Source organism: Lathyrus oleraceus, chromosome 6 (genome assembly GCF_024323335.1).
Source record: "Lathyrus oleraceus cultivar Zhongwan6 chromosome 6, CAAS_Psat_ZW6_1.0, whole genome shotgun sequence".
In the NCBI taxonomy this organism is placed as follows: domain Eukaryota; kingdom Viridiplantae; phylum Streptophyta; class Magnoliopsida; order Fabales; family Fabaceae; genus Lathyrus; species Lathyrus oleraceus.
Genome location: NC_066584.1, coordinates 477841043 through 477913131, shown reverse-complemented (window position 1 = coordinate 477913131; position 72089 = coordinate 477841043). Strand labels below are relative to the sequence as shown.

Here is a 72089-nt window from a genome sequence, read left to right as displayed (position 1 = left end):
GCATTTCATCTGCCTGCTCGCTAGGCGAGTCTGTGGCGAAGAATAGGTTCGCTAGGCGAGCTCCTGGCGAACAGCTCCAGTAAATTAGCAAATTAATTCGCTAGGCGAGCTCATGGCGAAGTCTGCAGCGAATTCATTCTGTTTTGGTGAAAAAGTGCAGCCAGCACTCACTCGCTAGGCGAGGCTCTAGCGAGTCCCCAGCGAGCATTCCAGTAGCAAAACCTCTCAACCTCGCTGGGGGCGAGCTTGAAGCGTTTCCTTCGCTAGGCGAAGGTATGTTCGCTAGGCGAACATGACAGTTTAGCAGGCCCTGTTTGCTCTGGGCGCAGGGGTTTTTTGTGCCCATTTTAGGACCTCGCTAGGCGAGCTATTATGCTCGCCTAGCGAACATGACAGTTCTGCACTTGTCTATAAGTAGCAGGTGCCACTTTTGGGCACCATACCTCATTTTTACCAACTTTTCCATTTTTTGTACTTTCTCCTAGATATTTTACAGCATTGCTTGGTGGGAGATTTTATGCCCTAATTTCATTTCTCTTCATCTAGCTACCATCTTCCACAAAAAGAAGGTGGATTCCCATCCAACTTAGATTATTCGACTTGGATGTTGATCAACCCTCTTTTCTTACTTGCCGACCAAGCTACCATGAAAATGAGTAGCTAAGTCTTCCATTTGTCAAGGTTAGATGTAGGTGATTGCTAGCTTTGTGTGTAAATGTAAGGATCCTCATATGTAAACTCTTTAACGGTAAATATATGATGAAAACTTTGTTTCTATTTAAAACTCTTTGTGTTGGTATTTGATCGAGAGATGTTTACCGATTCTTGACCTAGGTTTTCATCCAAACTTGTTTGTTAGCTAGAGATAGTAACGAATGATTTTGTTCACCATAAGGTTGAACCAAAACGTTGTCTTTTTGATAGATTGTGTTCGAGAGAAACAATGGATCAAAATGGCAAAACTCACAATGGGTGTTCGAGAGAAACGCATTGAGAGGACTTTGTGAAATTATTTATCATCTAAAGGAGTTTATAAGATGATTGACCGAGCAAATACATGCAAAGCAAATGTAATCATTGAAACCTAACTTTGACAATATTTCTCATATTAATCAAAACGTAACTTTTACCGCAATTAATTACTTTGTATGCAAGATAACTTGATTAAAACCAAAACCCTAGTGTTACATTAAGTTAAGATTAATTCAACCATTGAACGGCAGTGATATCTTACAATCTCTGTGGATACGATAACAAAAACCCGACACTTAAAAACTGTCCCAACAGGTAACAGACATATTTATTTCAAATACCATCAATGGAAATACATCATGTTGTCGGTTACAAGCAATCCTAGGTTCTGAATAATATTACAGCCAAGCCAAATGGAAGAAATAATTTTCTAAAAAAACAACAAAGAATACACATCATCCTGTCATGACAGTCGCCCATACCCTTCCCTGCATTATGCTTCCACAGACCGTTTAGGAACCGCAGGGGTATCCTCCAGCACCATACTCTGACCTGCAAATCCAAGAGCCAGCAGTACCGTGCCGTCAGTGTGAACAAGAGTCCATGTGCGCCAGGGAAATGCAATTGAATACATGGTTTGTTTCTGTTGTCGCCGCCTGCTATAAGTCTAGTACCTGCTGCAAGCCAAATCCAAACGTGTATAACATAAACCCAAAACTGCAACCTGCAAAAACCGCAGAAGCTCCACATTAATACAAACAGCAAGCCAAGGAGATACTTTTACTGATGGGTCGGTTAAATACACAATGACTTCTATGATGTACCTAAACCTGCGATGTCTTTAGCTGTACAACCTGTCTCAAAAGATTCTGGAGAGCAATTTTCGAAAGCTTTGAACCGCTTCCAAAGAGAGGACCCTACATTCCGTGTTGGCTTGGACCCAGGGAATGGGCAGACAATCATTTCTGGAATGGGAGAACCACACTTAGATATCTATGATGAACGCAGTGTGAGGGAATACAAGGTTGATGCAGTTGGAAAGCCCCGTGTAAACTTCAGAGAAACTGTTACTCAGCATGCTGATTTGGATTATTTACATAAGAAGCAATCTGGAGGGCGAGGACAATATGGACGTGTGATTGGGTATATTGAACCACTTCTTACTGAGTCGGGAACTAAGTTTGAATTTGAAAGCATGCTTGTTGGCCAAGCTGTTCCATCAAATTTTGTCCCTGCAATTGAGAAAGCTGCCAACTCATGTGCATTAATTGGACATCCAGTTGAAAATCTCCGAGTTGTCTTGACAGATGGTGCTGCTCATGTTGTTGATTCCAGTGAACTTGCCTTTAAAATGGCTTCTGTCTATGCTTTTAGACAGTGTTACACAGCTTCCAGACCGGTTATATTAGAACCTGTTATCAAACCAGGACAGATGTTATTCCAAAGACTGAACCTCATGCCATAAACCAAATAAACTCTGCAGCAGGCAGTACATCAAGGCACACAACTTGCAACAAACCAACATTACCACATGAGCATAAAACCAACTGCAGCAGCACCACATGAGTGTGCTCATTCCTTGCTCACAGTACACCACATTACCTGGCCAAAGCCTCAAATACAATTGGCCCTGCAGTAGACATTGGTTCAGAGCTTCATTAAACAAAAAAAAATGAATGGAAGCCACAACAATTTTTGCAAAAAAAACCTGCTGGATACCATTGCCCTGTTTGAGCCAACCAAGAACCGTAATGCAACCCACAACAAACCCTGCAGTGACCAAGTTGTGAGCCTGTTACATAACCAGCAGGAAATCATATAACAATTCCATATCAGGGATTCACTTCAGGTCATACATCAGACCTGCCATGATGGTTTAGCAACAATATGTCAAATCCTGCAATGCAAAATATTGAGCAAGGAACCATCCTGCACAACAACATGACATGCTGAAATACTAAAGGCCAAGAGATCACCACAAGCGACAGTCCAATGCAGAAAAGCACAAGCATACACCAAATAAGATCCTATAAAAAAACCAGGTTTTATAGTGGAGGCCATTCACGAGCTTTGATCCAATTTGCTGCAAGATAATGTGAAGCAATTTACACTGCAAAAGGCCTTGCCTGTCAGGAATAAAAAGCACCAGTCCAAATCATAACATGTAAAATCAGGGTATGGAATCAAGATGGCAAGACAAATCATGAAATGAACCCATGAGTATTCTGCAGTATGAAAGCATGAGGCAACATATAAGCCAATGGACTATGATCATGAACACATCAAGTCAGAAATGTAAGCCATTCACCTGCTGCAAAATGAGTGATGACCACTTCCACATCAACACGGCTCAATGCATGGCTTCAAGCCATTCCATGTCAGAACCTGCAAAGTAGCAATAATCAGCAGCAGGGAAATGGTTTACAGGAGTTCAGTTCATCATCATTCACAATGTGGTAGCAACAAGTATATTCATTATGGATATCATCTTACATCACACCAAACCACATCAGTCTTGCATCCTGCAACATCCATGTTCATCATCAAGCCAAGGCGTAACAGCTACAATGAGGTTCTTAATGAAAGCAGTCAAGTTGTTCAGTCCAAAGAAACATGCAATAAATTGGCAAATGCAATCCATCATCAGTGGAAATCATGTTGGTGAACCTGTTTTGAAACCCTGTTGCAGAAGCAAGTTGAAGCCAAGCCAAACCTCCAAAGCCATTGAACCTCAACCAAACCAACTGAGTTTTCTGACCAAAAAAAGTCACTGCAGTAAAAAGAATAAGGTAATTAGCAAAGGCAGTAATTCAAGAAAATATCCCAATTTGGCATAGAGACAACAATGAAGAAGAAAGCGTGGCTCAGATTACCTGTTACAAATCCATACATAAAAAAGGACCACTCCAATTTCTGAGCACAAAAAGGCCTTGGCTGGGATACTTCTTGGATCCACCATAGCAATCCGAAAACCCTAATTCGCAGAACATAAATAGAGAGGGAGAGAAAATCAGTAGAGGGGAGACGACAGAAAAAAGACTTGGAGGCGAAAATCTGAGAAAAAACCTAAAAACCCCAAAATCGTTTACCTGGAGGCCAGCTTCTGCGCATCCTTCACCACCACCGCAGTGACACTTTGTAAGAACCTCTCTTTCTTTCTCTTTATCCTTCCCATATGCTTGTTGATTGAAAATATTTGTGAGAGTTGAGAGAGTTTGATTCGCTGAGTTTGAGAGCGTGAGAGGGTTTCGTTGATGAGTGATGTCATAAGAGGGACGAGAGGGGAGAGTTTGTGAGATTGCCATTGTTGGGGAAGGTTGAGTTCGTGAGGTGGGGGAGAAGAGAGGAAGACGAGTTCCTGTTTCGTCGTCTCCATTTCGTTATTTTTTTATTTTATTTTTTTAATCTTTTTTTTTTAATTTTTTTTTAATTTTTTTTAATAGAAATAAACAAAAACATAAAAAGGTTTTATATGTTAGTATTTTCTGTTATTGTCCTTAATCTTTTTTTTATTTATTTTTTATCTCGATTTATATATTTAACATAGTATCACAATAGCAGATGATCATAAGTGGTCTGGTGGAGAAGGGCAGTGTGTATATTCTTGAGTGGGGTGGGTTCAATACTCATGTGTGGCATTTTTTGGCATTTTATTTCTTTTAGCTATATTATTTTTTCTTTTAGCATTTTCGTTTCTTTTTATGTTTATGCCTTTATTACACTCATATGTTCATTTTGTTAATAATGTAAAGTTGTTGTATTTTAATTTAATTCAAAACCATTTTAAAACTATAAAAATCATATTTTTCTCGATTTAATATCGAGCCCATTTTTTACACCCTTGTAAGTCGATTGCTTTTTAAGCATCGCCATCGACCTCACATAGCTTACTCTTGGGCTTTCTTACAATGAGCCGGTTCCTTTGCACTTAGACTCATACATTGTTTAATGCTTCATTATTTCATTCTTTGATTATTTGATTCGATTATATACTTGTTTATATCTTACTTGTTTGATTAACTGTGGCCTTTGTATGGTGTTTGAGGCATGTATTATTATTGTTTGTTTGCCATGAACAATCCCCATTCATAACAAATGTATCCATCTCCCATGAAATGTATAATATTCTTTCATTCTTTATCCATCTGTTAATACAAGAAATAAAATGAACATCCGATAATCATTTCAAAACAAGACCAAAACCTCGATCCAACGTCGAGTAATCACTTTTCTCAAAACCTAACAGAACCAGCACGTATTCATCCACCCTTTTGTAAGTCGATTGCTTTATGCATCGCCATCAACCTTGTAAGTCGATTGCTTTATGCATCGCCATCAACCTTGTAAGTCGATTGCTTCATGCATCGCCATCTACCCTTATCCCTAGCACTTCTCCTTGCTCCATTCGTCGATCTTTGTTCCGATTAGGTAGCACCCATTAGATAGAACCTTTTGTATGATAACATAGGTAGGATTCCCATATCCTTTTGTATGATAACATAGGTAGGATTCCCTTATTCTTTTGTATGATAACATAGGTAGAATTCCCATATTCTTTGCATGCTAACATTAGGTAGATATTCCCATTTGTAAAACCTAAACACCTAAGTACATATTGCATGACAACTCTAGGGCAGAGCTTCCCCACTTCTAGACCTTTCTGAGCGTCTCCGATCTTGTGGCATGTAGTTCGTTCTATTGCAAAGAGGTAACTGCCTAAGACTCGATTCAGCGAGCTGCGACACCTACTGCTAGGACGTGAACACATCGCCCACTCTCCTTTGACACAACTGGTGTCCTCCTTTGTAAGTCCATGTTCAAATGGCAATCCCTCCAGGGGAACTACGTCGCCCTGATTCTCATACCAGATGAGGTACGTAGGCAGGAGATCGTGCGAGATCTCTCCGGGCACCCTTTTCCTTTTTTGTGTGTGTTTGCTTGACAGTTGCTAGGCTCGAGTTCCCGACTCCTTAGTAACTTGTTGCTTGTTTCTTCTTGTGTGTATAAGGATATGGATGTAAGCCCAGCGATTGCCATTCCGTATCCTATTGTTGTGTGCTTGGAGTCCGGTATAAGTCCATCAAGTGGCATCTGGTTTCCAGTGTGCTTTTGTTTGGTTCGGAATCTGATGTAAGTCCAGCGATTGGCGTTCGGATTCCACGTTTGCCTGTATGTGTGTTTGTTTTGACGTCTCAGCGTCTGTGCGTGTGTTTGTTTCGGCGTGCGTGAGCCGAACTACGGCAACTCTGATTCTCATGTTCAGATGAGATACGTAGGCACAAGATGCGATGTCTTGCCGAGTTTGACTAACAACTAACAACTAATCCTTGTTTGCTTTCGCCCTCGTTGCGATCTTTTCTCTCGCCCTCGTTGCGATCGAGACTTTCCTTTTCTCTTGCCCTAGTTACAATCGAGACTCTTATTCCCGTAGTTAGTTTGAACTACGTTTTGCTCTGATTCTCATTCCCGATGAGATACATAGGCATAAGACGCGATGTCTTAGCAAGCACACTTATCCTTAACCCATAGGTACCCGAGCTACGAAGACTCTGATTCTCATATTCAGATGAGATACGTATGCAATGGATGCGACATCCGTGCGAGTCATTTTCTTTGACCCTCTCTTTTAGTAAATAGTACATTAGATAAACACACACCCTTTAGACAAGAAACAAACAAGAGTGGATCCCGTAGAGTACTACGGATGCGTAGGGGTGCTAATACCTTCCCTTCGCATAATCGACTCCCGAACCCAAGATTTGGTTGCGAGACCTTGTCTTTTCCTTTCCTTTCTCCAGGTTTACTTCGAGCGTTTCCTTTCCCTCCTTTGGGATAAATAACGCACGGTGGCGACTCTCCTGTCACTTTTCTTTCGCCGGTTGTTTTTTCGCGCTCTGTATTTTTTCAGGCTGCGACAGCTGGCGACTCTTTTGGGGATCCGGTTTCCCTAAGCGAGTCCCTCCTAGCTTTTGTAGGTTTCTTGTTTGTTGGGTGTTTATTCTTTTGTACAGTTATTTATTTTCAGCATTTATCTGCTTTACCTTATTGCATTCATGTACATATGTTTGTTGTATCTGTGGGTTCTGTGGGTTGTTTGTTTGTTGGGTTGGGACTGTTCTATGAGAGATAAGCCCACTACCCAGGCTTGAGTGTACACATAGGTGTTAGAGTGGATAGTCATGAGGCTTGCGTGGTATGTAGCTACGTTAAGTCGTTCATGATACCCACATTCCAGACGAGGTTTCTGTTGGATATATTTTGTCCTATGGGTGTTCCATAACAACAGATATTCCTTTAGAAATCGTCGACTCTGGTGACCATTTCCCGAGAACTCAGTCGAGGCCTCTCCTCCGAGACGCGTTTATGTTAGCTCTGGTGGGCGCATTCTCGCTGCTCAATCCGAGGACCCCGAGACTGGGAACTTGCTTTAGGATATCCTGTTGAGGGGAGTCAGCAGAGGTCTTTTATCCCGTAATAATGCCAATCCTTCAGTGGTAAACGTATTATTCTCGACTGAAGGGCTGAAGCTGACAAACTTCTGTTCTTAGAACCTACCAGTGAGGGGCGGGCTAAATTCAGGAAACCTTAACCTCCAACCAACCCGGTTTTCTGGAGCAGAGTTTTGATCTTATATTATATTCTTCAGTGGGTTTTCTCTTCAGACAGTGCAACCCGACAGTTGCTCAAGCAGATACATCAGTCCTGATTTCCATGTCACTGCATTGCATCACATCATTTTGCATTCAAATCATTCAACTCATGTTTATCTATTCCCAGGGGCTGATATCTTCTTCTTGATTCTGGTCGGGGTTTTTCTTACACTTTTTTTCTGACGAGAGACTGGAATTAAAGGGTTAGAATACCTTTTGGAATTGATAAACATGTCATTACATTTGCATATCCATAGCATGTCTTGCATAACAGGTATCGTCGCGGTGTTCTCATTTTGTGGGGTGTTCCATTAGCAGGATAGCTGATTCAGGAATTCACCGGTACGGTACCCGCAGAAACCAGCAGAAAGCTATGGAGGGTCTACAAGCAGAACTTGCTGAGATGAGGGTCCGCATGAACCAGTTCATGGACGTGGTTCAGGGAGTAGCGCAAGGACAGCAAGAGATTAGACAAATGATACAAAGGAATCCCGCAACTACTCAACCAGAGGTCGTGACTGATCCTCCAAATGCAAAGGTTAATGGACCGGGGCCTGTCCCGATCCCACATAACAACCTTGATCAACAACCCATTCACGATGATCAAGATGATCAGTTCTTGCTGCCAGAAGACTTTGGTTTGGGCCATGGCATGGATCCCATGTTCAGGAGATTAGAGGAGAGGCTGAAGGCGGTGGAAGGACAAAACCCTCTGGGGGTAGATGTTTCTGATTTGGGATTGGTCCCAGGCGTGAGGGTCCCACCGAAGTTCAAAGTCCCAATCTTTGACAAGTACAATGGTAGCTCTTGCCCGAAGACCCATGTGCAAGCCTACTTCCGAAAGATGGTTGCATACTCTGATGACGAGAAGCTACTTATGTACTTCTTCCAGGACAGCCTAGCTGGGGCATCCCTGGAATGGTACATGAGGTTGGATAGAGCCCATATCCGTTGCTGGAGGGATTTGGCGGAGGCTTTTGTGAAGCAATACCAGTATAATGCAGACATGGCCCCAGATAGAACTCAACTCCAGAACCTGTCTCTTAAAAGCAATGAGTTCTTCAGGGAATACGCTCAACGCTGGAGGGAGACAGCTTCCCGTGTTCAACCTCTCATGTTGGAAAAGGAAATGGCCAACATGTCATGAATACGTTGCCTGGACCTTACCTGGAGCGTCTGGTGGGGTGCAATGCCTCCAATTTTGCTGATGTGGTCTCTGCCGGAGAGAGGGTAGAAAATTACCTGAAGACCTACAAGAGCCACAATGGAGGTGGATCTTCATCAGGAGTAAAGAAGCCATTTATGGGAGGACAGAAGCAGAGGGAAGGGGGCGTGAATTCCGTGTCTTCATATCAAAACAGGAGCAATAACTTTCAAAACTATCATCGGCAACCGTATGTTGCAGCTGTGACTATTCCGGCTGCAGCACCACTACAACAACAACAACCACAACGTCAGTAAACTCAGTATCAGCAACAACCACAACGTCAACCAGCTCAGTATCAACAACAACAACAACCAGGTAACAGACCCGCCTATCAATAGAGGCAGAGGATGATGGACCGGCGTTTCGACACTCTTCCAATGTCGTGCGCTCAACTGCTTGCTAGTCTTCAACAGCTACAACTTGTGCAGCTACGCACTCTGGCTCCTCCGATTGGTAGACTTCCGGTGGGTTACGATGCCAATGCTAGGTGTAGTTTCCACTCTGGGGCACCTGGCCACAATATCGAGAACTGCAAAGCTTTTAAGCACGTAGTTCAGGACCTCATAGATTCAAAGGCTATCAGCCTTGCACCGGCTCCAAATGTCGTCAACAATCCCATGCCACAGTATGGTGGTGCAAACGTGAATATGCTGGAAGAAGAAGCCAAGTCCGTTAAGGATGTGTTGAAGTTGAAGACCCCGTTGCTGGAAATTAAGGAATGCTTGCTGAAGGCCGATGTTTTCCCCGGTTGTGGGAAATGTTGTTTGGATTGCGCTATACAGGGTAAGGATTGCTTGAAGCTGCAGCAGGGTATCCAGGTCTTGCTTGACAATGGTATCCTCCAAGTTGAAGACTTGTCTGTCAAAGAGTTTGCTGAAGGGGTAGTTGAAGAGGTATTTGAAGATGCTGTTGAAGAATTCTCAGATGTTGTTCCTGCTGATTGTGTATTTCCCATTGATGTATTTAATTTTTCGAATGTTGTTGCTGATATACCAAACAATGTGTCTGATCTTGATGTAACTGAACTTGATTTCGGTGTTCCGGATGTTTTTGTTTCAATGAATGAAATTCCCGAGTATGACTATGATGTCGCTACAATCACCATCTTTTACCCGACTAATCAGATCAGTGTGCCAGAAGCACAACCAGTGCTACCAGCGCGACCGGCCGCTATGACAATCACAACCCCTGGTCCTTTACCTTTCACAAGCGATAGGGCCATTCCGTGGCATTATGGGGGGAGTGTATACACACATGATCATGGGGTGGAACGACCTTTGAAGGTAGAAGAGGGTCAGAAGTCGGAACTCGAAGCTGAAGGTCCCGCAGTGGACAATGTTGGTGGAATCGGGCGATTCACCAGGAGTGGTAGATTGTTCTCACCACCGGTTACCCAATCTGAGAGCACTGATGCCGCGGTTAAGGCCAAAGGCAAACAAGTTGTGAATGAGGGCACCTCTGCACCCCAGGCTGGCTCTGAGCCCACTTTTGCGAATGATGTGGACGAGCTTCTGAGAATCATAAAGAAAAGCGATTACAAAGTAGTCGATCAGTTGATTCAGACGTCGTCTAAGATATCCATTCTCTCACTCCTGTTGTGTTCAGAGGCACACAGGGAGACACTTCTGAAGGTCCTTAATGCTGCATATGTGCCTCAGGAGATCTCAGTAAACCAGCTAGAAGGGATCATTGCAAATGTTCATGTAAGCAACGGGCTGGGCTTTACTGATTCTGACTTAACACCAGCTGGACGCAATCATAACAAGGCTTTGCATATCTCAATGGAATGCAAAGACACCGTGTTATCTCATGTGCTGGTGGATACAGGTTCCTCTCTCAATGTGCTACCCAAGAGAGCCCTGTCAAGGTTAGAAGTAGAAGGCTTGATCTTGAAACCTTCCGATCTCATGGTGAGAGCCTTCGATGGTTCTAAGAGGTCGGTGTTTGGAGAGGTAGAATTGCCAATTCAGATTGGATCACAAACCTTCAACACTGTCTTCTATGTGATGGATGTCAGTCCCTCGTACAGTTGCCTTCTGGGTCGTCCTTGGATCCACAATGCTGGGGCAGTCTCCTCAACACTGCATCAGAAGATCAAGTTCCCAGTCAATGGAAGAATTGTCATCGTCTGTGGTGAGGAGGACATCCTGGTCAGTAACCTATCTACATTCAAGTATGTAGAGGTGGAAGGTGAAATTCAAGAGACTCTCTGTCAGGCCTTTGAGTCAGTTCAGATCAAGGATGCAGCTCCGGTGGAAGGGGCTAAAGCAGGAGCCCCTATCTCATCTTTCAAGCAGGCGCAAGCCTTGGTGGATTCAGGTGTTGCTCCTGGTTGGGGGCGTCTGTTGGAGTTACCAATGAAAGACGACAAGTTCGGGATTGGGTATCAACCAGCGCTGACTTCTACAACTTCAGCACTTCAGACTCGTCAGGGGCCGATTACTTTCTCCAGTGCTGGCGTCATCCAATATGGCCAGATCTCTGCGATCAACGATGAAAATGGGGATAGGGATTGCGACATCGACAACTGGGTGCGTCCGAGGATCCCTGGTGAAGTCATCAACAATTGATCTTCCGAGGAAATTGTCCAAGTCACTCTTCTAGAGGAGTAATTTTTCTTTGTTTATTCATGCATGTCCAAGTCTTACGTTCCTCCCAGGGCGTAATGACTCATTGTAGGGCTCATCTATGTGAATACCTGCATTGTTTATCATAAATGAAGGACGTCTTTTGCATTCAAATGTTTGGTTCACTGTTTTTCTATTTTTACAGTTTTCAAAATTTCAAAAGAATAAAAATATTTGGCAATGTTTTGTTTAGTTTTCACTCACTGTTCACACTCATAAGCACATACCATCACTCATGCAGATGCACATCACCGGATCCTATTGATAACAGTTCTGCTATGGCTCGCTTCGACTTCGAAAACCCAATCTTCCAAGCTGAAGAAGAGGGTGATGAAGACTGTGAACTCCCTGAAGAACTTGCCAGGCTGTTAAAGCAAGAGGAAAGGGTCATTCAACCGCATCAAGAGTCTACTGAAGTGATTAATCTTGGCACCGAGGACGTCAAGAAAGAAATAAAGATAGGGGCTGCTTTGGAAGATGATGTGAAGAAGGGGTTGATTGAACTGTTGCAAGAGTATGTTGACGTCTTCGCTTGGTCTTATCAGGATATGCCAGGGCTTGACACAGACATTGTGGTACACCGTTTTCCTCTCAAAGAGGGTTGTCCTCCGGTCAAGCAGAAGCTCAGAAGAACAAGACCAGAGATGGCTGTCAAGATAAAAGAAGAAGTGCAGAAACAGTTGGATGCAGGGTTCCTAGCGGTTACCAATTATCCTCCATGGGTCGCAAACATCGTTCCAGTACCTAAGAAGGATGGAAAGGTACGGATGTGTGTCGACTACCGGGATCTGAACAGAGCTAGCCCTAAAGATGATTTCCCATTACCTCACATCGACGTTTTGGTGGATAACACATCTCAGTTCTCGGTATTCTCCTTCATGGATGGCTTTTCTGGCTATAACCAAATCAAGATGGCACCAGAAGACATGGAGAAGACAACTTTCATAACCCCGTGGGGCACCTTCTGCTACAAGTTGATGCCGTTTGGTCTGAAAAACGCTGGGGCAACATATCAACGAGCTATGGTGACTCTGTTCCATGATATGATTCATCATGAAATCGAGGTTTATGTGGACGATATGATTGCCAAATCTCAGACAGAAGAAGAACATCTGGTAAATCTGCAGAAGCTGTTTGAGCGGTTAAGGAAATTCAAGTTGAGGCTTAATCCGAACAAGTGCACTTTCGGGGTGAGATCTGGGAAGCTACTGGGTTTTATTGTTAGTGGAAAAGGGATTGAGGTGGATCCTGACAAAGTGAAAGCAATACAGGAAATGCCTGAGCCAAGAACAGAGAAGTAAGTCCGTGGTTTCTTAGGGAGGTTGAACTACATTGCAAGGTTCATCTCTCACCTAACAGCCACGTGTGAGCCAATTTTCAAATTATTGAGGAAAGATCAGGCTATCAGGTGGAACGACGATTGTCAAAGGGCTTTTGAAAAGATAAAAGAGTATTTGCAGAATCCCCCTATCCTCATGCCTCCAGTCCCAGGGAGACCGCTGATTATGTACTTGACAGTGCTAGACAATTCCATGGGTTGTGTTCTCGGTCAACACGACGAGACAGGTAGGAAAGAACATGCCATCTACTACTTGAGTAAGAAGTTCACAGATTGCGAGTCAAGATACTCAATGCTTGAGAAGACATGTTATGCACTTGCATGGGCTGCTAAGCGATTGAGACAATACATGCTGACTCACACAACCTTACTGATCTCCAAAATGGATCCAGTCAAGTACATATTTGAGAAGCCAGCTCTCACCGGAAGGGTTGCTCGTTGGCAAATGGTACTGACAGAGTATGACATCCAGTATACATCCCAGAAAGCCATCAAAGGGAGTATTCTGTTAGACTATCTTGCTCAGCAGCCGATTGATGATTACGAGCCGATGAAGTTTGATTTCCCAGATGAAGACATCATGTTCCTCAAGATGAAAGACTATGAAGAGCCAGTTGTTGGGGAGGGACCTGATCCAGATGAAAAGTGGATTTTAACGTTTGATGGGGCTGTCAATGCCAGAGGAAGTGGAATTGGTGCTGTCATTACCACTCCGAAAGGTGCCCACATGCCTTTCACCGCTCGTCTGACTTTCGAGTGCACCAATAATGAAGCTGAGTACGAGGCCTGTATCTTAGGTATTGAGCAAGCCATTGATTTGAGAATCAAGACTCTGGACATCTTCGGAGATTCAGCTCTAGTGATCAATCAAGTAAATGGTGATTGGAACACTCTCCAGCCTACTCTGGTCCCCTACAGAGATTACACGAGAAGACTCTTGACTTTCTTCACAATAGTAAAGTTGTATCATATACCTCATGATGAGAACCAGATGGCAGATGCTCTTGCTACTCTATCCTCCATGATCAAGGTGGTTCGGTGGAACCACGCTCCCAGGATCGATGTAATGCGCCTTGACAGGGCCGCGTATGTGTTTGTTGCTGAACTGGTAGTCGATGACAAGCCCTGGTATCACGACATCAAATGCTTTCTGAAGAATCAAGAGTACCCTGCAGGGGCATCCAACAATGACAGAAAAACTTTGAGAAGATTGGCAGGCAGTTTCTTCTTGAACAAGGACGATGTGCTATATAAGAGGAACTTCGACATGGTTTTGCTCAGATGCGTGGACAGACACGAAGCAGACATGTTAATGCAAGAAGTTCATGAAGGTTCCTTCGGTACTCATGCCGGCGGACATGCAATGGCTAAGAAATTGTTGAGGGCGGGTTATTATTGGATGACCATGGAATCAGATTGTTTCAAGTATGCTCGGAAATGCCATAAATGCCAGATTCATGCTGATAAGGTGCATGTACCGCCGAATCCTCTGAATGTGATGTCTTCGCCGTGGCCGTTTGCTATGTGGGGCATTGACATGATTGGAAAGATTGAGCCGACTGCTTCCAATGGGCATCGCTTCATCCTTGTTGCCATCGACTATTTCACCAAGTGGGTCGAAGCAGCATCATTCGCGAATGTCACCAGACATGTGGTTGCCCGTTTCATTAAGAAAGAAATCATTTGTCGCTATGGGATTCCCGAGAGAATCATTACTGATAATGGTTCCAATCTCAATAACAAAATGATGAAGGAGTTGTGCCAGAACTTCAACATTCAGCATCACAATTCTTCCCCCTATCGTCCTAAGATGAACGGTGCTGTTGAGGCAGCAAATAAGAACATAAAGAAGATTGTGCAGAAGATGGTCGTTACGTACAGAGATTGGCACGAGATGCTACCCTTCGCCTTGCATGGGTACCGCACTTCAGTACGTACATCGACCGGGGCAACCCCTTACTCCCTTGTGTATGGTATGGAAGCAGTCCTACCTGTTGAAGTGGAGATTCCTTCTCTAAGAGTCCTGTTGGATGTCAAGCTAGACGAAGCTGAATGGATTCGGACAAGGTTCAATGAGTTGAGTCTTATCGAAGAGAAGCGAATGGCAGCCATTTGTCATGGGCAGTTGTATCAGAGTCGGATGAAGAGAGCCTTTGATCAGAAAGTGCGTCCTCGTTGTTTCCAAGTCGGAGATTTAGTGTTGAAAAGGATCCTTCCTCCTTAGACGGATCACAGGGGCAAGTGGACTCCTAACTATGAGGGACCGTATATGGTCACCAAGGTTTTCGATGGTGGGGCCTTAATGCTTGCAACGATGGATGGTGAAGACTTCACTTCCCCTGTGAACTCAGACGCAGTTAAAAAATACTTCGCATGAGATAGACCCGCTGGACAGTAAAAAGAACAGTCCAGGAAAAAATGGGCATCCCGACGAACCAAGAAAATGAAACGGTTCGGGCAAAAGTTAGGGACTAAAATTAAAAGATTGTACACCCGGTAAGTTGAAAACCTGGAAAGGCAACTTAGGCAAAAATGGGTATCCTGGTGGATTGAAAACCCGAAAGGGCGATCCAGGCAAAAGTTAGGGATTAAGCGAATGACTGCGTTCTGAGTTAGTTCTGAATCTCATCTCATGTCGATGACTGGAAACTTTCAAAAGGAAGAAAACAATCTAATCATCTTTTCAGAAGGCTGATCATCTGGAAGATCGTGAAGACGAGCGGGTCATAGCAGAATTGGAACCCAATAGAAATCCATTTCACATTGCCATTACTAGATTAATTTATATTTTATCTTTTGTGCAATTACCTCTTTCCAGGGATTGCTTCCTGATGTAAATGCCTATTCAGAGGCCATTCAATCAATAAAATCATGCGATTCAGTACATCTATGTGTTCATTGTCATTTTACTGTTTTGTTTGCAAAAATGACGTCCGAATTTTTGATAAACATTGCATCATGAAACATAAGAGCTTTACAGGTACATGCTCGATGAACATTTAAAATTGCTGTAAATTTTAAGTACTTTGAATCATCTGTTCAGAACAGGTACACTCGGGGCATTTCCTTAAGATTCCCAGCAGGTTCTCACTACGGTGCCTCCCAAGCATGTGTTTCAGACTATACACTCCCTAGTAGAGTTAACAGTGTCACACTGTGTATCCCCAGCGGAGTTAACAGTGCCAGACTGTATATCCCCAGCGGAGTTAACAGTGCCAGACTATATATCCCCAGCGGAGTTAACATGTGCTTCAGACTATACACTCCCCAGTAGAGTTGACAGTGCCAGGCTACACTCCCCAGCGGAGTTGATAGTACCAGACTGTATCTCCCCAGCAGAAGCAGCCGCTCCTCAGAGCTCGATGCCAGATCGATGATCTCGACGCTAGACCCAGGGTCTCTTTACTTGAAGCAGAACCTCGGTACCGTATCGGTGGTTGCCCCCCCTTGCTGAGTCATCTCTCGTAGATTATGGTTTCCAGAACCACTATCGCTTCCCCCAACAACAGGTTTCCAGTGCCGTTCTCTCCCCAGTCAGAGTCTCGGTATCTCGCCATTGCCAGAACACCGCGCGGCCGGTCATTTCCCCACATAGTTCATTATGCTATGCATCTCCAACAGTAGTGTCAGGGTCCGAAAGATTATAATCATTTCCCCAACGGGATTCCTTGCTTCAGCTTGGCATTTTCCCCAGCATTTCGCATCCTTGCATGTAGAATCATATTGCATTGCATCCTCCCAAATCGCGTAGCATTTCCATTTTCATGGAGCATTACGCCATTGAAAAATTCAAACATACGCATGTAAGCATAAAACATTCTCGGCATCCCAAGTGACAAGCCAGAAGATTGTTTCCAGTGCTCAGACTGAAGGTTGTTCATGACTTATTATCCCTAGCATGGGTCGTTGGCCCACGTGCCGCCTCAATTATCATTTTCCCTATTTCTGCCGATGCTGACAGGCATGAAGTTTTTTCCGGTATTCAGACCGAAGTGGCATTCAGGCCAGTTTCCGATTTTCAGATCGAAGAAGTTGCCGACATTCAGGTCGATGCAACTTGTGGCATTCAGGCCAGTTTCCGGTATCCAGACCGAAGTGGCATTCAGGCCAGTTTTTTCCGGTATTCAGACCGAAGTGGCATTCAGGCCAGTTCCCGGTATCCAGACCGAAGTGGCATTCAGGCCAGTTTTTTCCGGTATTCAGACCGAAGTGGCATTCAGGCCAGTTCCCGGTATTCAGACCGAAGTGGCATTCAGGCCAATTTTCCGGTATTCAGACCGAAGTGGCATTCAGGCCAGTTTCCAGTATCCAGACCAAAGTGGCATTCAGGCCAGTTTTTCCGATTTTCAGATCGAAGAAGTTTCCGACATTCAGGTCGATGCAACTTGTGGCATTCAGGCCAGTTCCCGGTATTCAGACCGAAGTGGCATTCAGGCCAATTTTCCGGTATTCAGACCGAAGTGGCATTCAGGCCAGTTTCCGGTATCCAGACCGAAATGGCATTCAGGCCAATTTTTCCGATTTTCAGATCGAAGAAGTTTCCGACATTCAGGTCGATGCAACTTGTGGCATTCAGGCCAGTTTCCGGTATCCAGGCCGAAGTGGCATTCAGGCCAGTTTCCGATTTTCAGATCGTAGAAGTTTCCGACGATCAAGTCGAAGTACTTGTGGCATTCAGGCCAGTTTTCCGATTTTCAGATCGAAGTGGTGTTCAGACCAGATTTCCGGTGATCAGACCAACATTGATACTCTATTATTCCGATGCTTAGTGTTCAGACTAATGTGCGGCGTTCAGGCCATGGGTATTCCTGTGTTACCATTTATTTTGGTATCCAGGTCAACTTTCTGTTTCGGTACTCAGGCCGATTTTCACCGTACCAGACGGATTCTTCTTTTGAGATTGCTTCTTTGCCGATTCTGACAGGCATTGTTAATTATTTCATGGGGATTCAGGATCAAAATCCGGGTCTTCTTAATATTTAACCATCTCCCACTATGATCATATGAAGAGTGTCCTGCTTCATATTCTCTAGTTGAAGACGTCTAAATAGGGGCAGCTGTCATACCCCGATTTTGGTCCTGAATTTTTTATGTTTGTTTGGCATGCTTGGCCTAACCTTGCTTTGGTTTCATATGAGGATTGGTTTTGATTCAAAGTCATGGTGTTGTGATTGTGGATACATCTATGGTCTGGGTCATCTGAACAACCAAGTTTCTTGTGTTTCTAGCCACTTGCCAGTCATGTTATTGGTTCATGGATACTATGCCAAAACCCTAACCTTATGGTCTCATTTCATGGCTTTGTTCATACACATTATCAGTCAAGTTATTTTTCTTTTCAAAAAGTCAAACATTCAAGTCATGATTAAACCAATTTTGAAACCAACTTCAAACCATTTGTTAATCCATTTCAATTTATTTCATGTCATTTTAAACCATTACATGTGATTCCATACAAGAAAATACAAAATTTGGCATTTTTGACCAACTGTTGACTTTGGTCAACAATTGACTTTTTGGTCAACTTTGACCAAAGTCAACCCAAATTCATTAAACCCTAAATTTCACCCTAACCAATAATTCATTGTCCATTTACAAAGAAAATACAACTTTGACCAAAGTCAACTCTCACTTGCTCTTGACTATCCAAACTTTGTCTAGCCTTTTGCTGTGATGAGCCATCCAATTTCCATGCTTGGTGATGTCTTTTCCTTGTTTACTTCCATTACGAGCAATTCAGTTTGTGCACACCACGTCATTTGGCATTTTGGAACTAATAACCATGGGCTTTGGCTTCTCCCTAATTAATTCCCAAGGAGGTCTAACACAGCTCAACCATTGCCCTTTGCTTATCACTCTTGGCTAACCAAAACAATACATGGAAACACATTATTTGTTGGCCCTGTTGTACATCACCTTGCCTTGTTGCTATTGAACAAAGAGTTTGCGTGGGGACCCTGTAGTGGACATCATTACCAAGCCAAGACCTACAGTAGAGACATGCTGTAAATGCGCCTGTTACCAGGTGATACCATCTCCAAGCAATGAGGCTGCCAAAAACAAACATGTTACCAGCTGCAGCATGACACTCACATAACCAATTGAACATACTTACAGGAAGCTTCTTTATGTACTTGAAGATGATTTTGGGAATTCTGAAGACAGAATTGATTCAGGTCCAGCTTTAATTTCACCTGGAAATTCTTGGTAAACTCTTGGATCTGTTTGGCACGAAGTCCTCATGACTCAAAATGCAGAATCGTCAGATCTTAGAATCCAAAGATAGACTTCAAGATGCAACATGTTTGGTTTAGAATTTCGGTTTAAAATCGCATTATCCGAACAAAGTTCTAGGGTAACAGACATATTTATTTCAAATACCATCAATGGAAATACATCATGTTGTCGGTTACAAGCAATCCTAGGTTCTGAATAATATTACAGCCAAGCCAAATGGAAGAAATAATTTTCTAAAAAAACAACAAAGAATACACATCATCCTGTCATGACAGTCGCCCATGCCCTTCCCTGCATTATGCTTCCACAGACCGTTTAGGAACCGCAGGGGTATCCTCCAGCACCATACTCTGACCTGCAAATCCAAGAGCCAACAGTACCGTGCCGTCAGTGTGAACAAGAGTCCATGTGCGCCAGGGAAATGCAATTGAATACATGGTTTGTTTCTGTTGTCGCCGCCTGCTATAAGTCTAGTACCTGCTGCAAGCCAAATCCAAACGTGTATAACATAAACCCAAAACTGCAACCTGCAAAAACCGCAGAAGCTCCACATTAATACAAACAGCAAGCCAAGGAGATACTTTTACTGATGGTTCGGTTAAATACACAATGACTTCTATGATGTACCTAAACCTGCGATGTCTTTAGCTGTACAACCTGTCTCAAAAGATTCTGGAGAGCAATTTTCGAAAGCTTTGAACCGCTTCCAAAGAGAGGACCCTACATTCCGTGTTGGCTTGGACCCAGGGAATGGGCAGACAATCATTTCTGGAATGGGAGAACCACACTTAGATATCTATGATGAACGCAGTGTGAGGGAATACAAGGTTGATGCAGTTGGAAAGCCCCGTGTAAACTTCAGAGAAACTGTTACTCAGCATGCTGATTTGGATTATTTACATAAGAAGCAATCTGGAGGGCGAGGACAATATGGACGTGTGATTGGGTATATTGAACCACTTCTTACTGAGTCGGGAACTAAGTTTGAATTTGAAAGCATGCTTGTTGGCCAAGCTGTTCCATCAAATTTTGTCCCTGCAATTGAGAAAGCTGCCAACTCATGTGCATTAATTGGACATCCAGTTGAAAATCTCCGAGTTGTCTTGACAGATGGTGCTGCTCATGTTGTTGATTCCAGTGAACTTGCCTTTAAAATGGCTTCTGTCTATGCTTTTAGACAGTGTTACACAGCTTCCAGACCGGTTATATTAGAACCTGTTATCAAACCAGGACAGATGTTATTCCAAAGACTGAACCTCATGCCATAAACCAAATAAACTCTGCAGCAGGCAGTACATCAAGGCACACAACTTGCAACAAACCAACATTACCACATGAGCATAAAACCAACTGCAGCAGCACCACATGAGTGTGCTCATTCCTTGCTCACAGTACACCACATTACCTGGCCAAAGCCTCAAATACAATTGGCCCTGCAGTAGACATTGGTTCAGAGCTTCATTAAACAAAAAAAAATGAATGGAAGCCACAACAATTTTTGCAAAAAAAACCTGCTGGATACCATTGCCCTGTTTGAGCCAACCAAGAACCGTAATGCAACCCACAACAAACCCTGCAGTGACCAAGTTGTGAGCCTGTTACATAACCAGCAGGAAATCATATAACAATTCCATATCAGGGATTCACTTCAGGTCATACATCATGTAACAGCCCAAACTGGTTTCAGGATTACCGACTGACCCCACAAACCAACACGGGTCTTTTCAGCATGTTTTATCCTCACTCACATGCTTCCCGGGAAACTTTCCAGAAGGTCACCCATCCCAATACTACTCCAAGTCAAGCACGCTTAACTATGGAGTTCTTATCTATTGGGCTACCGAAAAGAAGATGCATCTTGTTGGTATAGGTAGTACCAATTAATCCTTATAAGCCTTTATTCAACCATGCAGTCCCATACCTGCATAGCCTCAGGATCCCTCTCATTCCGATGTGAATTCGGTTTTTTTCCTAGAAGGGGCTAGGAGTGTCTCATTGTCATGCCTCATGCATCGACAACCACTCCTATCGCCCTCGGATGTTACATGTAACCACTCTTCGGCCTCTCCGACCTCGGGTGTTACATGCCCACCAACTTCCGCTTGGTTCGTCCCCGAACCACATCGTACTGGGAGAGGTTTGGCTCTGATACCATTTGTAACAGCCCAAACTGCTTTCAGGATTACCGACTGACCCCACAAACCAACACGGGTCTTTTCAGCATGTTTTATCCTCACTCACATGCTTCCCGGGAAACTTCCCAGAAGGTCACCCATCCCAATAATACTCCAAGTCAAGCACGCTTAACTATGGAGTTCTTATCTATTGGGCTACCGAAAAGAAGATGCATCTTGTTGGTATAGGTAGTACCAATTAATCCTTATAAGCCTTTATTCAACCATGCAGTCCCATACCTGCATAGCCTCAGGATCCCTCTCATTCCGATGTGAATTCGGTTTTTCCCCTAGAAGGGGCTAGGAGTGTCTCATTGTCATGCCTCATGCATCGACAACCACTCCTATCGCCCTCGGATGTTACATGTAACCACTCTTCGGCCTCTCCGACCTCGGGTGTTACACATCAGACCTGCCATGATGGTTTAGCAACAATATGTCAAATCCTGCAATGCAAAATATTGAGCAAGGAACCATCCTGCACAACAACATGACATGCTGAAATACTAAAGGCCAAGAGATCACCACAAGCGACAGTCCAATGCAGAAAAGCACAAGCATACACCAAATAAGATCCTATAAAAAAACCAGGTTTTATAGTGGAGGCCATTCACGAGCTTTGATCCAATTTGCTGCAAGATAATGTGAAGCAATTTACACTGCAAAAGGCCTTGCCTGTCAGGAATAAAAAGCACCAGTCCAAATCATAACATGTAAAATCAGGGTATGGAATCAAGATGGCAAGACAAATCATGAAATGAACCCATGAGTATTCTGCAGTATGAAAGCATGAGGCAACATATAAGCCAATGGACTATGATCATGAACACATCAAGTCAGAAATGTAAGCCATTCACCTGCTGCAAAATGAGTGATGACCACTTCCACATCAACACGGCTCAATGCATGGCTTCAAGCCATTCCATGTCAGAACCTGCAAAGTAGCAATAATCAGCAGCAGGGAAATGGTTTACAGGAGTTCAGTTCATCATCATTCACAATGTGGTAGCAACAAGTATATTCATTATGGATATCATCTTACATCACACCAAACCACATCAGTCTTGCATCCTGCAACATCCATGTTCATCATCAAGCCAAGGCGTAACAGCTACAATGAGGTTCTTAATGAAAGCAGTCAAGTTGTTCAGTCCAAAGAAACATGCAATAAATTGGCAAATGCAATCCATCATCAGTGGAAATCATGTTGGTGAACCTGTTTTGAAACCCTGTTGCAGAAGCAAGTTGAAGCCAAGCCAAACCTCCAAAGCCATTGAACCTCAACCAAACCAACTGAGTTTTCTGACCAAAAAAAGTCACTGCAGTAAAAAGAATAAGGTAATTAGCAAAGGCAGTAATTCAAGAAAATATCCCAATTTGGCATAGAGACAACAATGAAGAAGAAAGCGTGGCTCAGATTACCTGTTACAAATCCATACATAAAAAAGGACCACTCCAATTTCTGAGCACAAAAAGGCCTTGGCTGGGATACTTCTTGGATCCACCATAGCAATCCGAAAACCCTAATTCGCAGAACATAAATAGAGAGGGAGAGAAAATCAGTAGAGGGGAGACGACAGAAAAAAGACTTGGAGGCGAAAATCTGAGAAAAAACCTAAAAACCCCAAAATCGTTTACCTGGAGGCCAGCTTCTGCGCATCCTTCACCACCACCGCAGTGACACTTTGTAAGAACCTCTCTTTCTTTCTCTTTATCCTTCCCATATGCTTGTTGATTGAAAATATTTGTGAGAGTTGAGAGAGTTTGATTCGCTGAGTTTGAGAGCGTGAGAGGGTTTCGTTGATGAGTGATGTCATAAGAGGGACGAGAGGGGAGAGTTTGTGAGATTGCCATTGTTGGGGAAGGTTGAGTTCGTGAGGTGGGGGAGAAGAGAGGAAGACGAGTTCCTGTTTCGTCGTCTCCATTTCGTTATTTTTTTTTTTTATTTTTTTAATCTTTTTTTTTTAATTTTTTTTTAATTTTTTTTAATAGAAATAAACAAAAACATAAAAAGGTTTTATATGTTAGTATTTTCTGTTATTGTCCTTAATCTTTTTTTTATTTATTTTTTATCTCGATTTATATATTTAACATAGTATCACAATAGCAGATGATCATAAGTGGTCTGGTGGAGAAGGGCAGTGTGTATATTCTTGAGTGGGGTGGGTTCAATACTCATGTGTGGCATTTTTTGGCATTTTATTTCTTTTAGCTATATTATTTTTTCTTTTAGCATTTTCGTTTCTTTTTATGTTTATGCCTTTATTACACTCATATGTTCATTTTGTTAATAATGTAAAGTTGTTGTATTTTAATTTAATTCAAAACCATTTTAAAACTATAAAAATCATATTTTTCTCGATTTAATATCGAGCCCATTTTTTACACCCTTGTAAGTCGATTGCTTTTTAAGCATCGCCATCGATCTCACATAGCTTACTCTTGGGCTTTCTTACAATGAGCCGGTTCCTTTGCACTTAGACTCATACATTGTTTAATGCTTCATTATTTCATTCTTTGATTATTTGATTCGATTATATACTTGTTTATATCTTACTTGTTTGATTAACTGTGGCCTTTGTATGGTGTTTGAGGCATGTATTATTATTGTTTGTTTGCCATGAACAATCCCCATTCATAACAAATGTATCCATCTCCCATGAAATGTATAATATTCTTTCATTCTTTATCCATCTGTTAATACAAGAAATAAAATGAACATCCGATAATCATTTCAAAACAAGACCAAAACCTCGATCCAACGTCGAGTAATCACTTTTCTCAAAACCTAACAGAACCAGCACGTATTCATCCACCCTTTTGTAAGTCGATTGCTTTATGCATCGCCATCAACCTTGTAAGTCGATTGCTTTATGCATCGCCATCAACCTTGTAAGTCGATTGCTTCATGCATCGCCATCTACCCTTATCCCTAGCACTTCTCCTTGCTCCATTCGTCGATCTTTGTTCCGATTAGGTAGCACCCATTAGATAAAACCTTTTGTATGATAACATAGGTAGGATTCCCATATCCTTTTGTATGATAACATAGGTAGGATTCCCTTGTTCTTTTGTATGATAACATAGGTAGAATTCCCATATTCTTTGCATGCTAACATTAGGTAGATATTCCCATTTGTAAAACCTAAACACCTAAGTACATATTGCATGACAACTCTAGGGCAGAGCTTCCCCACTTCTAGACCTTTCCGAGCGTCTCCGATCTTGTGGCATGTAGTTCGTTCTATTGCAAAGAGGTAACTGCCTAAGACTCGATTCAGCGAGTTCCGACACCTACTGCTAGGACGTGAACACATCGCCCACTCTCCTTTGACACAACTGGTGTCCTCCTTTGTAAGTCCATGTTCAAATGGCAATCCCTCCAGGGGAACTACGTCGCCCTGATTCTCATACCAGATGAGGTACGTAGGCAGGAGATCGTGCGAGATCTCTCCGGGCACCCTTTTCCTTTTTTGTGTGTGTTTGCTTGACAGTTGCTAGGCTCGAGTTCCCGACTCCTTAGTAACTTGTTGCTTGTTTCTTCTTGTGTGTATAAGGATATGGATGTAAGCCCAGCGATTGCCATTCCGTATCCTATTGTTGTGTGCTTGGAGTCCGGTATAAGTCCATCAAGTGGCATCTGGTTTCCAGTGTGCTTTTGTTTGGTTCGGAATCTGATGTAAGTCCAGCGATTGGCGTTCGGATTCCATGTTTGCCTGTCTGTGTGTTTGTTTTGACGTCTCAGCGTCTGTGCGTGTGTTTGTTTCGGCGTGCGTGAGCCGAACTACGGCAACTCTGATTCTCATGTTCAGATGAGATACGTAGGCACAAGATGCGATGTCTTGCCGAGTTTGACTAACAACTAACAACTAATCCTTGTTTGCTTTCGCCCTCGTTGCGATCTTTTCTCTCGCCCTCGTTGCGATCGAGACTTTCCTTTTCTCTTGCCCTAGTTGCAATCGAGACCCTTATTCCCGTAGTTAGTTTGAACTACGTTTTGCTCTGATTCTCATTCCCGATGAGATACGTAGGCATAAGACGCGATGTCTTAGCAAGCACACTTATCCTTAACCCATAGGTACCCGAGCTACGAAGACTCTGATTCTCATATTCAGATGAGATACGTATGCAATGGATGCGACATCCGTGCGAGTCATTTTCTTTGACCCTCTCTTTTAGTAAATAGTACATTAGATAAACACACACCCTTTAGACAAGAAACAAACAAGAGTGTATCCCGTAGAGTACTACGGATGCGTAGGGGTGCTAATACCTTCCCTTCGCATAATCGACTCCCGAACCCAAGATTTGGTTGCGAGACCTTGTCTTTTCCTTTCCTTTCTCCAGGTTTACTTCGAGCGTTTCCTTTCCCTCCTTTGGGATAAATAACGCACGGTGGCGACTCTCCTGTCACTTTTCTTTCGTCGGTTGTTTTTTTGCGCTTTGTATTTTTTCAGGCTGCGACACATGGGTGAGATCAGACACTCCCATCTGTAAAGTGAGGTCAGCCACCTCCTGTCTAAGCTCTGCGATCTCTCTACGATACTCAGCAATCTGAGTGCGGATGTCGGGGGTCTGCAATGAAAGATTATTAGAGAAAACAGTGATCCTGGGAGGTGGTGGTGTAGGCGTGTATTCAGCAATGGCTGGTGATCTCGGCTCCTCGACGGTCTCTCCCTGGCCCTCCAGAGCATAACTCCAATTCGCTGGATCATGCACACTGGTCATCATAGGATATGGCAGTGTGAAATAATGGATAGCCTCGCTGTCGACTAGTAATCGGAACTGACATGGGTGGAAAGAGGCTCTCCTCATCAACCCTCTGGTCAAACAGAAGTTGATGTCCATGGTAGTGTACCCACAGTAGATCCGAAGATGTAACGGCTTGCGAGACAGACCTAAAGCGACAACAATCTGCGTGATGATTCCGCCCACATGGATGACTCCTTCGGTAGATCTGGAGATACTGCTGAGACTATATAACAAAAAGTTCCCACATGCTACTGGGCGATGTTGGGATGCACAAAATAATAGGAAGATCTCCTCTTCACTCAGTAATGTCTCTGCATCCGGTGTTCCTAGGAAGGAATGTGCTAATATCATCTGAAAGTATCTAAAGGCGGGGTTATGTATAACATGAGACAGCTGCGTAGATAGATCCTGGCTTCCGCCACCTGATATATCGCTCAAAAACTTCTCAACCTCCTTACCCAGAAAATATCCCATAGGTGTCTCCGGGATAGCATCAGGAGTGGTCTGGAAACCCAGTAAGTCGTTGAACTCTTTCTAGCTGAAGGAGTACTCAACTCTAAAGAGCCTGAAAGCAACATACCCATCTGGTCCAGAGTATGGGTCATAGTTGAATGAACTCAGGAACTCCAATGTCAGGTTCCTGTAGGTGTTACTCAAGTCATCAACAAACTCGCCCCAGTGAAGCTGGTGGCTAAGGAATCGGATACTCGGCTCGATGCCCAGTGCCTCCATACAGTGTTGATCAAGATAACGTGTGGGTGCCATAGGGCGCTGATACAGAGCGATGTAGCGCTCTCTCTGAGCATTATCTCTATAGGCCACGTGCATGTCATCGAAATCCTGCATCCTGTAAAAGTTAAGAAAGTGATCCTGAAAGTGCAAACCATTCAAATTTTAGTCTCAATGCAAAATATGATAAAATAAAATGAAAATAAAATTAAATAAATGCGAAAAACTAAAATGAAAGAAAAAGCATGGGTTGCCTCCCACGCAGCGCTTGTTTAACGTCATTAGCTTGACGATTAGAATTTATACACCTGTAGTAGGAATTGGTGGATTAATCAGGGTGTGGCTTGAGTAGTATGCTAGAATGTCTCCTCCTTCGTAGAGCTTCAGTCTTTGTCCATTTACAATGAATGGACTACATGTTTCGTTCTTGATTTCTACGGCTCCGGATCTCAGAATCTTGGATACTTCGAAAGGACCAGTCCATCTCGAACGTAGCTTTCCAGGGAAGAGTCGTAACCTAGAGTTGAAAAGGAGAACATGATCGCCTATATTGAAGTTTTTCTTTACTATTCTTTTGTCGTGATAGGCTTTTGTCCTCTCTTTATATATTTTTGCATTCTCGTAGGCAGATTGCCTAAGTTCTTCTAATTTATGAATGTCTAGGGTATGCTTTTCTCCAGCGGCTAGGTAGTCTAAATTCAAAGTTTTAATGGCCCAATAGGCCTTATGCTCTAATTCGAACGGTAAGTGATAGGATTTTCCATAAACTAGTTGATAAGGAGTAGTTCCTATAGGGGTTTTGAAAGCGGTTCTATAGGCCCATAATGCTTCTTGAAGCTTCTGAGACCAGTCTCTCCTAGAAATAGAAACAGTTTTCTCTAGGATTTGTTTTATCTCCCTATTAGACACTTCTACTTGGCCACTAGTCTGTGGTGGTATGGTGTTGCTACTCTATGCCTAACTCCATATTTTCTTAAAAGTTTGTCAAATATTCTTGATATAAAATGTTATCCTCCATCGCTTATGACTAAACGTGGTGTTCCAAATCTAGGGAATATATAGTTTTTAAATAGTTTGATTACTACCCTAGTGTCGTTTGTGGATGCAGCTATAACTTCAATCCACTTAGACACATAGTCTACAACTACTAAGATATACCTGTTTCCTAAGGATGGTGGGAAAGGTCCCATGAAATCTATACCCCATACGTCAAAGAGTTCTACTTCCTGAATGTTTCTTAGAGGCATTTCATCACACCTTAAAATGTTTCCAGTGTGTTGGCATCTATCACATTTGACAATGCAAGCATAGACATCACGCCACATGGTAGGCCAGAATAGGCCAGCTTGAAGAATCTTGGCGTATGTCTTAGAGGTGCTCGCATGTCCACCATAGGGTGCAGAATGATAATGCTCGATAATGTTATTTACCTCTTCTTCCGGAACGCAACGGCGAAAAATGCCATCTTTACCCCTTTTGAAAAGGAGCGGTTCGTCCCAATAGAAGTTTCTCACATCGTGGAAGAATTTCTTCTTGCGGTGGTAGTCAAGATCAGGGGGTACTATATCAGCAGCTAGGTAATTAACGAAGTCTGCATACTAGGGCACGTTACTTATTGCTAAGGAATTTTGGGGGTGCTCATAAGGATCTAGGTTATTATCTTCAATGGTTTTTACTCTAGCTATCAGTCTATCATAGGCGAAATCATCATTGATGGGTACTAGTTCAGGTTTTAGATGTTCTAGCCTAGAAAGGTGGTCGGCTCCTATGTTTTCAGTGCCTTTTTTATCTCTTATATCTAAATCAAACTCTTGTAGTAATAGAATCCATCGGAGTAACCTGGGCTTGGCATCTTTTTTACTTAATAGGTAACGAATGGCAGCATGATCAGTGTAAACTATAATTTTTGCTCCTACTAGATAAGATCTAAATTTGTCTATAGCGAAAACTACAACGAGTAATTCTTTTTCAGTTGTTGCGTAGTTAAGTTAGGCAGCATCTAGGGTTCTACTGGCATAATAAATGGCATGTAATTTTTTATCTTTCCTTTGTCCTAGAACGGCTCCAACTACATAATCACTAGCATCGCACATTATCTCAAAAGGTTCCGACCAATCAGGTGGTTTCATAATGGGTGCTGATACTAATGCTTGCTTTAAAAGATTAAATGCGTCATTACATTTTTCATCGAAAATGAATTCAGCATCTTTCATTAAAAGTCCAGTTAAAGGTTTGGTTATTTTAGAGAAGTCCTTAATAAAACGCCGGTAGAATCCAGCGTGTCCAAGAAAGCTTCGGACTTCTCTGATGGTTTTTGGTGGTTTTAGGTTTTCTATAACTTCTATTTTAGCTTTATCTACCTCTATACCTTTTTCGGAAACTATATGTCCTAAAACTATTCCTTCGGTTACCATGAAATGACATTTTTCCCAGTTTAGCACGAGGTTCACCTCCACGCATCTCTCCATGATTTTCTCAAGGTTAGCAAGACAATTGTGGAAATCAAATTCGCAAACCGAGAAATCATCCATAAACACTTCCATGATACCATCTAGGTAATCTGCAAAGATTGACATCGTGCAGCGTTGGAAAGTAGCTGGGGCATTACAAAAGTCGAATGGTATTCGTCTGTAGGCAAAAGTTCCATAAGGGCATGTAAAGGTGGTTTTTTCTTGATCTTCGGGATGGATAGGTATTTGGAAGAATCCAGAGTATCCATCTAGATAGCAGAAGTAAGAGTGTCTGGCTAGACGCTCCAACATCTGGTCTATAAATGGTAAAGGGAAATGATCCTTCCTAGTTGCTTTATTTAATTTTCTATAATCTATACACATCCGTCATCCTCCTTCTGAACGTTTTGCTACATGTCACCTTTATCGTTTTGCACGACTATGATGCCTCCCTTTTTAGGTACTACATGCACAGGGCTCACCCACTTACTATCAGCGATCTGGTAGATGATACCTGCCTCAAGTAACTTAAGAACTTCCTTTTTAACAACATCACTCATTATAGGGTTTATTCTTCTCTGATGTTCCCTGGAGGGTTTTGAATCTTCTTCGAGCGAAATCCGATGCATGCATACGGATGGGCTTATACCTTTCAAGTCAGAGATATTATATCCTAAGACTGAGGGATATCTTCGTAAAACATCTAAAAGTTGGTTCGTTTCCTCTTGGCTCAAGGTAGCACTAACTATAACTGGACGGTTCATCTTTTCATCGAGGAACTCATATCTCAGGTTCTTAGGCAGTTCCTTAAGTTCTAAGGTTGGTTTCTTAGGGCATGGCATAGGATCTGGGGTAAGGGATAAACATTCGTAAAGGTTATCATCGATGTAGGGTTTCTTAAAGTTATCATCTTCCCTTATGAGAGTTGATGGTAACTTAATTGTTTTTATAATTTCTTTTTGTTCTAATTCTCCAACACATTCATCAATGATATCTAAGGCATAACACGAGTCTCCCATCACAGGTGCCATAAGAAATTTTGAAAGTATAAATTCTATTTTCTCGTCACCTACCTCAAATGTCAACTTTCCTTTCTTGACATCTATTATGGCTCCTGCAGTGGATAAGAATGGTCTACCTAGAAGGATTGGTATATCATTGTCCTCTTTGATGTCCATGATAACAAAGTCAATAGGGATAAATAACTGACCTATCCTAACAGGAACATCTTCTAAAATGCCTATCGGATATTTAACAGATCTATCCGCTAACTGAAGTGACATTTTAGTGGGTTGTAATTCTCCTAAGTTTAACCTCTCACAAACTGCTAAAGGCATTAGGCTCACACTAGCTCCTAAGTCTAGAAAAGCTTTTTCGATGACATGATTACCCAAAAGGCAAGGAATGGAGAAATTTCCAGGATCTTTATCTTTCATCGCTAACTTGTCCTCGGAAATAGCATTACATTCCAAAGGCTTCGGATCGTCAAGTCTACGTTTGTTGGTAAGGATGTCTTTGAGAAACTTTGCATAAGAAGGTATTTGGGTGATGGCTTCTGTGAAAGGGATTTCTACATGAAGTTTTCCTATAACTTTAATAAATTTTTGATATTGTTTATTGATCTGCGTTTGTTTGAGTCTTTGCGGATATGCTATAGGTGGTTTATATGGCGGGGGTGGTACGTAAGTTTTATCTTTAGGTTCTTCTCCTTTTTCTCGACCTTCCTGGTTTTCAGATTCCTCTGGTTCCTTTACTTCGTCCGTGGGTTTGGTACATTCCTTAGAAGTTTCGGGTTCACTCAATCTAGGGTTTGGTGGCTCATCATAAGCGTTCCCACTTCGTAGGGTAATGGCATTGGCTTGTCCTCTCGAATTTTGTTGAGGTTGTCCAGGGAATTGTCCTCCAGGTGTAGTCTGAGGGGCTTGGTTTAAAGCTACCTGAGAGATCTGAGTTTCAAGCATCTTGGTATGAGTAACTATTTGGTCAACCTTGGTTCCTAACTGAGTAATCAATTCGTTAACATGAATGTTTTGGTTCATGAACTCCTTGTTTTGTTGGGTTTGAGCGGTGATAAAATTTTCCATAATTTTCTCAAGGCTCGGCTTTGATGGTACAGGTTGCATAGGTTGATTTGATCTAGGGGCTTGATAACTAGGTCTCGGAGGCGCATTATTTTGAATAGGGTTATTGTTTTTATAGAAGAAGTTTGGGTGATTCCTCCATCCAGGGTTATAGGTATTCGAGTATAGGTTCCCTTGGGTGTAGTTCACTTGCTCAGAGTGGGTTTCGTTTAATAGACAGAATTCTGCAGATTAGTGTCCTTTGGTTCCACATATCTCACAATCCAACGAAACTGTGGCTACAGTATTCGGGTTTATGCACATATGCTCGACCTTAAGGGCTAATGTGTCCATTTTAGCTTGCATCATGTCTATAGAGCTTAGTTCATTCACTCCTCCATGGGATTCCTTCTTCTCAACTGTCGCTCGTTCGACTCCCCATGATTGATGGTTTTGAGCCATATCTTCGATGAGGGCACTAGCTTCAGGATAAGGTTTGTTCATCAGAGCACCGTCTGCGGCAGCGTCGATGGTCATCTCTGTGTTATAGTGAAGTCCATTATAGAAGGTTTGAATGATTAACCAATTTTCTAAGCCATGATGTGGGCATGCTCGTAACAACTCTTTATATCTCTCCCAAGCTTCGAACAACGATTCTCCTTGGTTTTAGGTAAATCTAGTTATATGGTTTCGAAGAACGGCGGTTTTACTCGGGGGAAAATATCTAGCAAGAAAAACTCTTCTAAGGTTATCCCAAGTCGTAATGGAATTGGGTGGAAGGGAATCTAACCATGATAGAGCTTTATCTCTGAGGTAAAAAGGGAATAATCTTAAACGTATTGCCTCAGGAGAAGCTCCATTGGCTTTAAAAGTGTCTGCTAATTGAAGAAATATTTTTAAATGTTGGTTTGGGTTCTCAGTAGCGAGACCTGCGAATTGTCTCTGTTGCACTAGTTGCAATAGGGATGGTTTAAGTTCAAAATTATTAGCTGGGATGGTTGGGTTTACTATACTAGAACTAGGTTCTTCATTAGATGGTTGGCGAAATCCTTAAGAGGTCTTTGGTTTTAATCTTCGGTCATAGCCCTCTTAATTCTATGAAAGAATAAACGTGCGCGAGCGTAACGTTCAGGTTCAGCCAGAGGGTATACTAAGCTTAAACTTCCGGTGCTGCGAGTTCTTCGCATTGACCGGAGGGAAATAGCCTAAGTCTAAATGATATAACAACAGGAAAATGAAATTTGACAAAATTGGTCCCCGGCAACGGCGCCAAAAACTTGAAGCAGTGCTTTTCGCAAGTATACGAACGCGTCAGAGTAATATAAAAGATTGTCGAATCCACAGAGACCAAGTGTCAATCTATCGTTATCTATTGTTATGGTGTTTATCAAAGGCAATCAAAATAGGTGTTTTTGGAGTGTGCAATGAAAAGTAAAGTATTGAATAAAGATTAATTAATAAAGACAGGGTCGAATGTAATTCACGTAATCAATTAATAATCCCAGTACTTGCTAATAGAGCTACTTATGGGCAATATTTTCTACTTTGAAAAGAACTAATTTAACAGGAACTGTCGCTTTCGCGTATTTAGAACCGAGTTGTACTCCCTAATCAAACCCTCTTATTGTCACTTATAAAAAGGCGCGCATTGCGTTAGAGTAGTAAACCTATTTTTAAGAAATATAGTATCTTGACTAAGTTGAAAAGTATTATAACCTGGACTTCTTAACCAAAAGAGGTTCTCACGAACCAGACTCTAAACTTATAAACGTGTCCGAAAATAGTTTTAAAATCTCTTTTCTTCTTAAGTTAAAAACTCCTAATGAACTAAACAAAGCGCTTTCGCTGTTTTTGAAATAGTTAAAAACAATTAAGTTTAGATAGACGTTGGACGGCTTTCGATCTTACCCAACGGAATTGAAGTGCGGGAAAACTTAAGTTGAAAGTTAAAATAGCCCTTAAGTGTTTCTACTAACAATTGTACGGATTATCGGTTCAATTGTGATCCTTACATTCTAACCTTATAAATTTAGTTAGACATGGTAAAGTAAAAGTGCATTAATTTAAATAAAAGTAGTGCGAGTGCGGAAAGTAAATAAAAGTAGTGTGAGTGCGAGGAAATAAATAAATTTAAAGCGAGTGCGAGAAAATAAATAATTTAAAGCGAGTGCGAGGAAATAAATAATTTAAAGCGAGTGCGAGGAAATAAATGAAAGTAAAGCGAGTGCGAGGAAATAAATAAGATAAAGACAAGTAATAAAAACCTGCTCCAATCGGAGGGTTGAATAAATTGCAATGCGGAAATGAAAATGGCGGCAGGATTAACTTCCTTCCAAAGTGCTCCAAACTCGATTACAGACTCTATCACAAACTCGATTACACAATTGTGGTAACACTCCAATGCGAAGCGATTACCACTTTAAAATACTGAATATATGCCTAAGTGGAACAAAGTTGCTCTGATTTTGCCTCTGTTCTAAGTTTGGATTATTGTAAAAGTGATTTCGAGTTTCTATTTATAAGCAAGTAAAAAGATGGAAATGACAAGGATGTCTTTCAACTTGAAAATGGGAGGGAAAACTTTTCCTCTTGTGGCGCCCGCCACAAGGCCAATCTGAGGCGCCTTAGTGGAAGTAGTGGGGAACGTGGAAGTTGAGGAAAGTTGAGTTTTGACACGTCATGGCAAGGTCTATGGCGCCAGCCATGGGGTAGGCCACAAGTACAAAATGCTGAATTTTATGGTTTTTAGCTCTTTTTCACTCCTTTTCTCGATCGGGGCTCCGATTAAAGTAAAAACCTGAAAACAAAGGAAAACATAGCAATAACACAACAAAATAACAATAAAACAACTAGAGTGCATATGAAATCGGAGTCGAAAATATGGTAAATTTCAGTGTTATCAACATGTATAAATCGAGTCAAAATAAACTATGTGTTTCTGTGTTATCACCATATTTTTGGATTCCAGAGTTATGTTATTAATTGATCCACGTCTCTGGTTCCTCATCTGAACCAACGATTCCACCAATAAATTTGAGACCCATCTCTGGTTTGTAATCTGAACTAACGATTCCACCAATGAATCTGAGACCACCAATGAACATGATGCATGACATGTAACACTTAACATCAACATACTACTCAATAACGGTTACTCATATGAACCATCAACTGCACCAATATCAGGCCACCATTATAGTTCCTCATCTGTACTACTCATATCAACAATGTATACATGTAATTACATATCAACAACAAGCATGTAATTATATATTTATTCATCATTATTCATCAACATTAACATATGTGCTCAACAATACTCATCAACAGAGTAAACATATTAACAAGGTAAGAAAATTCTTATACATGCCTAACATTACTCATCAACAATATAAATATAATATTCTATAACTCTCACATTCAACAGGATCAACTTAAAACCTTTTAGATAACTAAATACAACACATTATTATTTACCTTAAACTCTAACAATTTCAAAGTACTTAAAACTCATCAAAAGGCAACGAAGAGTCACTGAAAGCATAAAACAACTCAAAACTCGCCAAACTGAACCATGAAACCCGCGGTCACCAACTCGCGCTGACTGATGGCCATTCACTGTACTGCCTGCCCACATATCACGCTCGTTGTACCATCACATGCGCACCCCACACACTTGTGCCATTGAGGTTTCGATGTGCATGCTCCGAGGCTTCCGTCTTCCCGCAGTCATACAGGTACATCACCCTCATGCTGATGCTGATGCACACTGCACCCCACTGTTGGTGTAAGCCCTAGAGGCCAATATTTTTGGTACTTGTATCGAATTATTTATTAATAATAAAAGGCTTTTTTCTTTATTATGTTTGTTTAATAAAGTCCCTAGAATAGCTAGTTTGTTTAAGGTATCAAGTGTGACTTAATCATGAGATCCCATTAAACATAAGGACATTACTCTTAAAGTATCTGTAGTCGAGATTCGTTATGAAGTGGGATAAAATTAAAATATTAAGACTATTATATATATATATATATATATATATATATATATATATATATATATATATATATATATATATATATATATATATATATATATATAGGCTGATGATCACATATCATGGATCATGGATAAGGAGTTATCAAGTCTTAAACATAGGTATGAATATTAGGAATAATATTCATACTGGATTGACCCGCTATGAGAATACTATATAGAATGTTATGCAAAGTGTCATAAGTTATTCTCATGGTGATAGTGGTGTATACCACCCTTCAACCTGAAACCACTATGGACCCTAGATGTAGAGTCGAGTGTTTTATTGTTGATCAAACGTTGTTCGTAACTGGATGACCATAAAGACAGTTAAAGTATCAAGTGTTGATGCGAAAATCGATATTGGTTTCAAATTAATTGCTCATTTAAATTTTGTGTAGTGTGATCAGTCGCCGAAATTTAATTTGGTTTAATTAATTAATAGAATCTAAATCAATAATAATAATAATAATAATAATGTGTTTATTATTATTGTCTTGTGGTGATTGGTTATGACCTTAGTTTTCCTTTATTTCGTTTTGGGATTTTAAAATACGACCTGCGTGTCGTGCCTCTCTTTTAATATCTTAATGTAACTTATTTTCTCATCTCACTCCCCCGTATGTAAAATGAGTTTATTTTATGTAATGTAATATTATGAAGAAAGAGAATAATACAATATCAAAGGAGGACAACCTTGAAGATCTTGCTTGGAGAAGTTAGGTCGTTATTAGGTTAGCTTAGGTTTTCTCATTGACTTGGGAGAACAATTGCTATGGGGCATAACTGTTTCATTTTTGTATGTATGTTGATGCATATGAATGTATGATGATGCATGTGAGAGACGACTTACATGATAAATAAGCCGGTGAGATCAAAATAATTGAAAATTCCCTCAAATTAAATATTAAGTTTACAATTTCCAAGTTTTAGCACTCATCAAGACTAATATCGAATAATGTAGGTTTCGCCTACGCGAACTGCATGTTCTATATTTGTAATGTGCGATGGGATAATTGTATATCCAATTGCTAAAACAATGGGTCAAACTTAAATAAACAAATTATAATAAGATTATATACGTTTAGAAGCAAGAGTTGGAAATGATCCATGTGATGGATTAGAATAAGGAGTTATTCACCCAACTAAAATATTTTAGAGTTGTATTAGATACAATTGGAAGGAGTTCCTACCTAAATAACCCAGTTTTGTATAATCCGCCTACGCGGACTTAAAACAAAGTGAAATGTGGATCCCAACCTAAACAACGGGATTTTCTGAATCAAATGATGAGGGTAATTTGTTTTGAGTAAAATAGTGGGAGCATATTTAATTAAAGGCCTAATTAAATATCTTATTTTAGTGATACTTATATTTTCATATTTTTCATGTAGATTACCATGACAACAAACACCTCTAACAACACTTTGTGATCAATCCTTGATAAGGAAAAATTGTCTGGGACAAATTTTCTGGATTGGAACCGAAATCTAAGGATTATCCTCAAGCATGATAGAAAGTTGTATGTCTTGGAGAAAACTTGTTCCTGAAGAAGAACCTCCTAGTTATGCACCTAAGGCAAAAGGAGATGCTTATAAGAAGCATTTTGATGATGTCAATCAAACTGCTTGCCTCATGCTAGCTACCATGAACTCAGAGTTGCAAAAGCAACATGAGAACATGGCAGCATTCAATATGATCGGACACCTGAAGATGCTCTATCAACAGAAGGCAAGGCATGAAAGGTTTGAAGTTTCAAAAGCCCTTTTTCAAGGTAAGTTAGTTGAGGGATCCCATGCAGGTCCTCATGTGCTCAAGATGATTGGGTATGTGGAGAACCTTGAGAGGTTGGGTTTTCCCCTCGGAAAGGAACTTGCGACTGATTTGATCTTGCAATCGTTTCTAGATAACTTCAGTCAATTTATCCTTAATTTTAACATGAATGATATGGATAAATCTCTTCCTGAACTGCTAGGCATGTTAAGAACTGCTGAGTAGAATCTGAAGTCAAAAGGGAAGTCCATTCTGATGATCGGAAATGGAAGAAGAGAAAACAAAAGACCCACCAAGAAGGGTGGTAAAGGGAAAGGTAAGGAAGTTGTCAAACCCAAATCCACTGCTCCTGCTTTGAACCCTGGTGGAGGCATAAAAAAGGAAGGCACCTACTTCCATTGCAGTAAGACCGAACACTAGAAGAGAAACTGCCCAAAGTACCTGGAAGATAAGAATGGAGTAGAGACTTCAACTTCGGGTATTTTTGTAAGAACAAAGTTGGTTCTACAATAAATCTCTAAGATTTTGATGATAACAAAGGATGAAATCCAAAATGGCACCCTAACGAGATTTTTTCTAAGTGTGCAGAACTCTGAACATTCATGCAGGACTCTGAACACTCACGCAGGATTCTGACCATACATCAGATACAAACTTATGTCAGATATAAAGTATTAGATGATCAGACGCCCCTAAGAAAGGAATACGTCCAGAACGTTTTGATTCTGATCAAAGAGAGACAGCAAAAAGTCAGAAGCTCCAACAGACTACTGGTTTTAGACTCTGATACTTAAGAAGACTAGAACACTGAGAAGCTCTGAGGAAATCAGATGTAATCATCCTCTGAAGACTAACTCTGGTACATTAAGACTCTGATGAAGACTCACAAGTCCATCACGCGTAATGGAAAGAAATCTCATTATGGAAAGGAAGTATTTAAAGAAAGGATTAAAGAGGCGGACAAAATGGTTTTAGAAAGAAACAACAGAAGTAATGACATTAATTATTCTTCAATGACTAAGATTCTGTCATCACTCCAACGGTCCTTCACAACTACTATATAAAGGACATATTACTCCTCTAGAGAGACACACCTGATACACACAGAAATATCATTCACACTCTCTCTTATTTTTCACGAGTTGTTGCTCTTACGTGAAAAGCATTTGCTCTCATATTTTTCTATAATACTTGCTTGTTGTTAGAAGCACTTTACATTACAACTTATTTTTGCTTAAACTATTTCCTCAAGTGACTCTGCGCAGTCTGTATACTTGAGAGGGCTAAGAGATTATTCTCTTAGACGATTGGTTGTATAATCTTTCAAGATTAGTGGATTAAGTCCTTTTTGAAGGCGAAATCACCTTGGCCGGGTGGACTGGAGTAACTTTAATTTTCAAGCGAACCAGTATAAAATTCTGTGTGTTTTTATTTTTGAAAAAGCTTTTATTGCCAAAACAATTCAACCCCCCCCCCCTCCTTTCTTGTTTTTCTCAACCTTCATATGTATCAGAGCTTCGGCTCTGTTATTGATTTTCTAATCAAACACTTAATAGTGTAGACAGATCCAGCGTGAGAAAAACTATGGCCAACACCAATGAAAGAGATAGTTACAATGCTAAACCTCCAATCTTTGATGCAGAGAAATTTGATTATTGGAAAGACAGAATTGAAAGTTTCTTTCTGGGCTACGACGCTGATCTCTAGGATATTTTCACAATTGGCTACACACCACCTATGACAGATGCTGGAGTTGCTATCCCAGAAGCAAAATGTCAGATGATCAAAAGCGTGAATTCAAGAACCATCACAAAGCCAGAACGATACTACTCAATGCCATTTCCTACAATGAATATGAAAAGATCACCAACATGGAAACAACTAAAGAAATACTTGACTCCCTGAGGATGACTCACGAAGGAAATTCTCAAGTCAAAGAAACAAAGGCTCTGGCTCTAATCCAAAAATATGAAGCCTTCAAACTGGAGGACGATGAAGCTGTAGAGGTAATGTTTTCTAGATTTCAAACTTTAATTGCAGGACTCAAAGTGTTAGATAAAGGATATACAACTGCGGATCATGTTAAAAAGATCGTCATAAGCTTGCCAAAGAAATGGAGACCTATGGTCACAGCCTTAAAACTATCAAAAGATTTGAACAATATCAGCCTTGAAGAACTCGTCAGTTCACTCAGAAGTCACGAGATAGAACTGGAGGAAGATGAACCTCAAAAGAAGATCAAGTCTGTAGCACTAAAGTCCAAATCCGAAAGACGCAAGTCAGATAGAAACAAAGCTTTCCAGGCTGAAGAAGAAGACATTGATTACTCTGAAAAGGAAGACTCTGACGATGAAGAAGAACTATCCCTTTTAACCAGAATAGTAAAACAACTCTGGAGAAAAAGGAATAATAACTTCAGAAAACCAAGACCCAAGGGAGTTCGATCAGAATCAACTTCCAGAGGTAAATCTAACAAAGATATAACATGTTATGAATGTAAGGAAACATGTCATTACAGAAACGAATGTCCCAAGTTGAAGAAAGAAAGCTCTAGAAGAGAAAATTTCAAGAAAAGTTCCTTTAGAACCAAAAAGGGGCTGATGGCTACCTGGGATGACAGTGGATCTGATTCCTCATAATCAGACTTTGATGAATAGGCAAATGTTACACTCATGGCTACCAGCTCCAGGAATACATCAGATGGGGAATCTGAATCCGAAGAGGTGTTTTCTGATCTTTCTCGCTCTGACCTCGAATCATGCCTGTCTGAAACTCTAAACTCATATCAGAAACTTAAACAAAAATTTAAAGCTGTAAAAGAGGTTCTTGAAGAAACCCTCAAATAATGTGGTAAACTTGAGATAACAGTTTCAGATCTAAAAGATGAAAATCGAATTTTGACATTAGAAAGAGATTCCACAAATAAACAATGTTTAAAACTTGAAGAAGCGTTATCTCAAGCTCCACAAACTTCAAACACAGTAATTTATGAATATGAAAAATCTTTTCAAAAGTTTCTGAAGAATGGGATAGAAAGAAGCAGAATGGCATCCATGATTTATGGAGTTAGTCAAAACAGTAGAAGAGGAATTGGATATGACCCTAGTGAAGATAAATCTTCCACTAATGACAAACCTAAATCTCCGTTTTCTTATCACTACACACATACACAAGCACAACGTTTTGACAATGCCAGAAAACCCAAAGTTTTAAGAAACTCTGGGAAAACTAATCACAAAGGACCCAAAAGATTCTGGGTACCAAAGGATAAGATTGTTTATGTTGCAGATATCTTATGCAGCAGAGTTAAGACACCAGTCATGGTACCTGGACTCTGGATGCTCGCGACACATGATGGGAAGAAAGTATATGTTCCAAAGCTTGGAACTTAAAGATCTTGGCTTCGTAGGTTTCGGAGGAAATCAGAAAGGAAGGATCAGAGGCTCCGGAACTATTGGTAATGGTACTCTTCCCTCTATATCTGATGTTCTCTATGTAGAAGGATTAATGCATAATCTGTTATCAATAAGTCAATTAAGTAATAACGTCTATGATGTAATCTTCAATCGAAAAACATGTAAAGTAATTAATCAGAATAATGGAACAGTCCTACTCACTGGCAAGAGGAAAAACAATATTTACAAAATAAATCTTTCAGACTTAAAAGAACAAAATGTAAAATGTCTAATGTCTGTTCATGAAGAGCAATGGGTATGGCATAGACGCTTGGGCCACATTAGTATGAGAAAGCTATCTTAGCTAAATAAACTTGAGTTAGTCAGAGGTCTACCTAAGCTGAAGTTTTCTTCAGATGCTCTGTGTGAAGCATGTCAGAAAGGAAAATTTTCAAAATCATCTTTTAAAAAGAAAAATATTGTTTCTACCTCTAAGCCTCTGGAACTTCTTCACATTGATTTGTTTGGTCCTGTTAAAACAGCACCAGTCAATGGAAAGAAATATGGAATAGTTATTGTTGATGATTTTAGTCGCTGGACATGGGTCAAATTCCTAGAGCACAAGAGTGAGTCTCACTCTGTATTCACTAGCTTCTGTTCCAAAGTGCAAAACGAATTTGACTCTAAAATCATCAGAGTCAGAAGTGATCATGGTGGAGAATTTGAAAATAAATTTTTTGAGGAACTATTTGATTCTAATGGAATATCCCATGATTTCTCTTGTCCTAGAACTCCACAACAAAATGGAGTTGTAGAAAGGAAGAATAGGACACTCCAAGAGATGGCCAGAACCATGATCAATGAAAAAAATGTGGCTAAGCACTTTTGGGCTAAAGCAGTAAATATAGTGTGTTATATTCAGAATAGAATCTCTATAAGACCTATTCTGGAGAAGACTCCCTATGAACTGTGTAAGGGAAGAAAACCCAACATTTCCTATTTTCATCCTTTTTTATGCTCTTGCTTTATTCTGAATACTAAAGAACATCTGAATAAGTTTGATTCAAAAGCACAAAAAGGTATTATGTTAGGATACTCAGAATGCTCTAAAGGCTATAGAGTATACAACACAGAAACCAAAATTGTGGAAGAATCAATTCATGTTAGATTTGATGATAAGCTTGACCCTGAAAAGTCAAAGCTAGTTGAGAAACTTGCAGATCTGGAGATTACTCTTGCAGGTTCTGACGAAAAGATCAAAGCACCAGAAGTATCTAATATACAAAGTCCAGATGGAACTAAAGCCTCAGCGATCCAAAAGAAATCCAAAAGTCGCCCCAACATCTCTGAAGATTTGATTCTAGGAAACAAGGATGAACCTATCCGAACTAGGTCAACGTTCAAGGTACCTGAAGAAATTCCTCTAGAACTAGTATCTCTGATTGAGCCTACTTCCTGTGATGAGGCACTTCAAGACGATGACTGGGTTCTAGCCATGCAAGAAGAGCTAGATCAATTCTCAAAGAATGACGTATGGGACCTTGTTCCTAAGCCCAAAGGCACTCACATTATTGGAACCAGATGGGTGTTCAGAAATAAGCTAAATGAAAAAGGCGAAGTTGTCAGAAATAAAGCTCGACTGGTGGCAAAAGGGTATAGTCAACAAGAAGGCATTGACTACAACTAAACATTTGCCCTAGTCGCCAGGTTAGAATCTATTCGCTTACTTGTTTCATTCGCTGTAAATCATTCTATCAAAATATATCAAATGGATGTCATTAGTGCATTTCTTAATGGTTATATATCAGAAGAAGTGTATGTCAATCAACCTCCAGGTTTTGAAAACTCAAATTGTCCAGAACATGTTTTTAAACTTAAGAAATCATTATACGGCTTAAAACAAGCTCCTAGAGCTTGGTATGAAAGACTAAGCAATTTTCTTCTGGAACATGACTTTATTAGAGGAAAAGTTGACTCTACACTCTTCTGTAAAAACATTAATAATGACCTCATGATATGCCAGATATATGTTGATGACATTATTTTTGGTTCAACTAACCCTTATGTATGTCAAGAATTCTCTGAGCTAATGCAGGTAGAATTTGAAATGAGCTTAATGCAAGAACTAAAGTTCTTTCTAGGAATTAAAATCAATCAAGCTTCAGAAGCCACCTATGTTCATCAAAGTAAATACATTAAAGACATTATGAAGAAATTCGAAATGGTGGAATGCAAATCTGCTAAGACACCTATGCATCCAACTTGCATTCTAGAAAAAGAAGAAGTTAGCCAGAAGGTTTGTCAGAAGCTCTATCGTGGTACGATAGGCTCTCTTCTCTATCTGACTGCTACACGTCCTGATATTTTGTTTAGTGTATGTCTCTGTGCCAGATTCCAATCAGATCCTAGAGAATCTCATTTAACAGTTGTTAAAAGAATACTCAGGTATCTGAAAGGAACTCCTAACATGGGCCTGATGTATGAGAAAACATCAGAGTATAGACTTTCTGGTTACTGTGATGCAGATTACACAGGGGATATAGTGGAACATAAAAGTACATCTGGGAATTGTCAGCTCTTAGGAAAGAATATGATATCCTGGGCCAGCAAAAGGCAATCAACCATAGCTATGTCCACTGCGGAAGCAGAATATATCTCAGCATCACTATGCACTACTCAGATGCTCTGGATGAAAAATCAACTAGAATATCTTCAAATCTTTGAGAGTAACATTCCTATCTTCTATGACAATATTGTTGCCATCTGTTTAAGTAAGAATCCTATTTTGCACTCCAGAGCTAAGCACATAGAAATAAAACATCATTTCATTAGAGACTATGTTCAGAAAGGGGTAGTAACGTTAAAATTTATTGATACAGACCATCAATGGGCTGACATTTTTACCAAACCCCTCGCTGAAGATAGATTCTCTTTTATCTTAAAAAATCTAAACATTCAAAATTGTCCTGAATGAAATGTGCCTCTGAGTTAGCAAAATAAGACTCTGAAGTAAACAGCTGGATTATGTATCTGACTTTGATGCTACTACCAGTTAGAAGTCATCTGAGTTAGAAATCTCCAGGAACCAACCCTTTGGTATTCCTGAAGAACAGATAAAGTAATACGTGGAACATCATGCGTCTGACCTTGGAACTTCTAGACAGCTGTCTAGCAGTAATCAAGAAACAGACTCTTGATATCTCCTCGAGCAATGTGCTGATTTTGGGATTAGACATCATTTATGAGCTGTAATCATTCTCCTCTCTAGCGTGCGTACTTGTTTTATGTGTTATCTGTTAAACTCTCACTTATATGTCGTTTTGCATGCGCCCTAATTTGGGTATATATATACTTTTAACATTTCACAATTGCACATTTTTACACTCATGAACTCACCTAACCCTCTCTCTTAGTTCTCTCCTCTCTCAAAGGCCTTTCTGCAGTTCTTACTCAGTTCTTCAACATTCATCTCATCTTCAACATTCTTCATGGATTCTCAGCAGTAGTCAGTATACAACTTCTCTCAACAGATGCACTCAACTGAGCAAGCCCCAAGTTCCAGTTATCAAAACCCCGCAGTCACCGGCGTCGTTTCCACTCCCATCTACAAAGAACCTCACATTCTTGATCGGGAGCCTCACATTCATCTTGCAACTCTGTTTGAGAAACTGGAAGTTCTGTGTGAAACCTTGGTGGACTTTGACAATATGAAAAGAAATGGCGTCGACCTCACTGATGAACTGAAAAATCAAGGGTGGGAAAACTACTTTCAACACCTCTATGGCCCAGTATACATAAATCTAGTAAAGGAGTTATGGCGGTTCGATGACTCTGATGATCACTACATTGTCCCCTACGTTCTGGGAGTCAAGATAGTTATCACAGAGAAATCGATTACTGCTCTTCTGAACATGGAGAAGACTAGAGGAAGAGGCATATACAACATTAACCTTAGGGCAAAGTATCTGTCCCAGGAGATAAACCCTATAATTTTCCAACAGAATGCTAAAGGCAAGCATTCCAAGAACAAGGAACTGCGTCAGAACCTCCGAGTATGGCTGAAGATTATCATAGGCATCATCCATCACCATCCAGCTTCTAACTCCTCAGACTACATCAACACAGACCAGAAATGCATCCTCTACTGCATTCACAAGGGTCTAAAGCTCTGCCTTTCGACACTTCTCTTCAAGTATCTCAGAGACTCTGTGAAATATACCAGAAACAATATGAAGACAAGAAACTACATCCCTCTAGGGAGACTTATATCTGATGTGATGATCAAAAGCGGCCTCGTGGACCATCTGATTCAGCTCAGACTCATGGAAGACATTATGATAGATACTGGCAGACCTCTGAACACTCGCAATCTGAAGAGCATGGGAATCATTAATCAAGTAAGGGTCAAACCAACACTGGACACCTCCTGGGAAGCACTTAAATATCAGAGGGATATTCCAAATGGACTCTACCTTTTCTCCAAGATCGACCCTCCAGAGGTAGTCGCATACTATCTAGAGGATCTGCACAAACAAGGAGTGGATATCTCAGATTTCTCCGTAGACTGGCTGTCCGAATTTCCACCAGACTTCCAGAAGAGGACACGAGAGCCCTCTGAGAAGACCAAGCAGGCAAAGAGAGCGAACTGGTAGAAACATTTAGATCAAGACCTCTAGTGCCTCTGGTTGGATCACCTGGTAAGTCTGTATCTCTCCCGCCCTCTGTAAAAATTAAAATTGTTGCTTCCTCACTTCATCAATCAAAACCTATATATACAACCTCTGATACTCCTCCCTCAACCACTAGACCCTCTAACCTACCATCCCAAAAATTCAACCTTACCACCACAACTCTATCTGTTTTAGAAGCAGAAATGTTAAATGAAACCACTTCACCATCTTCATCACCATCTCCATAATCCCCACCTTACTATGACCTTCCATCTGACCCTGAACCTTCTGATCCTCACTCCCTAACTCTGGCTCAGATCCAAGACTGTGCTTTGGTCTCTCATAAGCCACCACACACTAACCCTAAACCTGAAGTCACTTTCCCACTCCTAGAAAACCCAAACATAACCACCTTTGAACCTCCACCCTCAGAACCAATCCATTCTGACTCACAACCATCTGAACCACTACACTCTGAAATACCCCAACCCACTACCTCCGCTGACCCAACAACTCCCACACTTAACCTAAGTACCCCCACCTCACCCTCCCAAGCCTCTGAACCAGAAACCACCCTTCTGACCCTTGAGGAAGCAATTAAGGATTTTGCAGAGTCTTCAGTTGACAAGGTCAAGTCTCTGACCATCAACTCTGGCATCAGTGATGATCCTTCCGCTGTAAGGACTCACTGGAACAAAGTGATAAGTTGGATGACCTCTAAAGCCTTCAAGCTGAAAGGCCTCTCTGAACAAGTCCGCAATGACTTCATCAGAGACGCTGAGATCAGACTCCAAGAGCATCTAGCCAGAGAAGCTAAGGAGAGGGCAAGACAAGAAGCTGGAGAGAAAGCAAGACAAGAAGAACTTTAGAGAATCAGAGAAGCTGAAGCCAAAGCTCTTGTTGATGTTGCTGCTGCTGAAGTTGGGGTAAAAGCCAAAGCTGACGCTGAAGAACCAGCCCGCCTCGCTGAAGAATCTGTTGCCAAAGCCAGAAATGATGCACTGACTCAGGGGGAGTCCTCCAACTATGGATTCGTCCCTCTGGTCCTGAAGACCCTTGAAGAGATGCAGAAAGAACAATAGGTAGTTCGAGCCATACTAGATCAACAGGATTCTGTCAATGTCAACATTCAGAACATGCTGTCCCAGCTGCTCCAGAGGATGCCTCCACCTCCAAACCCTTAGGCACCTAGGATATTTTCTGCTTGTTACTTTATGATTTGCTTGTTGCTTTCTCTGCTTTGCTTGTTGCTCTGTGTTTCAATATCTATTTTCTTGCTTTCTGCTTTTCTAACTTATGTAAATGCTTATCTGTTAATATCAACTTTTTGCTAAGTTTCTTGCTAAGTCTTTTTGATTCTGACAAAAAGGGGGAGAACTAAAACAGCTCTGATGAAAACATATCTAATTCCCTTCAAACACTGCAAACATTGTCTCCAATATGACTTAAGATATACAGGAAAGTAGCTAAAAACACCAAACCATGGAAGGTCCGGTAAGAACTTCTGAACTATCCAAGATCTAACTCAGGGGGAGCTCACTACAAATCTGATCTAAGACTTTTCTGCAAATATTTCATCTTTAATCTAAAATGTTTTGTCATCATCAAAAAGGGGGAGATTGCAAGAACAAAGTTGGTTCTACAATAAATCTCTAAGATTTTGATGATAACAAAGGATGAAACCCAAAATGGCACCCTAACGAGATTTTTTCTAAGTGTGCAGAACTCTGAACATTCATGCAGGACTCTGAACACTCACGCAAGATTTTGACCATACATCAGATACAAACTTATGTCAGATATAAAGTATTAGATGATCAGACACCCCTAAGAAAGGAATACGTCCAGAACATTCTGATTCTGATCAAAGAGAGACAGCAAAAAGTCAGAAGCTCCAACAGACTACTGGTTTTAGACTCTGATACTTAAGAAGACTAGAACACTGAGAAGCTCTGAGGAAGTCAGACGTAATCATCCTCCGAAGACTAACTCTGGTACATTAAGACTCTGATGAAGACTCACAAGTCCAGAACGCATAACGGAAAGAAATCTCATTATGGAAAGGAAGTATTTAAAGAAAGGATTAAAGAGGCAGACAAAATGGTTTTAGAAAGAAACAACAGAAGTAATGACATTAATTATTCTTCAATGACCAAGATTCTGTCATCACTCCAACGGTCCTTCACAACTACTATATAAAGGACAGATTACTCCTCTAGAGAGACACACCTGAGACACACAGAAATATCATTCACACTCTCTCTTATTTTTCACGAGCTGCTGCTCTTACGTGAAAAGCATTTGCTCTCATATTTTTCTGTAATACTTGCTTGTTGTTAGAAGCACTTTACATTACAACTTATTTTTGCTTAAACTATTTCCTCAAGTGACTCTGCGCAGTCTGTATACTTGAGAGGGCTAAGAGATTATTCTCTTAGACGGTTGGTTGTATAATCTTTCAAGATTAGTGGATTAAGTCCTTTTTGAAGGCGAAATCACCTTGGCCAAGTGGACTGGAGTAGCTTTGATTTTCAAGCGAACCAGTATAAAATTCTGTGTGTTTTTATTTCTGAAAAAGCTTTTATTGCCAAAACAATTCAAATCCCCCCCCCCCCCTTTTCTTGTTTTTCTCAACCTTCAATTTTTGCTATTGAAAATAATTTATCTACTTCTGCATCATGGGTATTAGATACTGGATGCGGTTCTCACATTTGTACCAGTGTGCAAGGGCTAAAAAGGAGTAGAGATTTGGCAAAAGGTGAAGTTGACCTACGAGTTGGCAATGGAGCAAAGGTTGTTGCTTTAGCCATAGGAACTTATGTATTGACTTTACCTAGTGGTTTAATTATGTACCTACAATTAGCAGGAATATTATTTCAATTTCTTATTTGGACAAGTTTGGTTTTTCATTTATAATAAAGAACAATTGTTGCTCCATTTATTTGAATGATATATTCTACGCTACTGCACAAATGAACAATGGACTATATGTCCTTGATCTTAAAATGCCTATTTATAACATTAATACTAAAAGGATGAAACCTAATGAGTTAAATCTAGCTTACATTTGGCATTGTCGATTAGGCTACACAAATGAGAAACGCATTTCCAAGCTCCATAAAGATGGACTCTTGGACTCTTTTGATTATGAATCATATGAGACATGCATATCTTGTTTAATTGGAAAGATGACAAAGTATCCATTCACAGGAAAAGGTGAAAGAGCTAATGATCTTTTGGCCCTCATACATATTGATGTATGTGGACCACTGAACATACCAGCCAGAGGAGGTTTTCAGTACTTCATCACATTTGCTGATGATTTCAGTAGATATGGTTATGTGTATTTAATGAAAGACAAATCAGAGTCCTTTAAAAATTCCAAGGAATTCAAGAATAAAGTACAAAACCAACTAGGTAAGAATATTAAAACTCTTTGATCAGATCGAGGTGGTGAGTATTTAAGCCTAGAGTTTGATGACCATCTGAAAGAGTGTGGGATCCTATCCCAACTTACTCCTCCTGGAACATCCGAATGGAATGGCGTATCTGATAGAAGAAATTGAACCTTGTTAGACATAGTCTGATCCATGATGAGTCACGCTGATCTTCCAAACTCATTTTGGGGACATGCACTATTGACAGTAGCTTACACACTTAACTGTGTTCCATCCAAAAAGGTTGAGAAGACACCATATGAGATATGAAGTGTTAAGAAACCACATATGTCTTACATGAAGATTTGGGGTTGCGAAGTTTATGTGAAATGATAAATTTCAACTAAGTTTAAGCCCAAATCTGACAAATACTTACTTGTGGGAATTAGAGCAGGAAACACAAGTAGTTGTGGAAGAGCTACCTGCTTAAGTAGAACAAGGCCAACGTAGGTCAAGCAGGATACGTATCCTACTTGAGAGATATGGATATCTCATAACTGATCAATGTGATATATTACTCAGGGATCAATATGAGCCTGTGACCTACCAAGAGGCCATAACTGGTCCCGAGTCTAAGAAGTGGCTAGAAGCCATGAAATCTGAAATGGATTCCATGTACATAAACCAGGTTTGAACCTTGGTAGAGCCTCATATAGGAGTTAACCCTATAGGATGCAAGTGGGTCTTCAAAAAGAAAACTGACACGGATGGTAAGGTACACACCTATAAGGCAAGACTGGTTGCAAAAGGATATAAACAAATTCATGGGATTGACTATGATGAAACCTTTTCACCAGTTGCAATGCTTAAATCTGTTTGGGTTTTACTTGTTATCGCTGCATATCATGACTATGAAATATGGCAGATGGATGTCAAAAATGCTTTCCTTAATGGGAATCTTCTTAAGGATGTGTACATGACACAACCTGAAGGATTTGACATACCAGAAGAAGCCCAAAAGATATGTAAGTTATAAAGATCAATCTATGGATTGAAGCAAGCTTCTAGAAGCTGGAATCTTTGTTTTGATGAAACAGTAAAATAATATGGATTCATCAAGAATAAAGATGAGCCTTGTGTCTACAAGAAGGTTAGTGGGAGCATGATCGTCTTCCTGGTATTATATGTATATGACATATTACTCATTGGAAACGATGTCCCTACCTTGCAACACGTAAAGTCTTGGTTAGGGAAATGCTTTACTATGAAGGACCTAGGTGAAGCATCCTAGATATTAGGAATCAGGACCTATAGAGATAGATCATAAAAACTGTTTGGCCTAAGTCAGAGTACATACATAGACAAAGTGTTGAGACGCTTTAATATGCATGATTCCAAGAAAGGATTCATACCTATGCAACATGGCATGTGTCTGTCAAAAACACAATTCCCTTCAACTAAGGAAGAAATGGATCACATGAATAAGATTCCATATGCATCTGCAATAGGATCTATCATGTATGCCATGTTATGTACTCGACCAGATGTCTCGTGTGCTTTAAGTGCAACGAGTAGGTACCAATTTGATCCCGCGGATGCTCACTGGGTAGCTGTCAAGAATGTCCTTAAGTATTTGAGAAATACTAAGGACTCATTCTTGATATATGTAGGTCAGGAAAAGCTTGCTATAATTGGACACACCGACGCTAGCTTCCAGACAGATAAGGATGACTTTAGATCGCAATCTAGTTACATGTTCTACTTAAACGATGGAGCTGTGAGTTGGAATAGTTCAAAGCAGGATACAATTGTTGATTGTACAACCGAAGCTGAGTATATTGCTTCCTCAAGTGCAGCAAAGGAAGTTGTTTGGATCAAAAAGTTCATTAGTAAACTTGGCATAGTTCCTAGCATTGTGGATCCCATTTATCTCTATTGTAATAACAATGATGCTATTGCACAAGCTAAAGAGCCTAGATCTCACAAACGATCCAAGCACATACTTAGGCGTTATCACCTCATTCGAGAGATAATAGATAGAGGGGATGTGAAAATATGCAGAGTACCTACACTTGACAATATTGTTCACCCACTGACAAAGCCTCTTGCACAGCAGAAGCATGATGGTCATACTAGATCTATGGGCATTAGGGGTATGCCTGATTGGCTCTAGTGCTAGTGGGAGATTGTTGGTGTAAGCCCTAGAGGCCAATACTTTTGTTACTTGTATCGAATTATTTATTAATAATAAAGGACTTTTTTCTTTATTATGTTTGTTTAATAAAGTCCCTAGAATAGCTAGTTCGTTTAATGTATCAAGTGTGACTTAATCATGAGATCCCATTAAACATAAGGACATTATTCTTAAAGTATCTGTAGTAGAGATTTATTGTGAAGTGGGATAACATTAAAGCATTAAGACTATTATGTACATAGACTGATGATCACATCTCGTGGATCATGGATAAGGAGTTATCAAGTCTTAAACATAGGTATGGATATTAGGAGTAATATTCACACGGGATTGACCCGCTATGAGAATACTATATAGAGTGTTATGCAAAGTGTCATAAGTTATTCTCATGGTGATATTGGTGTATACCACCCTTCAACCTGAAACCACTATGGACCCTAGATGTAGAGTCGAGTGCTTTATTACTGATCAAACATTGTCTGTAACTGGATGACCATAAGGACAGTTGATGGGTACTCCACAAAGCATGTTGAGGGACATGAGTGACCTAGATGGAATTTTCCCATCCTGTGTAACAGGATAAATGTCTAAGGGCCCAATATTGAACTGGACAAGGATGACACGGTTTATGCCTTGTGTTCAATATAGACATAAGGGCAAAAGGGTAATTGTACACACAAGTATTATCACAAAAGGATTTGTCAGATCACATGACATTTTCGTGTCTTTGGTAGCAGTGATGTGTTGCTAGATACCGCTCACTATTTATTATGTTAAATACGTGATTTAATATAATTGTCAATGTCGCAAAAACCTACAGGGTCACACACAAAAGGACGGATTGATGAGAGATAGAGTAAATAAGGAACACCTTAAGGTACGGTGCACTTAAGTGAATTGTAGAACATTGTAAGGTACGATGCACTTAAGTAGAATACGAAATATGTAAGGTACCACGCGCTTAAGTGATTTTGGTATATCATAAGATATGGGCCACATACACTTAAGTGGGCTTTTTAGCTACGAATGAAGGTTTTGAGTGAGAGAGAGTGAGAGAGAAATGAAATTTCATCTGAACAAATGCTTCTGCACAAGGGTTCTATTGAAGGAATCCGTTGTGTGGACTGAGTAGAGGCGTTGTCACCATTCAACATTCGTGATCACTCCTTAGATCTGCATCCAAGGTTTCAATCGCCACAAGAGGTAACAATTTCTATCACTGATCATGCCCATTCGTAAGGATCACTAAAGGAGAAAAATATAATTTCCGCTGCATTTTGGATCGCTATTCTCTTTCACACACAACCTTACATGTGTTGCACCCTTATGCGTCCTACGGCCGTACGCACGCTACACTTTGCACCGTACATGAACCTCGTTATTGCAGCTATTCTCCGCACGCGTCCGCCACTGACGGCGTCTCTGTTCCCGAGCACTTCCTCCTTCAATCCAACGTGACTCCTACCAACCGCCGCAGCTCCTTCACGCGGCCCCATACCCAATTTTCTATTTTGATTTCTTTTCTACTTTTTTGACTTTTTGACTTTTATGTTTTTCTACCTATTGAACATATCTATAACTCACAGATAACTGGAATACACAAACATGACATAATTATCAAGAAGGTATCAACAGGGCTATCATGCAGCTTCATAATCTCACTGATGTAGATATCGGCTAGTTTCTACAACCGGTAACATCGGTGTTACACATTCTCAACTTGCATCTTCTCAAAATTATTACATAGATTAGCAGCGGAATTTAAACATCAAAAAAAATATTTTAAGTATCTCAACATGAAATACTTTTGTTAAATAAAATGAACCAAAACTCGCATAAACATAAAAGAAAAAAAGTATCCCAACCCAATGTTACATATAAGAGTGACAACCAAACTAAAATAACTCAAAACAGTAAAATAAGTGAAGAGGTCTCTATGCCATCCTCCGGCTCAAATTAGCTAGTGTTCCAGACCAGTTTTGTAACCCTAGTGAAAAAATCAGTTATGCTTTCATTGTCTTCCATCTGAAGCAATTCATATGTTCTTTTGTGAGTTTGTAACCTCACTTCTTTCACCTTTTCTGCGTCTCCGAACGATTTTTCAATAATTTCCCATGCTTCTTTCACTGACTCAATATCACTAACCTTTTCGAAATTGTCTGCATCAATGCATTGATAGATCATAAAAAGAGCTTTATAATATTTCTTCTTCAATTCTTTTTGTGCATCCTTTTCTTCATTAGTCGTGTTTGCTGCAAGCGGCGTCACTTTCTCCTTCACAAGATCTCAAATATCTTGATAGCAAAAGATAATCTTTATCTGCTTACACCAATTCTTATAATTTTGATTCATTAGAATTGGGAAACTCTCCAGAAAATGCCCGTCTGGATGATTCGTCATCATCGTGTTTTGCTTCCCACGAATCACTCAGCTAGTGCTCTAGATACCAGATGTTAGAAATTCACCAATTTCCCTTCAAGAAAATTCACAAAATCTATGAAGAATTCCGAACCGAATCTTGATGAACAAGAATCAGTCTTTCTGATTGATTACTCCTCGTGTTCTTTTCTCTTCACTCAAGTGAATCAACCAACCCTGGTTGCAAGATTTCACTGCACAATGGTAATGAAAATAAAAAAATTGAATTGGGGAAGAAAGAGAGATTAGGGTTTTTGAATAAGGAAGAAGTGGAAGAAATTTATGCATAGTAACTCTCTACTCTCAAACTAAGATTTTATTCAACTACGCAACTACACTTTTGTTGTGTTATATTACAATCAATAAAGATTACTCCTTGTAGCATCTCGAAAAACATGATCCTTCGTGAGGTGCTCGCACGCTCGCGGAGAAGATGTTCGAATATAGTCGCCACTGAACTTTATTTATTCCAAAATAGGAAATGAAAAATATCAATAAAACCCTAAAAAAAATGGTTGTCACAACCAAATCAGGTTCGGGAGTCGGTTATGCAAGGGGAAGATATTAGCATCCCTCACATCTGTTGTACTCAACGGGAGCTACTTTGTTAGATTTGCGATAGAGTGTTAACTATGTTAATTTATCATCTTCTACTTACTGAGCAAGAAAAAGAAAGAAAGGAAAACTTTTTTATTAAAGAGGTGTGTTTTAAAATTAATGTGTCTGACAAGATTTCTCAATCCTGCTCTTACGTATCTCCAGGTGTTATGGAGAACTCAAAGCTACGTGGTTCTACTACAAGAGAACTATTGGGTTAATTGCTTTTAAGGAGTGATCCTTTAGACATATCGAGTGATTAAATATTTACTTATTGCATACTCTTGGAGGTTGAAGTCTTTGTTTGTTTCACGTCGGATATAGATAAAGCATACTCGTTTCAGAAACGGTTTCAATGTCGCACAAGGGCGGAAAACAAGTTTGATTTTTTGAGAGTTTTGTTGGATGACGATTACTCGAATGGCCAAGTAAGGTTACTCATATGCAAGTACTCAATAAGTGGTTAATGTATTTTAGACGGACGACAAATACTCGAATGGTCGAGTAAGGCTACTCGTATCCAAGTACTCGGACAATGGAATAGAAGGCTCTAGACCAACTCCTTTTCCGTCCAAGTTATTACAAAAAGAGTTTGGCTTAAGGTTTGATTATGAAAGCGTTTGGATGTGGCGGGGTGGTGCTTGGATTTGCATTCAATTTAGATTTGATTTGAGAAAAGACTCGACGTTGGATCGAGTGTTTACTTTTTTGTTCTTTTCTGAAAATGATTGATTTTAGTCGTTGGTTAACAATAAACTAATACAATAACAATTAAAGAAAGCGCTAAACTTATTACACATTATAGAGGTGGGGGTACAGTTTGTCGAATGGGGGTATACAGTACAACAATTTAACAAAAACAAGCTCGAAAGACAACTGTAAATAAAAAATCTCGTTGTAAGAAGGCTCAAGAGAAAGTCAAGGGAGTCGAAATAAAAAATCAAAAATTTGCACTAAAGAGTCAAGCGCTATGTTAAGAAATCGTAAGGAGATTCATGTAGGAATCACCTTATCTGAGGTCGGTCAACAAAACTTTATGCGCTTAAACAATTTCAGAAGTTAAATTAAATTTTTAACTTTAAATTTGCAAGGCATCTGTGAAAAAACCGATAATTTAAGCGACAAAAGGAAACGGAAGTTAAACTAAAATAATTTAGCGCTATGTTAAGTTATCGTAAGGCGATTCATGTAGGAATCACCTTATCTAAGACCAGTCACACAAGACTTTATGCGTTTTAAGCAGTTTTTGAAGTTAAATTGAATTTTTAACTACGAAACTACAATGCATCTGTGAGAAACCGACGGGACAAATAAATTAAATTTTTTCTTTAACAATTAAGAAATAATCAATTTAATCAATAAATAATAATAACAATAATAATAATTAAATAATAATGATAATTAATAATAACAATAATAATATTAATTAATAATAATCACACAAAAAATGATAAAAATAATAATAATAATAATAATAATAATAATAATAATAATAATAATAATAATAATAATAATAATAATAATAATAATGATGATGATGACAGCAACAATAATAATAATATAAATAATAACAATAATAATAATAATAAATAATTAATAATAAAATTAAAACTAATAATAAACAATAATAGTAATCAACCATAATAAAAATAATACATAAAATAAATAATAATAATAATAATTAACAATAATACTCAATAATAATAAATATAATAATAATAATAAGTACTTAATGAATAATAGTGAAGATAATAATAATAATAATAATAATAATAATAATAATATAATTACATTTAATAAAAATATAAATACCAACAACAACAAAAAAAAAACAAAAAAAAAAAGAGAGATAGGTGAAGTGGACCGACTTAGTGAGGGGAAGACGATTTTTTTCATAATTTAAACCCCCTACACAAGCGTTGACATGTGGCAGAAGGGGGGAGAAAAGTCAAAGAAAACAAAATCAACATATTCTCCTTGTTCGCGCTCAACTGCAACAGAACAAAATAAATACTTTTTCTTCTTTCAAAGTCTAAACCAAAGCAACATTTCATATGGATTCACACTCTCAAATCTTTAAAAAAACATTTAACCATAATAAGGAAAGAGTGATAAGTGAAATCGATGGTGGCGGTTTGGTGTTTGATGATGATGGTTGTTTCGTGGGCATGGAAATTGTGGTGTGTTCGTGTCGAAAAGTGAAGAAGACGATGGTTTTAATGGGGTTGTAGGCGTTGTTGGTTTGTTGGTGGTTGTTCATTGATGTTGTTGTTCTGGATTGGTGGACCCGGTGATGTAAGTTCCCACAGCTGGATGAGTTATGGTAATGGTAGTTACTTATTCAAATCTTTTTTCGAAGGAGGGAGACCATGATGGATGAATGGAGGATCTTTGTGAAGGAAGAGGTTGGGCCGTGAGTTTTGGTGTGAAGGAGTGAAGCTTGTGGTGGTTTTGGAGGTTGTTGTTTGAGGCGGCCAAAGGTTATGGTTAATGTGAAGATGATGATGGGGTGATGTCGTTGCGGTTTATGGGGGGTTGTTGATGGTGGAAAAAATGGAGGAGGAGGTTAGTATGAAGATGTGAAGATGTGAGGTTATGGAGTTTGGAGGTGTTGTTGAAGAGAGATGATAGTTTATGTGTTGGTGTAGGTTGGAAGTAGCAGGTTATGAAATGAAGGGAAAAAGAAAATACTTAGATGAAGAGAAGAGAAGTAGCAAATATGAGAGTTTTCAAAAAAGTGAAAATCATATATACATACACACACACACACACACACACACATATATATATATATATATATATATATATATATATATATATATATATATATATAGAGAGAGAGAGAGAGAGAGAGAGAGAGAGAGAGAGAGAGAGAAGAAAAACAAATAGCCCAAGTGTTGGAAATCCACCACAACCTATGGAGAATTTCTATCAATCTTGACGAACAAGATTGTTATCACCCACACAATGACAATGAAAAGAAAAGAATGATTTAGAAAGAAAGAACGTTGGAGAAGAAGAAGAATATTTTCTGCAGAGTTTTCTCTCTGCCCACAACCTGTGGAAAACTTCTTTATTCACTTTGCAACTACAAAATTCCGTGAATATAACGTTTTGAGTTCTCGTCTTACAAGAATAGGGGTTACTCCCTCTATTTATAGATTTAGGTTAACTTACTTCCTAAACCAAAGTCCAAAACTATAAAAGACCAAAATAGTTAACACAACTAAAAATAGGCCTAAGTTGAAATCCTGTGTGAAACAACATGCTTCGACACTTCGACACACTAATACAACTTAACACACTAGGTGATTCGACACTTCCTTGCTTCTGTCGAGCAACTTGCTTCGACACAAGGAATTACAATTCAACACATAATCTAATTCAATGTGTCTAAGCCCTCTACATTCATCATAGCTCTTAGTCTTCTGAATACTTTGACTTGCACTCCCTTCGTCATGATGTCAGCAATCTGATTCTCCGTTCTGCAATGTTCCACATTCATCTTTCCATCTGCTACCTGCTCTCGAAGATAATGGAACCTCATCTCGATGTGCTTGCTTCGACCATGTGTTATCGGATTCTTCGCCAGATTAATAGCTAACATGTTGTCAATCTTCATGGTAATTGCTCCATGACTCTCCATTATATCTCTTCGACCAGATTCACCATCCATATTTCTTGACATGCACAAAGGGAAACAACTATGTATTCTGCTTCGCACGACGATAATGCCACTATTGGTTCCTTTCTCGAACTCCAAGCAACCAGTGCACCACCTAACATAAACACATAGCCAGTTGTGGATTTTTGATCCACAACATCACTACACCAACTTGAGTCGGTGTATTTCACTAGTTTGCATTCTTTTGCTTCATCAACTGCAGTCGAGAGTTCCTTTCAGATACCTTAGTATCCTCTTCACCGCTGCTAGATGTAATGCCTTTGGCTTCTGCATGAATCTACTCACCATACCTACACTGTACACTAAGTCGAGCCTTGTGTGACAAATGTATCGAAGTGACCTAATAAGTCTTCTATATTGGGTTGGGTCGACATCATCTTCATATGAATCTTTCGACAGTTGTAATTTGGGCTCAGCTGAAGTCGAAGTTGAGTTGTAATCTTGCATCTCAAATCTCTTGAGTATTTCGCATGCATACCTTCTTTGATGCATCATCAAACATCTACCACTCTTGTAGAATTCGATACCAAGGAAATATGAAATGTCACCTAGATATGATATTTCGAATTCCTTGTTGAGATCACCATTGAAGTCTTCGATCTCCTTCTTGCAACTACCTGTTATCAACAAGTCATCGACATAGAGATATAGTGTAAGCAATTAACTCTTGCTTCTTCTTACATATACTCCATGTTTAGTTGTGCACGTCACAAATTCCTCCTCCCTTAGAAATTCATACATCTTCTTGTTCCAAGCTCTTGGAGCTTGTTTAAGTCCGTACAGGGATTTATATAGCCTATACACCTTTCTTTCTTCGCCTTGTTTCATAAATCCAGCTGGTTGTGCAACATAAACTTCTTCTTTTAAGGGGTCATTCAGGAATGCACATTTCACATTCATCTGACACATCTTCCAGTTGTTCATGTTTGCTAGACCAATAACCAACCTGATTCTTTCGATCCTAGCAACAGGTGCAAAAACTTCGTCGAAGTCGGTTCCTTCTTTTCTGAAGAAATCCTTTCGCCACAAGTCTCGCCTTGTTTCGAGACAATTCTCCTTTGGGATTCAACTTCACCTTGTATACCCACTTCACATTGATTTCCTTCTTGTCTTAGGGAAATTCGATAAGTGACCAAGTGTTGTTGACTTCGATTGACTTCAGTTCTCCGTTCATTGCTTTCACCCACTTCGAATCTTTCAATGCCTCAGCTATATTGATCGGTTCGACATCTACGTAGAAAGCATAGTGTACCAACTCATCTTCTTCATTGACCACATCATCTGATGTAATCACACATTCTTGCAACCTTGCAGGCATGTGCCTTGTTCTTTGAGGTCTACTTGGGCCTGTTTCACCTCTGACTTCTTGTCAAACTTCTTTTTCGACTTCACTAGTTGGTTCATCACATAAGATTCTCACTGAATACTTCTTAATATTCTCAGTCCAATCCCATTTCTTAAACTCATTTATGATCATGTACCTGCTGATCACCACTTGCTTGTTCACTGGGTCGAACAACTTGTATCCTCCGGTAGAATGATATCCTATCAGGATCATCTGACTCGAATTGTCATCAAGTTTTATTCTCAACTGATATGGCACATTTCTATGTGTTATAGATCCAAACACCTTTAGATGACTCACGCTAGGCTTGACATCGAATCAACATTCTTTTGGCGTGATTCCTTCTATCTTCTTTGTCAGACATCTGTTCAAGATATATGTTGAAGTCGGCACAACTTCTCCCCATAATTCTTTGGATAAATGCTTGTCTTTCACATACTTCTCACCATATTCATAATGATTATATTCTTCCTCTCTGCGACTTCATTCTGTTGTGGAGTGTAGGGTGGCACCACCTCACGTACAACACCTTCTTTCACACATAATGCGTCGAAGTCTTTCGACACATATTATCCACCACCATCAGTCCTCATAATCTTGAGCTTTCGATCGCTTTGTCTTTCGACCATAGATTTAAACTTGGCAAATACCTCAATCAAATCACTTTTCTTCTTGATCAAGTAAGGCCACACAGTTTTCGACTGAAATCATCTATGAATGTAACAAAGTATTTGTTACCTCTAATCGAATTCACCTGGATAGAACCACATACATCATAGTATATGACTTCAAGAATTTCGTTCGACCTGTTTCCTGCATCCTTACTGAAGTTGTTATTGTGTTGCTTCGCCTACATACATTCTTCACACACTGCATTTGGAATGTCGATTTCGGGTAATCCCGAAACCATATTTCTTCTCTTCAAATATTTGATGTCTTTGAAATTGATTTGGTCAAGTCTATAATGTCATATCCATTCATCTCTAATGGTTGTTGTTGCAAGGCACTTATTCTCCATCACATTAAGCTCAATCTTGAAGATTCTATACTGAGAAATTGGAGCCTTCAAGATTAACCTTCCATTTGAGTCGAGAACTCTCATCATCTTGTCTTTGATCGACACCTTATAGTTCTTTTCGACTAACTGCCATATGCTGAGCAAATTGCTTTTCATGTCTGGTATGTATAATACATTTGAAATTACTGACCTCTTATCATCTTTCCTCATAATCAGAACATCACAAACACCTTCAGCTACTAGAGTATTGTCATTTGCGATTTTCACCATGTTCTTTATTGAGGGATTTATGTTGACAAACTAATTTTTTCTTCCAAACATGTGTGATGAGCATCCTGAGTCCAAGTACCACCGGTCCTTGAATCTTTCTTCATCACTCGTTGTAACCATCAGTAACATCTTTTCTTCTTCTTCAGGTTTCGCCAGTTTTGCATAAGTTTCTTGATTCTAGTGACCATGCTTCTGACAATTGTAACACTAAATGTGACTCTTGTCTGGATTTTGACCAACACCTCTTCCTCTACCTGCAACACCACCTCTTTGGTTTCCTTGGTTCTAGGATTTTCTCTTATTCGATCAGTTTCCTTCTTGTTGATTTCGACTAGTCGAATTGTTGTAGTCTCCTCTGCCTTTGTTACCATTCCAGCTTCCTTTGTCTTTCCTTTCTTTTGCTGATTGCGTCTGCAAAGTCATATCACTCTTCGAATTTCCTGCAACTCTTTCAGTCATTCTTTGTTCATGAGATTCAAGCGTCCCTTGAAGCTCTTCCTTTGTCAGTTTTGACAAATCTTTTGATTCTTCTATGGCTACTACCACGTGATCGAACTTTGGAGCCAACGACCTCAAGATCTTTCCAACAACAGATCTTGATGTCAACACTTTTCCACATACCTTGATTTGATTCACCATCTGAAGAAATTCATACGTACTTTTGTTAGTTTGTAACCTCACCTCTTTCACCTTCTCCCCGCCTCCAAACGACTTCTCCAGAATTTCCCATGTTTCTTTCGCTGACTCTACATCACTAACATTTTCAAAGTTATCTGAATCAACACATTGAAGGATTATAAAAAGAGATTTATAATCTTTCTTTTTTAATTCTTTATGTGCAGCCCTTTCTTGATCCGTCACGTTTTCTGCAAGCGTTGTTACTCCTTCCTTCACAAGATCCCAAAGATCTTGATAACAGAACACAATTTTTATCTGCTTGCACCAATTCTCATAATTATTGTTCTTGGGAATCGGAAGATTCACTAAAAAAATGTTTGTTTGGATGATTCATTGCCATCGTGATTTCCTTCCCACTAATCGCTTAAATCAGAGCTCCTAATACCAGATGTTGGAAATCCACCACAACCTATGAAGAATTTCTATCAATCTTGATGAACAAGATTTTTATCACTCACACAATGACAATGAAAAGAAAATAACGATTTAGAAAGAAAGAAAGAACGTTGGAGAAGAAGAAGAAGAAGAATATTTTCTGCAGAGTTTTCTCTCTACCGACAACCTGTGAAAAACTTCTTTATTCACTTTGCAATTGCAAAGTTCTGTGAATACAATGTTCTGAGTTCTCTTCTTACAAGAATAGGGGTTACTCCCTCTATTTATAGATTTAGGTTAATTTACTCCCTAAGCCAAAATCCAAAATAGGTACACTACTAAAAATAGGCCTAAGTCAAAATCCTGTGTGAAGTAACATGTTTCAACACTTCGACACACTAATACAACTCGACACACTAGGTGATTCGACACTTCCTTGCTTCTGTCGAATAGCCTACTTCGATACAAGGAATTACAATTCAACACCAAGCAAGGGCAAATGCCATGTTTCAAATGGTCCAAATTGTAATTAATTTTGCAACAAAAATAACATGTGTCAAAAGCTGATTGGTCCTCTAAAGCGTAAACCATATTAATTGATCGCATATGCCCGTCAATGCAAACCACTTTACTAAATTGAAAAAAAAAACTGATATTTTGAACAAACAATACATGTATCAACAAAAATGAAATGAACATTATGCACATTCCTTCTTATAAATAGAGAAGATAAATAATCATAGATCAAAAAAAAAAAAATATATATATATATATATATATATATATATATATATATATATATATATATATATATATATATATATATATATATATATAAACTTGTCTTAACATTGAATTCTTGAATGGTGCTTTCATCATATTAAGAAAAGTATTTTGACAATTATAAAAGCAATTTATGAAAATTTAGGAAGTAACAACATTAAAAAAAGAAACAAAATATAAAAAAGAGAAAAAAAAGATGAAGGTAGAGAACAAATATGGTTCTGTAGTCAAATGCATTTACAGTTCCAGCATGCAAATGTTTTGGAACCTCAACAAATCCTTTTTTTCTCAAGCGGTTCTCTCATTTTGTTTCAGACATTTTTATAACTTTTTTGTTTCACTTTATTATATGGAACTGCAGCAGTTAATTTTGTAGATTTAATGAAAAATACTGAGTGACAAAATAGTTAAGCAAGTGATTATGTTTTCTTTCTAAGAGGTTAGTTATAATATACGACATGACCAATTCAAATAAGCAAGCAGTTGTTATATTTTGTGATAGAGTAACAACAGTGTGGTTAAAAAGGTAACTTGCAAATAGAAAATGTTTGACCAAAATTGTTATTCCCTATATATCCTACTACTACTTCAGTTGTCTCATATAAAGAAATGGATGTATTCGTTAATTCATGGGAGTATTTGTTTCGTAGATACAAATGTTATTTTTGGAAATATGACATTTGAATTCACATATTTTTTTGTTTGTTTTAAATTTTGATAATTTATATTCAAATATTTTTTATTTTCAGGAATGTGTTTTGTTCATAAATTTCTTCATTTTTATTCCATGTCAAATGATGGATTTCCCATGGAAATATAAAATAATCAATCATAACTTCTCACTCTCATGTTATTTTAACACATTTATTTTTTAATTTTTAATTTTTAAAATTTAATTAAAATAAAATTTAATTAAAATAAAATTTAAAAATATTTCTTGAAACTTTATTGATTTGACAAACACATTTATGGGAATAAAGTTTCTCAAAATAATATTCCTAAAAGTGATATTCCCGAAATTATAATTTTAATTCATCAAACAAACACACAATTGATGTCAATTCGAAACATATTTACATATATTTATCCTTTTTTTTCTATTTTTATAATTATTTATTACTTTCTCCGTCTTAAAATAGGTTCTCTTTTCTAATTTTATTTCTTTCAAATTATTTATTCCTTTAAAATACCAGTGATATTTATTATTTATTTCCATTAATTTGTCCTTATTTATTATGTTTTAATCATATAACTACTCCATTATCTATTATTAATAAGGATATTTAAATAAATAATATTTATTTTATCATTAAAATCAACCTAATTAAATCATGTGAAAATCTTAAAGAGGACACTTATTATATATAAGATGGAGTTATAATAGACACCGGGGAGTATTAAATAAAAATTCATTGAAAACTGATAGTGATTTTTTTAAGTGCAAAACTCCCATGTATAAGATCTCTTGGTCTTTTCTTGTAAAAACCTAGAGCACATTTCAAATGATTTGTGCTAAAATTTTAAACGTTTTGGAAGTAGATAGTATGTTTCCAGTCGTAAGAAAATGTCATTCTGCAACATGCCATTATTAGTATTACCACATTCTTCTTATTAGTGTAACATGTTGAGATTGACTACCGATTAATCAAGGATTTAATCAATGATTACGAGCAACTTAGATAGATAAAAATACATAATTAATTTGTTTTTATACACTTATAATTAAATTTAGCATTTCAAAACTTTTTTTCCCGAGTTGAATGGTTGATGCCTACACAATAAGTCTAAGAATTTCTAAAAGTTATGATGTTGCAAGTTTTTTCATTTCCAGATTCCACGAAAACATTAACTATGTAAGGCTAAATGTCACAAATTTTAAGCCTTTTCAGTATGGATGGGTTTTTGAATATCAAGGGGAAACCATATAATACATGCACAATACTCTCGACCCAAGACACTAGTGAAACTGCTCTGCTAAGTTTCAAATACCTCTTCAACTTCCACAATGGTGTTTCTAGCATCATCAATTTCAATGCCTTCCTTTTCATCCGTTTCCTCCAACAACTCGGCCTGAATTCAGACCCAAAAGAAATACTTGCATAAAAATTGGATTGAAAGGTAAAGCTTCTTTGTTGCATACTGAAAATAGTTGGTTAGTATTCATACAAAAATTGGACTATAAGCTTAGGAGTGAAAGGCAAAGCTCTTTTTTTTTTCATACTGAAAATAATTGGTTAGTTTAAGACCCTGCATCACACATGCAAGAATTGGTTCATAAACATGATAACAAAATGTCACAACATAATTACACGAAATACTACAAAAAGCTTAACATGCTACAAAAGAATAACCATTTCTCTTTAGATAGTGAGATAATGTTTTCTGTTAACATGGCCAGATTAGTTAGGCCAAACAGTGTTATCGGGGGCTAGGTGAGAGAGCTACATGAATAGTGTGGCTGAGAGTGTCGCTGAGCGGAGCATTGATGGCAGTACGAGAAGTTGTGATTTCTATGGTTATCTTTTAATTCAGTAATACCATCAGTCTCAAGCTTCAACTATTCTGCATTGGCAAATTCAGTAATAGGAGGGAGGAGGATAGACAGCCCGAAAAGAGATGAAGGAATTAAAGCAGTCTTTGACCTCTTCTACTTGGAGTGTGGTTGAGTGCCAGAAGTTTATTTCCAGCAATTGCCTGAATAGTTGGAGTTGTGTTCCTACATTAAAATCTAAGTCTCGAGACAAAGCAATGTCACATCACATGTGATAGAGCTTGGGACATGGGTGAATAAGCGAATGGGTTCATATCAATGGAAGCACGGGATTTGGATTATATGGTTAAGGAAAAAGAAATGCTTAGTGGAGACACTTAGTCGCAAAACATTATAAAGCCAATGCATCAAATTCAGAACATGGCAATGTGGTTAACAGAATCCATGACAAGAAAAAATAGCAGAAAACTAAGATATACAATAATCACATAAACAAGAAATATATGTACCAATGTTCCTTTCAAGTCTTCCAAAGCAGCCTCCAGACGCTTCCGGGAGTCAGGAACCATCATCCTAGACTCAGCCAGCACATTTTCCTGTCCAATAGAAGTAAACACAATATATAAATATGTTATAGAGGGGGCAGGAAATGAAATACAGTTGCCAAACACCCCAAACATAAAATAAAATGATGGAATGGCACGGCGCGTCTAATTAAAATTATGAGGACACTTCTTTGCAAATTGAAATTGGAGAAATTTTAAGTAGAAAAATACCATACCATCCATTTTTTTACCAGAATTATAAGTTAATTTAAAACAGACAGTAATCCATTCTAAACAGATAAAGAAGTTAAATCTATGCATCAAGTGAGCACAATATTTAGGCTTGCCTGTTGTTTGATATCATAAGGGTCAGCTCCTTTGTCCTTCATATCAGCTGTTTTGGCAGATTCTCTAAGAACTTCCTTTTCATAAGAATCAAGCTCCTTCACAAGTCGTTTGCATGTACTCGTCTTAATTTTCAGACTTCTCACTGTAGCCATTGAATCCCTATATAAAGAAATAAACTTCAATAAAATAAAAGAGATCACAATGCAAAGCACGACGCTTTCCAAATCTAAAGCTGTCAATTAGTTTAGTGTCAATCAGTTCACATGATATCACAAACCCACCCATGCCCTGATGCAGGAAGGAAAACAACATATCATTTCTATATTAAACTGAACTATGAAACACTGGCACCCCGAAAACTACATCGACACAGACACGGTTTGAAAAAATGAATAAATTACATAATCACAAGTGCAGCTGCCAATGTCCACTGACCCGGACACAGACGGCCTTTTTTCAGAGGGGTCGTGCTACATAGAAACGGAACAAACAAGGTATCCGTAGCCAAACAGAACAACCCAAGAAGAAAACTCGGCCAAGAAAATCATACATTCCTTTAATTGTAGTTTCTTATTGCTGATGATCCATAAATTAGCATGATCAACATTCAGTAATTTTCTCCAAATGATTAACACATATACCAGCTATCATCTTAACCACATAGAATAGATCATGCAGCATAACATTACTCAAGAGTCAAGAGCTTAATCAAAGAAACAACAAATAAAGTTTTCACACAAAATCTGACAAATATAAATATTTTCATTCAGGCATTTTAACAAACATCTGGTACACGCATTTGGAATTCAAACAGTAAATCAAGCTTCAGTTTATTAACTTTTATAAATTTAAATTGCAAATTGATGTAAAATAGAGAGATAAACAAACAGCAACACCTAAAAATGGCGCAAATTTTTTGAAAAAATAGAAAGAAAACAAACAAGAAAGGGAATGTTGAAACTTACAAGATCGTGAAATCAAGAATGTTGAAATTGGTGTGACTAGAACGGAGACGAAATGAGTGTAACGATTATATTATAGATCTCACTTTGGGTACAAGGTATTTTATTGGTTTTTAAATTCGGGTCGGGTTTTCCTTCACTTTGTTATATTCTTCTTTCTTTTTCTATTAATTTATTGTGTAATTATTCTTAATTTATTGTACAGTATATTATATTTATAATAAGAGAAAAAAGAATATGTATTTAACAATGTCAATTAATAAGATTTGTATATCGTATTAGATACACTTTTATTTTTAAAATATTATTATGATTTTGATAAATATAAAATATTTTGATTTGATCTCTTATAATAATTACTCCTACTTAATCAATAATAAAGATAGTTATTGAATTAGTATTTCATCGGTTTAATATTTTCAATATGAGTAACGGTTTGATATAGAATATCCGTTTATCTTTTTTAAATAAATAATTTCATTTTAAATAGTTGTGTAGTAAAAGATACATTTTGCATAATTGAAAAGTGGGAAAAAGAAGATGTGTTCCAACTTTTCTAGTACCTTTGGTTTCCATTCTGCATTTTGTTTTTGTTTTTTTAAAATATAAACAATAAAAATATGGATAAAAAGCAGTAAAAAAACTAAAAAGTTTGAAGGATGGAAATTAATGGGCAATTTAAGTATTGTGAATTTTTGGGAGAGTGGTGGAAAGTATTTTATATCATAGATGTTTTTCTTTTAAGTGAGATTCAATATTTTTTTTCTTTTAATTTGTTAAATACGTAATTTTTTGTGTCGAAGTCGAAATAGTATTTTTGTATTCGAAAGATGTCGAAGAGTCTGCATTAATTGTCTTTGACAAAAAGTCAAATACAGTTTGTCGAAGCATGCAGTTCTCGAAGAAGTCAATAGAGTCGAAATAGACTGACTTAGCTTAATTTTAGTTGAGTTAGTTATTTTTGTGATTACTTGAAGTGCAAGTAATCTCATATATAAATAAATAAATAGAAGCTCTATTTCACTTAAATGAGAGAATAACAAGTCTTATAATCAGTTTTGTAATAGCACTTTGTAGTTTCTGAAATCACAGTTGTGGTTAACACACATTACAGCAAACACTTAAAGTGCAGTTTGCACAGTAATACAATCTTCTTCTTCCTCTAGAATTTCTCTTTTCTCTTACTTTCAATTGTCTTGTTTTCTTCTTTCAAATCTATGTGTAGTGTTGAATCATCTTGCAATCAATGAATAGTTGTTTCACCTAAGTAAAGGGTGAAGAATAAGAGGTGTGATCAATCAGAAAATTTGATTATTGTTCATCAGGATTGATTCAGTTAACTTCAAGATTTGAGTTTTCCCAACATCTGGTATCTAGAGCACCGACTGTGTTATCTTTGGGACACATTGAATCACAATGAATCATTCGAACAGACATTTTCCAACGAATCTTTCGATCTTGAATGGTAAGAATAATGGAATTGGTGTAAGCATATGAAGGTTGTTTTCTGTTATCAAGATCTTTGGGATCTTGTGAAGAATGAAGTAACACCAATTGGAAAGAATGCTACAGGTGAACAGAAGGCTGCACACACAAATACTTGAAGAAGAAAGATTACAAGGCTCTCTTTTTAATCCATCAATGCGTTGATCCAAACAACTTTGAGAAAGTTGGTGATGTAGATTTAGCAAAGGAAGCATGAGACATCCTGGAAAAATCATTTTGAGACGCTGAGAAAGTGAAGGAGGTGAGGTTACAAACTCACAAAAGAATGTATGAATTGTTTTAGATGAAAGACAATGAAAATGTGACTAATTTTTTCACCAGAGTCACGAAACTGGTGAATCAAATCAAAACATGTGAAGAAGCGTTGACTTCAAAATCTGTAGTGTCAAAGATTTTGAGGTCGTTACATCCAAAGTTCGATCATGTGGTAGTAGTCGTAGAAGAATCAAATGATTTGTCAAGTGTTACAAAAGAAGAACTTCAAGGGACGCTTGAATATCACAAATAAAGAATGGTTAAAAGAACTGCAAGCAAGTCGAAGACTCACGTGGCTTTGCAGGCTCAAACAACTAAAGAAATGAAAGACAACAGGGGATGGAATGGTAACAATGGCATAGAAAGTTACAACAATTCAACTTGTATAGGAAATCATCAAGAAGGTAGTTCATCAAATCAGAGGCAATCTTCTAACCAAGTTAATCACAGAGGTGGTGGTGTGGGTAGAGGAAGAGGCGATGGAAGAAAACCTGATAAAAGTCATATTTAGTGCTACAATTATCAAAAGTATGGCCATTATGCAAGACAATGTCGATGAGGCAAGAAAGATCAAGAAAGTGATGCAAAGCTTGCAGAAGACGAATTAATGCTAATGGTCACAACAAAATAAGAATAAAGATTCAAAGATCAATGGTATATCGACTCAGGTTGTTCATCACACATGACTGGAAGAAAAATTGGTTTATCAGCATGAGTCCCTCGTTGAAGAACAAGGTAAAATCTGTAAACGGGAATACCCTATCTGCTGAAGGTATTGGTAATATTCTGATCAGGAGAAAGGATGGTAAATAATCAGTAATTTCCAATGTATTGTACATACCTGACATGAAGAGTAATCTGCTAAGTACAGGTCCGATGATCGAGAGGAATTACAAAGTATTAATCAAAGATAGAATGATGAGAGTGGTCGAATAGAGTAACATGTTAATCTTGAAGGATTGTATATCCCATAATAGAACCTTTAGGATTGAACTTGATGTGTTGGAACATAAGTGTCTGGCGAGTGCAGCTAGCAGAGATAAATGGTTATGGCATTACAGACTTTGTCATTTGAATTTTAATGGCATTAGTAAACTAAAGAGGAGGGACATGGTTTCATGCCTACCAAAAATCCATATTCTAGAAGAAGCATGTGAAGAATGTGTTCAGGAATAGCTTCAACAAGGATGCAAGAAGCAAGTTGAAATCCACTCTCAAGATAATCAACTCAGACGTGTGTGGTCCTCTCCAAGTAGATTCATTTGGAGGTAACAAGTACTTTGTTACATTTATTGATGATTATAGCAGAAACCTGTGGGCCTACTCAGTTAAGAAGAAAAGTGATGTGATCGATATTTTCACCAAGTTCAAAGCAATGGTAGGAAGACAAGGCGGTCATAAGATTAAGGTTTTGAGGAGAGATAGAGGTTAAGAGTACATGTTGAAAGATTTCGACACACTGTGTACAAAAGAAGGAATTATGCATGAGGTGCTGCCACCATATACCCCTTAACAAAATGGTACTACTGAAAGAAAGAACATAACCATTATGAATATGGTGAGAAGTATGTTAAAAGGCAAGCATCTTCCAAATGAGCTATAGGGTGAGGTTGTGTCGAGTGCAACATACATACTAAACAGTTATCTGAGAAAGAGACTTGAAGGTATCACACCAGAAGAATATTGTTCTGGTGTCAAACCTAGATTAAGCCACTTGAATGTGTTTGGATCCATAACACATAGGCATGTGCCAAATAAACTGAGAAGAAAGCAAGATGATAAGTCAAGTCATATGATCCTAATGGGATATCATTTGACTAGTGAATACAAATTGTTTGATCCGGTGAACAAGCAAGTCGTTATCAGCAGGGATGTGATTGTAGATGAGCTTAAGATGTGGGATTGGACTAAGAACAACAAGAAGGATTCAGTCAGAATCTTGTGGGTGATGACCTAACTAGTGAGGCTGTTAGAGAAGTTTGACAAAAAGCTATCAAATTTCAAGCTAGCACAAGTATACCCTAGAGAATCATAAACATGCCTGCAAGGCTGCATTAATGTGTAATCACGTCAGATGATGTATCGATGATTAAGGTGAGTTAGTACACTATGTATTCTATGCAGATATTGAGCCAGTCAATGCAGCTGAAGCATTGAAAGACCTAAGGTGGATGAAAGCCATGTTGGATGAGATAAAATCCATGGAAGATAATGATACCTGGACATTAATCGAATTTCCAAAAGGGAAGAAGGCAATTAATGTAAAGTGGGTATACAAAGTCAAGATGAATCCAAAAGGTGAAGTAACTCGACACAAGGCAAGACTTGTAGCAAAGGGGTTTCTTCAGAAAGAAGGAATCGACTATTATGAAGTCTTCACACCAATAACTATAATTGAAACAATTAGCTTGGTTGTTGGTCTAGCCAGTTTGCATAATTGGTTAATGTATCATATGGACGTGAAATGTGCTATCCTGAATGGCCATCTAGACGAAGAGGTGTCTGCAACACAACCAGTTGGGTTTGTGAAACATAACCAAGAAAGGAAAGTATATAGAATTCATAAAGCCTTGCATGGACTGAAACAAACTCCAAAATCTTGGAACAGAAAAATATATGTCTTTCTAAGAGAGAAAGATTTTAATAAGTGCGCAACATAAAATGGTGTGTATGTCAGGAGAAGCAAGAGTGAGCTACTTATACTACGTCTCTATGTAGATGACCTGTTGCTAACAGACAGTTGCAAGAAGGAGATTGAAGATTTCAAACATGACTTAAGCTAGGAGTTTGAAATGTCAGACTTGGGAAATATCTCACACTTCCTTGGTATCGAATTCTACAAGAGTAGTAGAGGCTTGATGAAACACCAAAGAAGATATGCAAGTGAAATACTAAAGATATTTGAGATGCAAGATTGCAACCTAACTTCGACTCAAGATGAGCCTATATTGCAACTGATAAAAGATTTGTCTTAAGATGATCTCGATCCAACACAGTATAGAAGACTCATTGGATCACGTAGATGCCTCTATCACACAAGGTCAGATTTAGCTTATTGTGTAGGCATGGTCAACAAATTCATGCAGAAGCAAAAGGTATCCCATATTACATCCACCTAAAGGATACTAAGGTATCTCAAAGGAACACTCAACTATAGTATTTTGTTTAATTTAGTAGATGAAGGAAAAGAATGCAAGATTGTGGGATACACTGACTTTAATTGGTATGGTGATGCTGAAGATAGAAAATCGATAGCAGGATATGTGTTCATGTTAGGTGGTGCGCCAATTGCATGGAGTTCAAGAAAGGAATTGGTGGTAGCCTTATCATCGTGTGAGACTGAATACATAACAACTTTGGTATGTCCATGCCAAGCAACATGTATGATGAATCTAGTCGAAGAAATTACAGGGAAGAATCATTGAGCAATGACCATGAAGCTCAACAGTATGTCAGCTATCAACCTGGAAAAGAATATGATAGCACACGGAAGAAGCAAACACATAGAAATGAGGTTCCATTATATGAGAGAGCAGGTAGTAAATGGAAAGTTGAGTCTGAAGCATTATTGATCATAGAATCAAATTGCAGATATAATGACGAAGGTTGTGCAAATTGAATTGTTCAAAAGATTAAGAATAATGATGAATGTAGATAGCTTAGATACAATGAATTAGGTGTGTGTTGAATATGTAATTCTTTGAGTAGAAGTCGAAATAACGCGTCTGTATTCGATGTGTGTCGAAGAGACTGTATTAATTGTATTTGATAAAAAGTTAAATACAACTTATTGAAGCATGTAGTTGTCGAAGGAGTCGACAGAGTTAAATAAACTGACTTAACTTAGTTTTAGTTGAGTTAGTTATTTTTGTGATTACTTGGAATGTAAGTAATCTCATATATAAATTGAGAGGAACTCTATTTCACTTAAAAAGTGAGAATAACAAGTCTTGTAATGAGTTTTATAATAGCATTGTGTAGTTTCAGAAATCAAAGTTGTGATTAACACACGTTGCAACAAATACTTAGAGTGTAGTTTGAACAATAATACAATATTATTATTCTTCCTCTAGAATTTCTCTTTTCTCTTACTTTCAATTGTCTTGTTTTTTTTCTTTCAATTCTATGTGTAATGTAGAATCATCTTATAACCAAAGAGTGATTGTTTCAC

General features: G+C 38.9%; 2 protein-coding genes and 1 non-coding gene across 3 annotated transcripts; 1 reads left to right on the top strand and 2 right to left on the bottom strand.

Moving 5' to 3' along the window:
* Window positions 1-19175: 19175 nt before the first annotated feature.
* On the bottom strand, window positions 19176-20406 carry LOC127092537 (uncharacterized). Its single transcript, XM_051031438.1, has 3 exons — window positions 19660-20406; window positions 19510-19559; window positions 19176-19387 (listed from the first exon to the last, which is right to left on the bottom strand). The coding sequence occupies exons 1-3, from the start codon at window positions 19796-19798 to the stop codon at window positions 19217-19219; spliced, it is 360 nt and encodes a 119-aa protein (XP_050887395.1). The 5' UTR covers window positions 19799-20406; the 3' UTR covers window positions 19176-19216.
* Window positions 20407-31789: 11383 nt separating this feature from the next.
* LOC127098832 (small nucleolar RNA R71) lies at window positions 31790-31896 on the top strand. The gene has a single exon (XR_007793524.1). It is a non-coding gene; the product is annotated as a small nucleolar RNA R71 (small nucleolar RNA).
* A 31706-nt stretch (window positions 31897-63602) lies between these two features.
* On the bottom strand, window positions 63603-66328 carry LOC127093570 (tubulin-folding cofactor A). Its single transcript, XM_051032521.1, has 4 exons — window positions 66161-66328; window positions 65195-65354; window positions 64812-64898; window positions 63603-63881 (listed from the first exon to the last, which is right to left on the bottom strand). Exons 2-4 carry the CDS (start codon window positions 65345-65347, stop codon window positions 63786-63788), a joined length of 336 nt encoding a protein of 111 aa, XP_050888478.1. The 5' UTR covers window positions 65348-65354; window positions 66161-66328; the 3' UTR covers window positions 63603-63785.
* Window positions 66329-72089: the final 5761 nt, after the last annotated feature.

Excerpts from the sequence above, each read along its gene's own strand:
- LOC127092537 (XM_051031438.1), bottom strand. The coding sequence starts at position 19,798 with ATGATTGTCTGCCCATTCCCTGGGTCCAAGCCAACACGGAATGTAGGG. Across the intron at positions 19,560-19,659 it reads TAAAGACATCGCAGGTTTAG|GTTGCAGTTTTGGGTTTATG; the intron begins GTACATCATAGA and ends CGGTTTTTGCAG. Across the intron at positions 19,388-19,509 it reads TTGGATTTGGCTTGCAGCAG|GTCAGAGTATGGTGCTGGAG; the intron begins GTACTAGACTTA and ends TTGGATTTGCAG.
- LOC127093570 (XM_051032521.1), bottom strand. The coding sequence starts at position 65,347 with ATGGCTACAGTGAGAAGTCTGAAAATTAAGACGAGTACATGCAAACGA. Across the intron at positions 64,899-65,194 it reads CTTATGATATCAAACAACAG|GAAAATGTGCTGGCTGAGTC; the intron begins GCAAGCCTAAAT and ends TCTATTGGACAG. Across the intron at positions 63,882-64,811 it reads AAGACTTGAAAGGAACATTG|GCCGAGTTGTTGGAGGAAAC; the intron begins GTACATATATTT and ends GTCTGAATTCAG.